The sequence below is a fragment of the Canis lupus genome, chromosome 2 (assembly GCF_048164855.1).
Source record: "Canis lupus baileyi chromosome 2, mCanLup2.hap1, whole genome shotgun sequence".
NCBI lineage: Eukaryota > Metazoa > Chordata > Mammalia > Carnivora > Canidae > Canis > Canis lupus.
The window spans coordinates 26212212-26284300 of record NC_132839.1 but is presented as its reverse complement, the minus strand read 5'-3'; the positions used below and the strand labels follow the sequence as shown (position 1 = coordinate 26284300).

Here is a 72089-nt window from a genome sequence, read left to right as displayed (position 1 = left end):
CCCAGGGTGTGATCCTGGAGACCCAGGATCGAGTCCCACGTCGGGCTCCCTGCGTGGAGCCTGCTTCTCCCTTTGCCTGTGTCTCTGCCCCGCCCCCCCCCCGTCTCTAATGAATAAATAAATAAAATCTTAAAAAAAAAAAAGATTTTTGTTGACATTTGCTTTATAGCCCAGAATATAGTCACATATGGTGAATGTTCCATGTACACTTGAAAAGAAAATATTTTCTGCTGATATTGGGAGGAATGTTTTATAGATCTTAATTAGCCGAAAGTAGTTGATAGTGCAATTCAAGTCTTCTGTGTCCTGTATTCAGGATGACAATAGTGATGAGAGGAGGGAGAGAGGGGTGGGGACCATAGTTGGATGTTGAGTTATGGTTTATTTTAGGTAGTGAGTTTAATTATTATAATATTATAAAAACAAGTAAATAAGGCATAAACCAATGGTCAGAAAGTGTTATGAATGAAGGATTTTGATTACTATAGCTAAGAAGAGGAAAAAAGGGATTTAGTTTTTGTTTTTGGAGCTTTGAATTTTACATTTCCTGATAAAGAATTTATTACTTAATTTGAAGCCCGAAAAGAGAAGGAATTTTCTTTGATCTGGGCCTAAATTTCTTAAAAGGGCCCCTAAACAAGAATTAGGTTTAGGAATTAGAGGAAAAGAAAGAAGGCTGAAGCACAGTAAGTCAGCAGGAAAATAGAGGAAGGTGAAGTTAGAGACTTGGACAGGACTAGCTAAAGTCTAACTTGTAGGCCAGGATAAGGAGTTTGCACTTTATTCTGAATATGATGAGAAGCCGTTGGGGGACTTCAAATAAGAGAATGACAAGATCTGATCTACATTAAAAAAAAATATTTTAAAATTTATTTTAGAGAGAAAGCCCCTGTGTGCAAGCAAGGGAAGAGGCAGACGGAGAGGGAGGGAGAGGAAGAGAAGCAGACTCCCCATTGGGCAGGGAGTCCAATGAGCTCTCACAACCTTGAGATCATGACCTGAGCCAAAATCAAGAGTCACAAGTTTAACCAACTGAGCCATCTAGGCACCCTAATCTGATCTACATTTTAAAATGCTAGGGAAGGGCACTATGAAGGGGCAAGAGAGGACTTGGTTTATCCAAGGAGGGGACTGATGCAATAGCACAGGTCATTGGAGATGAAGAGATGTCATAAAATTCTGAATATAATTTGGACTTAGGGGATGCCTGAGTGGCTCAGTGGTTGAGCATCTACCTTTGGCTCAGGTCTGATCCTGGGGTCCTGGGATCGAGTTACGCATCAGGCGCCTGCTGGGAGCCTCCTTCTCCTTCTGCCTATGTGTCTGCTTCTCTCTGTGTGTTTCTCATGAATAAATAAATAAAATCTTAAAAAAAATAATTTGTACTTAGATCATGATGGGAAGAGCAAAATCATTGACCTCACCAGCACTATCATCTCTAATAGTTTTTTTGAGCTCTATTTAGGTGTCAGAGATAGGACTTCACATGCCTAATTTTTTTTGTTCATCAAAACAACACCTGTGTGGTAGTGCTATTATTAGCCCTGTTTTACAGAGAGGAAATTGAGACTTAAAGAAGTTACTTAACCAGAACATGTTTGTTGGTTTCCAGATTAGTCATAAAAGCAAAATCTTGATTTTTGAGGAATTTAGAAAAAATTGTAATGAATATTAAGTAAATAAGGCACAAAATTGATGAAAAAAATTTTCTAGCCAGCAAAGCATCAGGAAAAGTAAAGGGTACACAGTTCCTAAGATTACAGTATTCTTTCTTATTCTAAGTTGCAACCTGGTATCTGTAGGTGACCAGAGGTATATGAAAACTGATAGAAACTTTGTTATGAAAGAACTGTATTTGGTAGTTCTTGAAATGTTGGGAAAGCAGGGACAAGAAGGAGAACAAGTGTTTCCCTCTTCTGGTGTTTCCTTCTGAATAGAAAGAGTTAAATTAGTTTAACTCCTTCTTTCTCTACCAGTTTACCCATTCTGTGCCCGGTAATGATGACATCTGTGCTAAATCAGGAAAAATAGTCTAGATATGTTCAACTCTTTTTTTCCTTTTAGAGACCCAGACTCCCCATGGAGTATACCTTTCCTGTTTCTTCTGGGGGCAGGCCTCTACTCCCTCTTGAGAGCCCACCGCCCTGGCAGGCAGTCGTGTCCATCTTCTGTGGGGAGGGGTTTGATTACAATCCATTTTGTTCCTGCAGTAGGCTTTGTTGGCCTTCTTGGCCTTCCACAGTAATGAGAGTGGTATTTTGGTCTCCACTTATCTTTCCCCTTGTTTTATTTTTCAGTTGGTTTAGCACTCAGGGCGAGGCAGAAAAGTATGGTTTGACTTACCTCAGAGTCCTCCTATCCCCTAACTAAGAAAAAAGATGGGTTTTCATAAATTACACTGGTTGATGAGATTTAGGTCAAGAATGATGCTGATTTTTTGTACCGTTTGAGAGCGAAGTTAGCTTTTGAGCAAGAGCAGCTAAGGGTTTAAACGATGTTGACAATTTATATTGGAGCATTTAGAGTAGTTAGAAATGACTCCAAATGTTTTAACTATAAAAATTGAGGTATTAGTTGCTATGGAAATGTGACAAGTTGAAATAACAGCTTTAAGTGAGGATGAAGAAGCAGCAAGAATAAGACCGATGATTACGTGCTCCATAAAACTACTAGTGATGAATGTTGAGTGCTTCATTTTACCTGATTAAATTATTAAACACAATTTTTCCCTTATCCAAAATGAATGAGATTTCTTATCCTCCCATCCTAGCTACTCTTAGTGCAGTGAATATTTCTTCTTATATCTATTCCAAGGTGGAACTAAAGAAATATGTTTGTATTACCGTATAAACTTAACAATATTCAGGCCTGGTCTTTAAAATCTTGTTATTATTATTAAACCCCTATGTACGATCTAGGGGGAATTGACAATGCTGTTCTTTGATGCCCTTTGTGAAGTTTCTGGAAAGGAGTTATCATTTTAATGTGCATATTGAAAGTCATTCCCCAGGTATTCTCTAACTTGGCTGAGAACCAAACGAAAGAAAGTAGACTTTTATTTCAGCAGGGACCTTTGAGTGGTGAGAAATGATAAAAGATAATTTTTCTCACTAGGAAAAGAAAGGTAATTTCTTTCACTCAATGGAATATTAAGTTTTAGAATCTCATTTCTTGGAGAGATTTAAAGAATCCAGTGATGGGCCAGGTCTGTTCTCTCTGAGTTCAGTGAGGACCAGCTGATCTTCAGTGATGGGGAGTGGCCAGGGGTCACTCTTTCAGCTTTTGCATTCCACAGTAAAGTGAAATTTCACTAGGACTATTTCTAGATAATTTAAATATAATAATATGAAAGTTATAATATAAATATAAAAACTTATAAAAATAAATGTGCATTTTATATCACTAAAACTTTATTGCTTAAAGGACTTTATGTAAGTAAAATGGGATTTTTTTTCCACTTAGCTCAGCGGTTTGGGGCCTGCTTTCGGCCCTGGGTGTGATCCTGGAGTCAGGATCGAGTCCCACATCAGGTTCCCTGCACGGAGCCTGCTTCTCCCTCTGCCTGTATCTCTGCCTCTCTATCTCTCTCTGTGTGTCTCTCATGAATAAATAAATAAAATCTTTTAATTAAAAAAAAGAACAAGAGAGAAAAATGAGTGAAGAATTAGAAGAAGAGAGGAAGAAAAAAATGAGGGAGTTCTAGGTTTATATAGGTACAAAAAGGACAGGAGTAATTTTTCCACTGATTTAATATTGTTGGTTCTAGAAGTCATTACTGATTATTAAGATAACCCAAATGAATGAATCTGAAACAATTTTATAGATTATAGTCATTTTTCATTTTTAAAAGAATGTTTATTCAATTTATTTAAACTAAAAAAAAAAAAAAAAAAAACAGTTTACCCTTCTTTCCCATTCTCCATTACCCCATGCCCCTGATAACCACCTGTCTGTTCTCTGTATCTATGAGCTTAGTTGTTTTGTTTTGTTTTGCTTTTACATTCTACAGACAAGAGAGATTGTATGGCATTTGTTTTTCTCTAACTTATTTCATGTAGTTTAATGCCATTGAGGTCCATCCCTGTTGCTGCAAATGGAAAGATTTCATTCTTTTTTATGGTTGAATACTATTCCATGTATATAATATTCCATGTAAATATACCATAATTTCTTTATCCATTTATCCATCATAAACACCTTCCAACAACAAATATATAGAAACATACATGGATGTGTGTGTTAAATTAGATGCCTGCTCCTCAGGTCAAGGTTTTAATATAAGGGAGTGAATGAACTTCCTTCACTGTAAGTCTGGATGTGATCAACTGCCTCTGACCTGAGCCCCAGGGTGAGTCTATCTGAGGGAGAGAGCCCTTTACGGATCATTTCTTAGATCACTGCTGTCTTGTGGGTCTTGAACATGAACCCCATCGGTTTTCAAAATTGAATGTTTTGGGATCTCATCTTTCAAGTACATGTCTTAAAAGTTGAGGTGTCCAGTGTGGAGTCTGAACTCGTCACTACTCAGGAAGGAGCTCTGGTTTGAGTTCCTGTGAGGTTGTGGGTTGCCACACCTGGGGTGGGGTTTATGGTGAGATGGTGTCCCAGCCTCTCACACAGTTTGATTTGGTTTTCTTCTTGGTTGCCTGATATGCAGTCATCACTCAGCCAGCCTTTAGGATTTTTTTTAAAAAGGAAATGGTTCCATATGTAGTGGTAGATTCAGCATGTCTGTGGAAGTGAGTTCAAGGTCTTAGAACATAACCATCTTAAACCAGAACCCCACCACGAGTATCATATTTCATAGTATGGAATAATGTGCTCATTTGCCAATGGGTATTTAAAATTTACTTGGATAGGTTAAGTTAAAATTTCCAATGAATATTAAAATTTACTCAGATTTTAAGTTAAAATTTCCAAACTTATGTTAACTATTTAGCAGACAACGTCTTGGATTTGTAGCACATGGTGGTATCCAGTGCTCTCTTTGAAACTAAGTGTGTTGATTAATTTTTGTCCAAAGAATCTATTTTGCATTTACTGTAAATGAAGGCCTGAACAATAGGGCAGCATCAAAAAAGCACATATTCTCAATACGAATTTTATTTTTGTGAATTAGAACTCAGTCTCTGTCGAGGTGGGGACCTGCATGTAGGTCTCTAGTGAGAGTATTTTTGGAAGCATTGGAGGCCTTTCCTTTCTTAGGATCTAGGTCTGTTACGCTCTCCCTAACATTTAAACCTCCCTTCCTAGTCCATGTTTCTAATTATCACACTAAATTTGGTACTTAGAGAACCTTTCCAATGAAATTTCTTTTTGCACTATAGTTAACAGAAACTCATTTCGGGCTGTGTTAAGAATAAAAACCAAGTTTTTGGAAGGACACTTGGGTAAGTCACAGACTTCACTAGCAAGAGATACATACTGACCTCAAGAGAGTAGAATCAAGAATTGGAAAGCTGCTTCAGCTTTTCAAAAGAGTTAGTTATGGCTCATCTCTTGTCCCAATCTATTACATAACTGCCTCCCTCTACCTCTCATCAGCCATTGCTTGGAGTGGAGGTGTGGCCAGGATCAGTGGAGGTCACTGTTTGCTATGTGAAACTGCCCTCAAGTGTTTACTCCAGCAATTATGTGTTCACTTTTCTGCACATCACTGGGCTTGGAGCCTCATTGGGGGTGAGGATTGGGTCTTTTTTGTCTTGTATTCCCAGCATGTAGCATACGGCAATATTTGTCTAATGGACACATTTATGAAACAGCGGGACTCTTGTCTCAATTTAGCTTGAGAATCATGAACATAAACAGATGCCACTAATTTGGTATATTATTTGTGTTCCAAGAAGTCAAAGGGTAATCAAAAGAAAAATTAACATTTAAATAAAAAGCACTTATAATATTTCATTTACTAACCCAATTCTTTTTTTTTTTTAATAACCCAATTCAGATCAACTCAGAAGTTGATTTGATGAAAATTAGTAGAAATCATGGCAGCAATTAGGCTCTGAACTTAATATAAGAGTCTGTATTGGTCTGGATTCTCCAGAGGAAGCCAAATATATATGCATATGAGGAATTAATCCTGTATATGATTTATTGTAGGAATTGGCTCATGCAGTTATTGGAGGCTGAGAAATTCCGATATCTGTTGTCAGCAAGCTAGAGACCCAGGAGAGCCAATAGTAAATATCATTCCAGAACTTGTGAGTCTGAAGGCAGGAAAAGACTGAATTCCCTGCTCCAATATAGGTAGAGAAAGTGAAATCTCCCTTCCACTTTTTTATTCTATTCCGACCTTCAGTGGATTGGATGAAGCCCACTCATATTGGGGAAGGCAATTTGCTTTACTCAGTCTACTGTACAAATATTAATCTCATTTAGAAACACTGTCAGAGACACAGCCAGAATAATATTTAACCAAATACCTGGGTACCTTGTGTCCCAGTAAAGTTGACGTATATTAACTACCGCAGCGTCACATCCCTCTACAAGAAGCAAGAAGTACATACTAATGGACTGATGTAACTTGGGTTTTGAGATCCCTGGGTGGCTCAGTGGTTTAGCATCTGCCTTCTGCCCAGGACATAATCCTGGAGTCCTGGGATCGAGTCCCACATCGGGCTCCCTGCATGGAGTCTGCTTCTTCCTCTGCCTGTGTCTCTGCCTCTCTCTCTCTCTCTCTTTCTCTGTGTGTGTGTGTCTCTCATGAATAAGTAAATAAAATCTTTAACAACAACAAAAATAAAAAACAAGAAAACTTGGGTTTTGTGTATTTGCATTTTCAAGCTGCTGAATTTGATAAAATACCTGAGTTAGTTGTTTTTCTAGTCATGTTCGCCTAAATATTCATGCTCTGAGAGTCACAACCATGTGGCATGAAGTGAGAATTAAATATGTGATATTTTTGTAGGCTTATTCAGTACTCTGCACATTTTATTGATCCTCATCTTAGATCAGTAGTACCTTAGGCTCTAGATGTATCAGTTAGTTAGATGCAGTCCCTGCTGTGTTGGAGCAGGCCTTCTGATGAAGAAACACATTGTAAATAGATAATAAGAAAATAAATGTCTCAGTACAAAGGTGATATGTGTTATGATAAAGGTGAACATAATGCAGGAAGAGTTAGGAGGGTAGGAGGGACCAATATGTACAGTTACTGAGGTGCGAAAAAGTTGGCATGTGGAGGGTGTTGGGAAAAACTGAATCCAAGCCTGTGGTTCAGAGAAGGGTTGGCATAAAATGAAGCAAGAGAGAGAGCAAGGGCTTTGTAGGAGGTGGGTGGATTTGGATTTTGAATCAGTGTGCAAAGACTGTTGTGATTGATTTGAACGTTTGACTACTGTGATTTTTGGTCTGAGAGCATTTGGATAAATAGAGACTGTGGTCTGGCAAATGCTAGATGTTCCTTCCTTCAAGCAAATATTATAATTAAGTTAGAGCCATTCTATATGGTCATATATGATATTGGAAAGATAGATCTGTGATACTCAAATTTTCAGTTAACACTTAGTAATATATAGTAGATCAGAAAATGAAGGAAACACAAAGTATTTTCAGTTGAAAAGAAGGCAGCGTGGATGTACAATTTCTGGTTTTCTCATGAAAAGTGTTGGGATATTTTCCAAGCTCCTCTGCATTTTCTGCGTATCTTGTGAGTGAGTCACTAACTCACAATATCTTGGAATATCTTGAGGATGTATGTATAGTGAATGGCCTTGAAAGGTAGAAATAGTGTCTTCCTCTTACGAAGGGCAGGTTTACTTACAGCCTTGGAAACTCAGAGTCTCTCTCCTGAAATGAAACCCAGTTGTGTACAAGCATCCAGTTGGGGCCAGCTGTGTTGCTCTATGGGCAAGGGAAATGCCCCGGTATACTGATGCTCATGCTGCTCGCTTGGGGTGAGTAATAAAGTTCTTTGTCTCTGACCCTGGAGTCTTGTGTCATCTGCCAGCATCCATGAAACTGGCAGGCTAACTTGTTAGCTTATCAGTTAGATAAAATGTCAGACCCTTCACAATTCCGACAGGGACCCCTCACCATCTCAGGAGGGAGGTGTAATGCCGGGCAGGTGATATCCTACTGCTTTGCAGCCTGCAAGTTATCACATCAACATTTTTGTCACTGCTTTTTCCCTCTAGAGTCACAGGATGAGCTATACTCTGACAATCACATCTTAAGTGTGACTTCTATTTTAAAATACATTTGTGAAACCTACTAGCTACTAATTATTCTACCTTAAATATTCTTAACCAAGTGGAAGAAAATTTCAACAACAGCAAGATTGCTCTGTTGAAATTTTAGGATTATCAAGTCATTAAATATATTAAAATGAAACTTGATTTAAAGCTAAAAATTTTGTGTATATTTGTGTGCCTGAAAATATAAGTGAAGCATATTTCCATGAAGGATTTTTTTTTCCATGAAAGATTGTTACACGATAAGCATTAAGGAGCTAACACTGTGTTTTCTGAGTAGTAACAGAACCTTTATTATCACAGTACAGAATCTTCATGGGTTTGGCTTCTTACCCTCCCCTTACCAGGAATTTGAGGAGCAATGGGTCACCGTGGGAGACTATGGGGTGTTGCCTTGGCAGCTGGAGGAGATGTTCTGTACCTGCAACTGTCCAGGACAATGGCCACTAGCCACAGGTGGTTACTGACCACTTGAAATTTTGATTGGTTCAAATTGAGATGTTCATAAGTTTGAATTATATACCAGATTTCAGACTTAGAGCAGAAAAAAGAAGATAAAATACCTCATTAATAATTCTGTTTGAAATAATATTTAAATATGTTGGGTTAAAGAAAAAAATATTAAGACTAATTTCACCTGTTGATTTATACTTCTTTCAGTGTGGCTATTCGAAAATTTTACATTACATATGTAGCTCTCATTATATTTCTGTTGACCAATGCTATTCTAAATCCTTGCCACTCGCAGGACAGTGGTCAGGCAAGCAGCTGTCAGCATCCTGTGGAAGCTTGTTACAAAGAAACTCTTGCCCCACCCCAGACCTACTGGATCAGAATTTGGATTTTAACACAATCTCACGTGATTTGTTTGGATGGTAAAATTTGAATAGCAGAGAGCTCTAGGACTAGGACTGCCAGATTTAGCAAATAAAAATATGAGATGTCCATTTATATTGAATTTTGGATAAACAGCAAATGGTTTAAGTATGATATGTACAAATATTGCATGGATCATTCTTACTATTAAAATTATTGTTTATTTTACATTCAGATGTTACTGGGTGTCTTTTTTTTTTTTTTTTTTTGGCAAACCTACCCAAGACTAAACTCCTCCCTTTCAGACGTACCTTGCTACCTGAAATTCTGAAATTCCACTGTAATCAGGAAAAAGAAAAGTAAAAGATATGGCAGGGGTAGAAGTTCTGTAAAATGAAAGAACAGGAAGAGAAGGAAATTTGATGCAAAGTAGGAACAAGATGAGCATGGAAAGGCCACAATGATAGCGGTGACTTTTTCTATTTTTTAATATTTCTTAACATCTTTCTTCCTTATTTCTCCATCATCTCCCCTGCCCACCATTATGCTTTGGTCTCCTCTGCTCCTCTTCTGTAGGGCTCTCCAGAGCTATGTTAGAAAATGGTGTGTGTGCAAAATGGATACTAAGGAAGGAGAGTATATCCTTAGGGTCAAGTCCCCAGATTCCTATAATCCATCATCTCTGAAATGTCACTTACAAATAGCCCCTTTCAGCTACCAGTACTTTGCCATTAAAGAGATCAAGGTTCTTAAGCGCCAAAAGTGCTGACCCTTTCATTTTGGAGGATTTTCTTTATTGTGGCATTTTAATTATATTTTTTAAAATGTAAAACAACTCTTAGGAATTGTGTTGTTGGTTTGTGTTTTTGCACACTTTTTAGGTGGCAAAGGAGTGGGAGTGGAGGGCTGGCAAGGAGGGAATAACAATAGATATCCTTTATTTAGCTAGTCATTAAAGTAAGAAAAGGCTTTCATCTATTATTATTCTTTATTTAAAATTTTATTTTATTGTGTTAGGAACATTTAACATGAGATCCACCCTCTTAACAAATGTTTAAGTGTGTAATACCATATTGTTAACTATAGGCACAATCTCATAAGCAGATCTCTAGAATTTATTAATGTTGCTTAACTGAAACTATATGCCCATTGATTGGTAACTTCCTATTTTCTCCTCCCTACCCGCCCCCCCAGCTCCTGGTAATCACATTTCACTCTTGGATTCTATGCTATGCCTCTTCTAGATGCCTCATATAAATGGAATCATGTGGTATTAGTGACTGGCTTATTTATAATTCCTCAAGGTTCATCCATGTTGTCATATTTTGCAGAATGTCATTTATTTATTTGTTTGTTCATTTATTTAAAATATTTTATTTATTTATGAGAGACACAGAGAGAGAGAGAGTCAGAGACATAGGCAGAGGGAGGAGAAGCAAGCTGCATGCAGGGAGCCCGACATGGGACTCGATCCCAGGAAATCTGGGATCAGGCCCTGAGCCAAAGGCAGAAGCTCAATCACTGAACCATCCAGGTGTCCTGGAATGTCCTTTTTTTTTTTTTAAGGCTGCATAATATTCTTTTGTATGTATAAACCACATATTCTTTATCCATTCATCCATCTGCACTTAGGTTGTTTCTACATCTTGGCTACTGTGAATATCAGTGCTGCAGTGAACATGGAAGCATTAATATTTCTTTGAAATCTTGGTTTCAGTTCTTTTGGGTAAATACCCTTAAATGCAATTGCTGGATTATATGGTAGTTCTATTTTTAATATTTTCAGGTATCTCCATATTGTTTTCCACAGCAACTTTACTAGTTTGTATTCCCACCAACAGTGTATAAGGATTCTAATTTCTCCGTATCTTTGTCAACGCTTGTCTGTTCATTTGTCCGTCCTTCCTTCCTTCCTTCCTTCCTTTCCTCCTCCTTCTTCTGCTCCTCTTTCTTCTTGATAATAGCTATCCTGCCAAATGTTAGGTGATACCTCTTTGTGGTTTTGATTTGCATTTTCCTGATGATAAGTGACATTGTGGACCTTTTTATATACATTTTGATCACTTGTCGTCCTTAGAGAAATGTATTTTCAAATCTTTAGCCCATTTTTAACTTGGGTAATTTGTGTTCTTTCTGCTATTGAGTTTTAAGAGTACCTTATATATCTTGGAAATTGATGATTTATCAGATGTATGTTTTACAAATACTTTATTTCATTCTGTGGGTTGCCTTTTACTCTGTTGATTGTTTTCCTTTGCTGTACAGAAGCTTTTTAGTCTGGTGTAGTTCCACTTGTCTAATTTTGCTTTTATTTTCTGTACTTTGGTGTCATATCCATGAAATCATTGCCAAGAACAGTGCAATGAAACTTCTCCCTATCCTTTCTTCTAGGTTTTAAGTCTTTAATCTATACTGAGTTGATTTTTGTGTCTGATGTGAAATAAGGCTCCAATTTCACTTTTTTCTTGTGGATATCCAGTTTTCTCAGCACCATTTGTTGAAGAGACAGTCCTCTTCCCATTGTGTGTTCTTGGCACCCTTACTGAAGGGCAGTTAACTGTGTATGTGTGAATTTATTTCTAGGTGCCTGTATTCTGTTCTGTTGGTCTGCATGTCAGTTTTTAATGTCAATACTGTACTGTTTTAATTACTGTAGCTTTGCAATGTATTTTTGAATCAGGAAGTGTGATACTTCCACCTTTCTTCTTTTTCAAGATAGATTTGGCTGCTTAGGGCCTTGATGTATCTTTTTAAAAATTTTTTAAGATTTTATTTATTTATTCATGAGAGACACAGAGAGAGGAGAGACACAGGCAGAGGGAGAAGCAGGCTCCATGCAGGGAGCCCGACATGGGACTCGATCCCAGGTCTCCAGGATCACGCCCTGGGCTGAAGGCGACGCTAAACCACTGAGCCACCTGGGCTGCCCTTGATACATCTTTACAACAGGTTTTTGAGTTAAGTACTTTGTCCCCCTCTGCAGATGGGGAAACTGGACTTTGGAATGCACTTGAGGGCTGTCTGACTCCAAAGTCAGTGCTCTTTACCATTACATTTCAGATCTCGTAGCACATAGAGTCATGAATTTAATAGGAAACTGTGAACTAGGATGCATATGTAAAATTAGATAAGTTTCAAAGATTTTTCTCCTTTATTTACCTGAAAAATGCATGTAGTAATGCATACTTTGTAGATTTTTGTGGAGAGTTTAATAGCTTCCTGAGAAGTATTATGAGATTCTTATTAAGAGTTAGAGTATGAAAACAATGCCAGTTTCTAAAAAAGAGGTTAATTGAAAATCTGCTCCTTAGTAATAGTCTCTCATGAATAAGGAAACATCCTGAATAGACCCACTGATATCATTCTACCCTCTAAATTAAGCAGCATCAAGCCCCTCCCTCCACCCTCTCCTATGCATAATACATCCTGGAAATGTGATCTTCTCATTGGTTGAATATGTTGTCAGTCACAAGGCATGGAAAGTACTGCCTCTGCTCTGTTTGCATTTATGAATTAACAGATGTGCTTGGTTTGAAGAAACTGATTCATTTCTTGATGGGAAGAAAAATCTTGCTTAGTTTTTCACTTATTTCTTTTTGTATGGGATTTTCACTAACTTTGGACCAGATTCTTGCAAGGAAGAATGTAAGGTGAGTCATTGCACATTTTTTTTAATTTGATGCATCTGTGAACTTCAATGCAAGTGTGAAATTAGATGGTTCTGTAATTTCTTTATATTGTTGCATAGCTATATTTGTTTATAATTCAAGTTGGATTTATTAGATCATTCAGTAGCTTATTAAATCATTGGACTAGAGTTTATAAATATGAGATGAAAACAAAGTCTTTATTATAAGAGGCAAGGATTATTCAAAATGCACAAGAAACATTTGTATTATGTATCAAAGTATGTATCTACGAGAAAATGACTCACAACAGTATTCAGGTTTCTTTTAGACCTACGAGTAAATATTAATTTTATGGTTTTCTCCTTCCATTACTATGAGAGGAGAGAGCAAGGAAAAATATAAAAACTTCAGAAATATATAACCTGTCCTTTGGAGAAAAGGTGATGAATCATTTTAACTGGTAGGAGATGATAATTGTTTGGAGTATATACTATTTAAAACTAACAAGCAAAACTTCTTCTTTCTGTGTCCTTTGTCTTTTTTCTCTTTCCATGTCATATAAGGGAAACTAGAGATTTATCTATCAGGGAGACTATTTGGAATCTGAATATCAATTAACTTATGTCATATCTCCTAATTGCTCATTATGTGCCATCCCAACAAATACATCAGGGAATTTAGTGTGAACACCAAGGATAGCGCCAGGGAGAATGGTCTGCCAAAACTTGTTAAAGAATCTTTAAGTCACCAGCTGATAAAAACTTTACGTGTAGGTATTTTCTCATTGTTTCTAAGTTAATTAGTGCTTTTCTTCAAGTTCATTTTCAAATAATAAGTGACCTATACTCCTTAGGTTGTTAAGGCTTAATAAGGTGTCCTTACTTCATTTATACAGAAATGACTTATTTGTGCATTACACTGGTAAAATGTACACCAAATACTATGAAAATCCCAGTTCTGTTTTTAAAGCAAGGTTAATGGGTTTAAATAATCTTGGCTTCAGAAGGGACCCTAGAAATCACATCAATCACTGATCATTTGAATCTAATAATATAGCATATTAATTTATTATGAAAGAAACAAGAGTTGCTGTTTTGTGAATGTCTTTCAAATCATGGATCTGAGATTTAAAACATCTTTCAGGGACACCTAGGTGGCTCAGTGGTTGAGCTGCTGCCTTCGGCTCAGGGCGTGATCCCGGGTTCCTGGATTGGGGTCAGGGATCAAGTCCCACATATGGCTCCTTGTGGGGTGCCTGCTTCTTCCTTTGCCTATGTTTCTACCTCTCTCTCTGTGTGTGTGGCTTTTGTTTTTTTTTTGTTTTTTTTTATTTTTATTTTATTTATTTATTTATGATAGTCACACAGAGAGAGAGAGAGAGAGAGAGAGAGAGGCAGAGACACAGGCAGAGGGAGGAGCAGGCGCCATGCACCGGGAGCCCGATGTGGGATTCGATCCCGGGTCTCCAGGATCGCGCCCTGGGCCAAAGGCAGGCGCTAAACCGCTGCGCCACCCAGGGATCCCGTCTTTTGTGAATAAATAAATAACATCTTTAAAAAAACCCCCCAAAACCCCTATCTTTCAGTTCTATGGGTCTTTTCAAGGTTATTAAGTCTCTAGGAAGAATGATTGTATTTTAAGCTTAATACTTGTTTCCTAAGCTTAGAAAGAGTAGGGGTCACCACTCTGTCTTTACATATTCCTTCCTCAAATTGTATTTAAAGCATTCCTTAAACAAAAGGAAATGTTTTTCCTTTTCTACCCAGCATCCTGTGTGATCTCCCATTTTCTACTTCCCTTTCAGACTTCATTCATTAATCTGTTAGTTCATTCATGCATGTAGCACATAATGTTTTTAATACTTGGTACTTTTAAGTACTAGGCACTGAGCTAGGTACTGCATCTACAATGATGAGCAAAACAGATATAGTCCCTGCCTTCATGAAGCTTTAAGTCTAGTGGGGGAGGTACGATCATTAATCAAATGTGAATTATGCTGTGAAAGAAAAGTGTGGGAGGCTATGAGCACATATAATAGGCGGATCTGAACTGATCTGAGATGGTAGGAATAGTGTTCTTATGGAAATGACATTTAAGCTGTGATCTCTAGCATAGGGAGGAAGTATCTAGGAGGTAAGGGGAAGGGGAGGCTAGAGAACATTCTAGGTAGAGAGAACAGCAAGTAGTAAGACTCTTATGAGAGAAGAAGGGAACATGAAGCATTCAAGGAGCTGAACTAAGGAATGCTGGTGTAGCTAGAGCAGACAGGAGACTAGGTCAAATGAAGTGAGCACAGGTTTTGTGTGTGTGTGTGTGTGTGTGTGTGTGTGTGTGTGTATTTTTTATTGGAGTTCAATTTGCCAACATATAGCATAACACTCAGTTGAAGTGAGCACAGTTAACAGGTCTTTGAGGGCCTTAGAGGCCATGGTGGGAATGGGCTCTTCATCCTGCATAGAACCATGACAAAGCTGCTTCTCCTTCACCTTCATGAAGGCATGACTTTGCAGATTCATGATGGACTACCTCGTATATAAAAAATGTGGCACCAGCTACTACAAGCTTAGGGCTCTTGATTACGTTTCAAATGCAGAGTTCCCTTCTACTGGACAAGAATCTGAATGTTTTAGAGACAATGTAGGTTTTCTTAAATTTTTTATTAAAAAAATTTTTAACCAGTGTTTCTCATTTTATTCATATACATAATTTTATTTAAAAAAATTTTTTTAAAGATTTTATTTATTTATTTATTTGAGAGAGAGAGAGAGAGAGAGAGTACAAATGGGTGGAAGGCCAGAGGGAAAGGGAGAAGCAGACTCCTCTCTGAGCAGGGCTCCTGACATGGGTGTGGGGCTTGATCGCAGGACCCTGAGATCATGACTTGAGCCAAAGGCAGATACTTAACTGACTGAGCCAGCTAGGCGCCACACACATAGATAACTTTAACCAGTAATTCTTTGCAATTCTTACTTTAGTTCAGAGATTATCTTTGGTTGCAATTGTGGTTTCCCATAAAACCCTGTTAATTCAGTCATATGGGTATGGGAAAGACCTATTTAAATTATAGTTCATTAAAAAAAAAAAGTATGGGAGTGTTACTGTATATTCATGACCATAGATTCATTGAAATGAAAATAAGCCTTTGTTGTCTTCTAAAAGCTTTTCATTTGTGAACACGTGAAAACTTCTAATGAGTAGAGCAAAATCTCAAGCCAAGCATATTATCAGTATGGTAGCTCATCCATCCATCTATCCATCCATCTATTCATCCACTCATTCATATACTTTTTCTCAGGAAACTTTTATTAAACTGTTCTGCTAACTAGCTATGTCCAAATGACTTGATTAATTTACATCTTATTTAGATAAAATATATCTCATAATTTTCTGTTTTTGTTCATTAAGACCTTTTAAAATTGAATACTTAATCATGTATCATGAAATGTGATTTTTGGATAAATGAAGTTTAAAATAAATTTAAAAAGTCTATTTATTTATGATGATATCAGAAAGCTTGAAGCTCTTTAAGAAGTTATTGCCTTGATATTAGTGTTCCTTTCATGTATTTAGTCACTTTGTAACTTGTATAGAGTTTGGAGTTAAGGTAAGATAGAGATCTTTTCTCTAAAGTACATCTCTATTGTAATTACATGATTACTGATTGGAGCCTCACTTTTGCTGCTCAGGAAATTAAATATCTTAGTGCTCCTAGGTGTAATGGGCCTCTGAGGACTGATTTATGCTAATGCTACTCATCAGAGACTTACTATATAAATCAGAATGCTAGTTTATAAATTTCAAAAGGAAGACATCTTTTTTCTTCTTTTTTTTAAAGAGAGAAAGAGAGAGAGTGGTGGGATGGGAAGGGGCAGCAGGAGAGGGAGAGAGAGAGAATGTTAAGCATGCTCTATGCCCAGTGCAGCGTTGGATATGGGGCTCCATCTCATTACCCTAAGATCATGACCTGGGCCTAAATCACAAGTCAGATGCTTAACTAACTGAGCCACCCAGCTGCCCCAGAAGGCATCTTTTTAAAAAGAATAAACTAGAAAAATCCATCAAAGTAATGCATGTACATGGTTTTAAAAAAAATCTGGGGTTACCAAGACATAAATTATAAAAAAAACAACTGTCTCCCATTCAGTCATCTTTTCTCTAGTAACACACAACTTCAGCATTCCAGAATCTTACAATCTCAAACACGTATTTCTCACTCATGTTACAAGTTGATAGCTGCAAGTAGCCTGTTGCAGACCTGTTCCAGCTCTGTTTCCCATGTCTTGTCATTCCAAGACCTAGACTGACAGAGCAGCCCATGTTCGGGCACACCATCGTGGCAGAGGGAAGAGGGCAAGGAGGTGCAGACATGTGCAGCACCTCCAGAAGTTTCTGCAGAACTGCTGTACTGTCACTTCCACTCCTGTTCCCTTGGCTCAACCAAGACACATAGCAGAGACTTATGGAGCCGGAAATACTCTCTACCTGCAGGGAGGTGCTGCAAAGCGTATGGCTAAGGGCAGGGATATATACATTTTGGGTTGTTTCTGAGGAGTTGGGAACAGTCATACAACCCACCAACCTGCCCCTGTAGAAAAATGCAAACTAACCTAAAGTGACAGAAAGCAATTCTTTAGCTTTCCTGTGGCTGAGAGTGGGTAGAAGACTGTTCTACTGCAAAAGTGCATGGGGAAACTTTGGTGGTGTGGAAGTGTTCTGTGTCTTTACTATGGTGGTCTGTTGTGGATATATGCATAGGCCAGAACTCGTCGGATTATACACGCGGAGTGATGTCGTTCATTGTCCTTAAATTATATCTCAGTAGAGTTGATAAAGTGAGAGTAAATTGTATGCATGCATGAATTTATCAGTAGCAATGAATAGACATCATGGTCACCAACTTGTCCTCTCCAGAAATTCTCATTATATAGGGGTGCCTGAATGGCCCAGTCAGTGAAACGTCTGTCTTTGACTCGGATCATGATCTCAGGGTCCTGGGATCAAGCCCCATGTCAGGCTCCCTGCTCAGTGCAAGCCTGTTTCTCCCTCTCCCTCTGCAGCTCCCTCTCCTTGTGCTCTCCCTCTCTGTCAAATAAAGAAATAAAATCTTAAAAGAAAAATTCTCATTAGCTATAGATAGTAGTTGCATTGCCAAGAGAATGGTGCATTCAAGTGTAATTGGTTCCATATAATTCGTTTTAAAGCACATTCTGATACAGATTTAGTAACTCTTTAGCTAAAATTATGTTTTGCATAGGGATCATGATATGTACTATATATATTTCTAATTGTAAATATATTGAGCTTATGTAATAATTATATATAATTGTCTTGAATTGTAGTATCTTAAATACAGTTTGGTCTGCATTCTTACAAACTACAAGGTACAAGTTCTAAACTACCTTGTACTACAAGGTACAAGTTCTGAAAAATTTTAAATAGGCAATAAACTAAAAATTTTTATGACATTTATGATGCAATTAGAGATTTAAGCACTGACATGATATTTAATGTTAGAAGAAATTAATATTTTCTATATGTAATGGGCTATTGTTTTAAAAAGTCCTTATTTTTTAGAAATATATACTTAAATCATATAATTTCTGACATTTCTTTCAAAATAATGCCAGAGAGGGGAAGTGGGTGAGCTCAAAGGTGAGATAAGATTGCTTATAACTTGATAATTACTAAAGCTGTTGGTGGGTACAAGTACATGGGGGTGGGAAGAGAGCTTATGTTTTTCTGTTTATGTTTGGTGTATGTTTACAACATTCTATGATAAAAAGATGTATAGACCTTCTAAGTTAGCAATTTCACTTCTAGGAATTTATCTTAAGGAAAATCTTGGGGATACGAACAAACAATCCACAATAATGTTCAATGTAGTATTGTTTATTAATTGAAAACAACCTAAATATTAATGAGAATTTGGTTGAGTAAACTGATACATTTCTATGATGTAATACCGACAAGAAATTCAAAATTATGTCAGAAAATCATATTGAGTACCAGGTGATGTATAGATGTTTAGAATTGTTAAATCACTATATTGTACATCTGAAACTAATATAACTAATATAACTAATAAGGATTTTATTTATTCATGAGAGACACAGAGAGAAGCAGAGACATAAGCAGAGGGAGAAGCAGATCCCCCATGGGGAGCCCATGTGGGACTTGATCCTGGGATCCCAGGATCATGACCTAGCCAAAGGCAGACACTCAACCACTGAGCCATCCAGACATCCCTGTGATATATTTTTAAGTTGAAAACAATTTTGCAGGCTCCAAAACAGGATGTTTATACATATCTGTTTTTTAATTTTATAAAAAGTAAATTTATGTGATTTATGTGTGTTGTGTGTGTACCTCTGTGTGTTTGTGTGTATGTAGAGTGCAACACTGGAAGGATATATATTATAATTTATATCCCCATAATTTTCAGAAAGAGCTTTTTGGCAATAGAATCTTTTTTTTTTTTTAAAGATTTTATTCAGTCATGAGAGACACAAAGAGGCAGAGAACATAGGCAGAGGGAGAAGTAGGCTCCCTGTGGGGAACCTGATACAGGACTCGATCCCAGGACCCTGGGATCACTACCTGAGCTAAAGGCAGACACTCAACCACTAAGCCACCCAGATACCCCTAGAGTCCTTTTTTAAATAAAAAGGATTGAATATTTTTGTTTTAATATGGTAAAATTACAATGAATATAAAATTTCACTGTAAAAGATTTTATTAGTTGATTATTTGGTTTATTATTTGGTTACTATTTATTTTGGTTAGACCTCTGTAGCACACTATTTTGCACATGGTAGGTCTATAATAATAATATTCAATGGGTAAGAATTTGGGTTGATGTTTACAAATTTGAAAAAAATCCTGACTTTCCTTATTTTCTTTGAAGAACATGTATTACTACTTTTTTAAAATCAGAAATTCACTATGAAAAAGTGGACAGTTTTGACAGGTAAGGTTCTGTCTTTTACTCTTGAGATGTAATAAATTGAAATACCCTCCTTAAAACTTCCTGTGAAATCTGAAATATAGATATTTGTTCAGCATCTTTTTATTTTATTTTCTCTAGTTTCATCTCTCGAACATCTTCAAATAAAGAAGTGATTATAAATGGTAAGATCTGTGTTTGCCCGTAAGATTCCTTGAAGAGTTGAGAAGAATGTCGTCTGTGGTGGGCTTCCCTGAGTATTGGTGATTGAAGCAAGAGTCTCTTACATAAAAATCTCTTAAACTGGTATATTTTAAATAATGATCCAGAAGAGGCTCAAACCTGGTAGATTTTACAGTGCTTTGCATTTTATTATCATTCAGTTACATGAATAAATCTGACATTTAGCCTTTGTACTCATATCATTTGTTTAACAGATCATCAGAGTAATGGAGATGTGAATCCAATCCAGAATTTCACAACAATACCAATCATAAAGGTATGGATATGTTAGGAAACTAGATTGTATCTTTAAAAATATTTTTTAAAACACATTTCAATCAGGTCAGAGCAACTGTGAAAATATAAATAATATGAATATTAATAACTAACATTCTTGCTTAAGCTTTGGGTGGGGAAATATATTATGGTAGTTTTATAGTAAATAGAAAACTAAAGTTTTACTTGCTCTTGTATATTGTTTAACAATAGTTGCTTTTCAGACAGGATCACTATAGTAACACTTTGTCTTTGGTTACTGGTAAGCTTGGATGGCTGCTGCCTCTTTAATTTCTCTTTTTTCTGTACTTACACTAGAGTAATTGGTATGGGATAATTGATCTAGATAAGTGGATCTTCTTTCAGATATAGACCTGTCTTTGTGACTTCTGGAGTCAAGTACTGAAGTGCATTGTCTTGGGCTTCCTAAGTTTTCATAAGATGAAGAATGGTATTAGCATACCCTGCTAGTTTATGTACATTAAATGATCTGGAGCTGCACTGTCCAAGGCAGTGGCCACTAGCCACAGGTGCCTATTTAAATTAAAATTCAAATGAAATAACGTTAAGTAAGATTAAAAATTAATCTCCTCCGTTGGACTAGCCACATTTCCAGTGCCATGATAGCTTTAGAAAGCCAGTGGCTGCTGCACTGAGTAGGACAAATATAGAGCATATCCAATATTGCAGAATGTTCTGTTGGACATTACTGGTCTGGAGAATTGTGCTGATATCTAGAATCCTCTTGTATGTCTTTTTGCTTAACATGCTAATTTCTTTATTTTTAAATCCTGCTTTCTTTGGGTTCCTATTTTCTGAAGAGATTACTGCTATTAGTTTCATGGCATGGTGAATTTTTGTTTTTAATCACTAAATTTTTTTTAATAGTTTTAGGTTTACAGGGAAAACATGAGCAAAATAGGAGGTTCCTTCCTATGTGGTCCCTCAAACCCTGCCCTCCACAGTTTTCCTTTGTTTAACATGTTGTGTTATTGTGGTACATTTATTAAAGTTGATGAACCAATACTGATACATTATTATTAACTAAAGCCCATAGTTTACATTCGGATTCACTCTTTGTGTTGTACATGTTATGGGTTTTGACAAATGTATAATGCTATCTACCTACCATTACAGTATTATACGGAATATTGCTTTTGCGGCCCTAAAAATCTCTGCTCCACCTATTCATCCCCACTCTCTCTCTCCCAGCCTGGTTAACTTTTGAAAGTCTATATTGCTAAAATTATTATTTGCAAAGTTGGCTTTTTTTTTCTTAAACAATTTGGTCCTTTCCAATCTTGGTGCTTTATGGAACTAGGTTCAAGTACTTTTCAGGTATACATATCAGTTTAGTCTTGTTAAATAATTAAGATGAGTCTACCTACCTCCTCTGTTTCACTGTAGTGTGGACTCTGGAGCTAGAGAGATGAGAGTTTCAACAGGTTGTGAATTAGCCCTTTTACTTCCAAGGAGCCTTTTGTGCCATGGAAACAAATCCATCTCTTAAATTTTGTTTATTTGGTTAACCAGGCTTCCAACTACACTCCGAGCAGACAAGGACATTTAGAAAAAGAACCTTGGAATGGATTCAACCATCATAGCCCAGTTAATGTCTCCATGGATGGAATTCCCTGCATTCTTTTCTGGGCCAAAGGAATAACAATAAAATTTAAGAATCAGACCTGGCTGGACCTTACAGATGAAGCTTTTGGCCAGAAGGCAACCGTGGACATTATCAACTCAAACTGCAGTGAAGAAAGTGCCACGTAAGTTGACTGCTTTGCTGGAGGAGGCCCTTCGGGCGATTTTAGTCTGTTAACTGGGAGATCCAGTTTTCTCACATTTCAGAAAATGGAAGTAGGTTCCTTTGTAGTGAATTTGAAGCACATCTCTGATGAACTGTTTAATATCTAAAATGAAAGACCAAGTCAGAAATTAAGTTGAAAAAATAATTTTTCCCAGCAATTTTCTTGTTAAAATACCTTGTCAAATCAGAGTTGTGAAAGTGAGGGTTTTCCAAACTCGTTCTGAAAGATGAACAGGATTCCAGGCTTGGTATCAACTCCAAATGTGAGGTGTCAGACTACTTTAGTCCTAGCAGGGTGGAAATCATGTATCAGTACGCAGAGTCCTATATCTTCTAGTGGGTGAAACAGAGAAGGCGGACTCTAGCCAAGGCGGATGTCTGCTTCTAGGGAGTGCTCTGAAGCTGTGGAATGATGCCAGTTTGCAAATGTGCAAGGGTACCTTTGAGTGGCAAATGTCAGAGGATTCTTTAGGACATTTGTTCAAAATGATTATAATAATTCATTTTGATTCAAGATAAGCAGATGGAACAAATACCCTTTTTGAAGAAGAAATCAATTTCCAGTACCTTTCTCTGCTTTCTTGTCATCCAAGCGAAAATTTTTTGCTTGTATTTGTTTTGGTTGAGGAGGAGTAAGTCTGGCATATCCCGCTTGCTTTCTGTAAATCTCCTTGCTTTCAACATTTGCTGGTTTAATGAAAGCTTTTGGAAGATTGTCTGCATTTGTTTTGGCCTGGTTAAGATGGGCATAATGCTTTGTATACTGTGTATTTTTGTGTGTGTGTATTTATTTTATGTAATTTGATTGGAAACACTTTTTTACTCCTAAGCTTTACTTTTCATTTAAAAATTATTGATGATGGGTAAAAATGGATTATATGAATATTACAAGTTTTAGTAAGTAGCTTGCTATTCAGAATGATGATCTCTTATTAGGGAATTAGGGAATTTTAAGTATAAGCGTCCAGAGTCCTCACAAATTGGTTTATTCTGTTGCAGCACGGACTACCAAAGAGATTCCAGCACTGCTGAGAGCTCAGGACTTTTTTCTTGGACTCTAATTAATTCCCTACAGGGCTCTTTATTTGTGGTCAGTTGCCTGAAGAGAGGCTGATTGCCTGGGGATCTTCTTGCTTGTCTGCGGCTGACTGGCTTGCCTTGATTCCATTTATTCTGACCCCAGGATATTTGTGGGGAAGATCAGAGCACCACAGTTGTGTTTTTTTTGTTTTTTGTTTTTTGTTTTTTTTTTTTTTTTTTGCTGGGCTTTAGAAATCTTAATGATCTCCGGGAACCCAGAGACAGAAAGAATAAAACTTGGCTTCTAGACCCAGTTCTGCTAGTGAACTTTGTGACTTTACAAATAGGAGCCACCATAGCATCATCTATGAATGGAAATGATGCCATCTATTAATTGTAACAGGCCTGGAGCACTTGCCAGGGCCAGGCACAGTGTGAGGACTTCACAGGCACAATATCTGTTATTCCTTACAATGCTATTTGTGAATAAGTCCCTGAGTCACAGACTGTTACCATCCAAAATCAAGGCTTGTAGAGGTTAGGAAATTTGATAAGTCCATGCAGCTTATTTGGTAATAAATCTGGGGCCTAAAATGTCTTTAAAAATGACATTTCACCTCCTCTTTCTTGGCCCTGTTTTATAGAATTGTGAAAATCACATGGGGAAATGTATGCATGAGAACTTCGAGAACTCGTCAAAGGCTACTCAAAGTAGTAGTATTATCTTCCTAGTTAGGGTAAAATAGTGCCTATGCCTAGTTATCTGGTAGAGAGACCCAGAGAAAGTTTGGTTTTTACAACGCACAAAGGAATGGTTGGGTGGGACCTGACTTTTCTTCTTGGTCAACACCTAAGAATTCTAGTAGGATGAGTCCTGAGTGAGCAGCATCCACCTCCTGGTGTCCTGTTCAGTCAAGTGTACAGACATCCTGGACAGCCCACCCACGGGGATGAATGGGAAGCTTCCCAGTACACGAGGCATGCAGGGACCAGCTACTGAGACCATCCCTCATTCCTATGAAATCTTATATTCTCAAGAACCAGAGGCAGAGATGCTGAAAGAATAAACCCCAGTAAAGACATAACCATGTAAGGTCGAAAGCACAGATTAAAAAAAGATGACCTTGTTTTAATGCTTGGAAACAAAATGTTCAGGGAAAGGCAAATTGTTGGCAGACAGATTTGCTACGGAAATCTTTTGAAATAGTGAAAGCCCTACAAATAGAGCATAATCTGAGCATCTGTGCGTATTTTGAATTTAAGCAATTATAGTCTAGGAATTCAGAGTCTGTTTTAAACGTGGGAGGTTAGGGCGCTTGGAAGAGTAAAAGCAGTTCTTTTTTGAGTGACTTACTACATTATATATCTCCTTCGTGTTCCCAGGTTATGGTGCAGTGCCTGGTACTTAGGAGGGTCTCACTGAATCATTGTTGAATTTGCTTTGTTGAAATCAGGCATTTTTTTACTCTGCAGCAGAGCATGTTAACAGCTTTCATCAAAACCAGCGCTGCTAGAGAAAGCTCTTGGAGTGTCAGAAGCTTAGAGGCCATCGAGCTGCTCCCTCAGGAAAAGGGGATAGCAGTTAGATGGGCTCAGTATCGCTTTGCTTTGAGGTTTTAATTCATCAGCTACAGAGTCAGTTTATGGATAACTAAGCTATTCTGATTCCTTGGAAGAAATATAAAAATTTCTGTTAAAGTAAGTGACCAGTCAAGTTTATAAAGAAATAAGTTTTATTTCTTTAAAGTATCTTAAGTTCTTTGTAATAGACTATCAGAGTATTTTTAGAGAAAAGCCCTTTTGGAGACTTGCTTTATTGAGTTAATTTGCTTACAACGTGTTCATAAATGAATGCTTCTCGGGTATCTAAGCTTGCAATATTAGGAAATAAAGATAATTCTCTTAGTAACTTTATTTATCTGATTTATTTTGTAAATACCCCTTCCCCTTTCCCCATAAATAGTATGAGGATAAATTTCAGCTCATTTACTGACATTTCTATTTCTTGATAAGTAAGACCAAATATCACATTTGTGTGATATTTTTTCAAGCTTCTAATTGGATGTTTTATGGCTATCCACTCTTGCTTTTTTGGTTTTATAATGTATATTTAGGTGTTATAACCTCTAGACATTATGTCACATAACTGCATCATCCTTTCTGTATTTAAATTTTTCACATTTTCTCATTTCAGTTATTTAGTTTTTTCTCATTCTTTTTTTTCAACCTCATTGAAATATAAATAAAATACACTAAACTGCACATATTTAAAGTACACAATTTGATCAGTGTTGACATATTTGTACACCCATGCAACCAGTACTACGCTCAAAACAGCAAACATTTTCATCACCTCAAAAGTTTCCTTGTGCCCCTCTATAATCTTTCCCTCCTACTTACTTCCAACCCTCCAGGTAACCACTGATCTATTCTCTATCATTATATGTGATTTTACATTTTCTAGAATTTTATATAAATATGATCATATGGGGCACCTGGGTGGGTCAGTTGGCTAAATGTCTGACTCTGGGTTTCGGCCCAGGTCCTGATCTCACGGTTGTGGGATTGAGCCCTGCCTGTGCTCAGTGTGGAGTCTGCTTCAGATTCTTTCTCCTTCTCCTTGGCCCTCCCTGCTCACACACTCTCTTTCTAAAATGTATGAAAGTTTTTACTAAATAAAAAAAGTTCTATGGTGTGTACTCTTTTTTAGTCCGGCTTCTTTCACTTAGCATGATGATTCTGATATTCTACATTGTCACATGTGTCAAAGTTATGTTTCTTTTTACTGCTGAGTAGTAAGCCCTGCATTATATGGATATACCACAACTTGTTGAGCCACCCACCTCTTGATGGAAATTTGATTTTGCCCAGCCCGTTTTTTGATAGCTTTCCAAGGAAAGTTGCTTTAAACATTCATGTAAAAGTCTTTGTAGGAGTGTATATTTTCATTTTTCTTAAACACCTAGGAGTGGAATGGCTAGAGCATATGGTATATGTATGTTTAGCCTGCTTCTCTCTCTGCCTATGTCTCTGCCTCTCTCTTTGTGTCTCTCATGAATAAATAAACAGAATCTTAGAGAAAAAGAAAAGAAACTGGCAAATTGTTTTTTAAAACAATTGTACCATTTACCTTCCCAGTTGCTTTACATCCTTACTGACACTTGGTATGATCAGTGATTGTAAAAGAAAACAATTTTCTGCGTGGTTAGCAATTTCCAAACAAATTTGACTGGGACTTGGGTTAAAAAATAAGCCTTGGAGTTAGTAAGAGATTTACCTCCTTAGAAGAATGTGTTTACCTGTCAGGAAGTAATGAAACTCAGAACCATGGAATCATTCCAGCTCTTGGAAACCCACAGAGGCTACTTGTCTTCCTCTGAGAGACAGTTATTTACCTTCGTGGGTATTAGACATGCAGCCATTTGTCTCCCTTAGGGTGAGCTATTTGTTCCATCCAAAATCTGATAAAAGTCATTGGCTTACATTGTGAGGTAGGTACCTAGTACTCTTCTCTTTTCATGTGCCAAGGAAAATTTTTGACATTCAGGAAGCAAATATTTCTCTCCCTCTTTCAAGGGGTCAAGGGGGACCACTGTCTCTCTCTTACATAAACTCCCAGATTCAAAACGTTGGTGTCCCTCTCCTGTTTTACCAATCCCAGTATGTACAGGATGGTATCTGGCTCTCATCAGTTGCCCAGGCAGAAGAGTTAGGTTAAAAGGGGAACAAATGTGGTTATTGCTGTAAATTGGTAATATTCTGTGTGACATTCAGGAAATTCTCATGTTAGGTTTCAGAAAAATGTGAATAAATATGGATATTAAGAGCTTAAGGTAGATTTTTGTTTGTTTTTTAGAGCAGAGATGCAGGGAGGGTCAGAGGGAGTAGAGGGAGAGGGAGAGAATCGCACACAGGCTCCATTCCCTTTGCTGAGCCTCACTTGGGGCTTGATCTCAGGACCCTGAGACCACTACCTGAGAGGAAACCAAGAGTCGGATGTTCAACTAACTCAGCCGCCCAGGTACCCCAAGAGTAGGCTCTTAAAGTTTTAATTATTTCAATTACCATGCAATGATGCTTCTATCTTTTTTGTTTGTTTGTTTTGTGATGCTTCTATCTTATTGTAGTTTTATTTTATATTTTACTGATAACTAATGATGCTGAGCATCTTTTCATGTACATATTACTTCCATGTATATCTTCCTTTGTGAAGTGCCTATCTTTTTACCATTTTTAAAAAAAGATTTTATTTATTTATTCATGAGAGACGCAGATGCCCTGCCTGATGTGGGACTCCATCCTGGACCCCAGGATCATGCCCTGAGCCGAAAGCAGACACTTAGCCACTGAGCCACCCAGGCATCCCTCTTTTTACCATTTTTAAGTTAAATTGTCTTATTGAATTGTTGGTATTATTTATTATATTCTGGATACTAGTTCTTTGTGTATTGTGAATATTTTCTCTTGTTTTGTAGCTTGCCTTTTTTACGTTCTTAACACTGTCCTTTGAAGAGTAAAGATTTTGAATTTAATAAAGTCCAATATGTGGATTTTTCTTATGTCCTTTGAAGAGTAAAGATTTTGAATTTAATAAAGTCCAATATGTGGATTTTTCTTAATAGTTTATACTTCTATATTTTTTCAAGAAGCCATTGGCTAGTCCAAGATTATAAAATTGCTATCTGTTTATTCAATACATTTTTATTTTCAGCTGTTCCATTTTGAGCTAATTTTTTAGAGTAGCATGACATAAAGGTTATTTCTATTTTGATAGACTGTGTTTTTTGTTTTCTTAGTTTGTCTCTGAAGTTTGGTGATGCTGAAATTCCCAAAGGTCTTGATATAAGGTAGGTATGGATACTACTTTGGAATGTCATAGATTCAGCACTTCACATTGGCTCCATGTAACTTATTCATTTAACATGTAGTATCAAGGACCTGCATATGCCAAGCACTGTGACACAATAAATGCCACACATAGCTAGCTATACAAAGTTAGTGATATTATAGTGGAATCATATAGTAATGCTTTCTTTAGTTTCTATGAAAGCATCTATATAGATTTTTCCTTCTTTAGTTAGGGCTTAGAAATCACATGAGCCTGAAAATGTGATCTTCTTTAATAGATAGTGCCTTACATTGAATTATATTTATCATTTAATAATACCAAAAAAGTCTTTGTTAGTTGATGTCTCAGCAGACAACACAGGCCTACATTTCACTGAGTTTATGTGTGGAAGAATGCATCTGCCAACAGTAATTTATTTAAGGAGTTAGGAATTGCTCCAGGAGTGGGGGACAATTTGAAGGCATTACATTTTTTTTCTTATAAAAATAAAATTTCTCTGTTCCTATAGGACCAACCTCTTAGTGGAGATAAACAGCTGTGTCTTTAACATTACTTGAACAAACCATCAGGATGTGCTAGCGCAGTCTTGCTTGCCTAAGCTGTGTTCTGTGGAACACTTCTGCTATGTAAAAATATTTATAAGATTCCCCAGGAAAGGAGTTCTGTGGTCAAATGTGTTTGAGAAAGACTGTACACCATGTCCTCCCTTTGGAGATTCACAGCATAAATTTGTGTATTCAAGTTATTGTGAAGACATGCTCTTAAGGAAGATTGCTGCACTTGGTGACTTTGATTAACCTCTCATTTCCTATGTTTACTTTGGAAAGCTCTTTCCTCAGAATATTTGCCTACATATCATGAAGCACTAGTGTTTCACTGGTCGTAATGTAGAAAATACATGTCATCACCTTTCAGAGAAACTTTATAAGGAAAATAGAATCCCACAAGGTGAGCAAACATATATACAAACACAAATATACATATCTGTTTGATATAGGAATGAGGAATAGTTTTTTATTCAAATAGTGCTTTTATCCCCTGAAAGGAAAATAGCTATATATATATATATTTTTTCTAATGATAAAGGTATGCGGCCAACACTGTCAGTACCTCATCTATATCACTTGAATGTTTCTATTTCAGAGCACTATAGTCCATTGCTCAACTTTGAACTGTCAGCCTTTCTTTACCTACAAGTTTTCTTTAGCCAAAGGGATCCACTGCCTCCAGCAGTTCTCAACTGATGATGGGAAGAAGTGTATAAATACCCCAGCTCCCTCACCCTCAGGTCAGATAACAGGCATGTAAACTACCCTGGCTCCCAGGGTACCCTGTGAGTGTTAAATCCCACTTGCCCACAGTGGAAACTTGCTTAATAATGTGTCCTTTTTAGATGTCTTCCATCCTTCTGTCATTTCTCTTTTCTCCATTTGACATATTTTGAATTCTCAAATACATTTGGGACTATCTTCGCAAATACTTCTTCTATTCACATTGTTGTCTCAGGGTCTGCTTCTTTAGGAGCCCAATACATGACCAGAAAACAGAAAAATCAAAAAATATTTATATATAAAAAGAACATGAGAATCACTCATAATTTAACCACTATTTGTAACCATTAACATTTTAATCTCTGTCCTTCTAGAATTTTTTTTTACACAGTCACACATTTGTTTTTAAATGAAAAAATGATCATGACATATTATAACTTTTTATTGCTGAGTAATATTCCATTCTAAAATGGGTAAGAGTAAGGGCTCTGGTCTCAAATTGGATTTGGAGCCCAGCTTTAATACTTAATCTCTGAATAAACTTGCACATGTTATTTTTTAACCCCTCTGTATCTTGAATCCTCACCTGTGAAATGAGGATAATATTATCTATCTCAAGTTAGGGTAAAATACACATTAAAAACATAGAAGGAAGTTTGATACAGCAAATGCTTTCATTATTATTTTTGACCATTGTTTATTTAGTAAATTCTATATTATTATCCATTCCTTTTTTTTCAACTTTTTTGAAATAATAAAATCAAACTTTGATTTTAAAAAAAAATAAAATGAGCTTTTTGTGTTTTTTTTTTTTTTTTGAAGGAATTTGTACTGTTCACATTTGGGGGTCTGCTCTGACATTTGTTTTCATTAGTACCTATTAGGAGATTCTGGTTCAGAACTAGAAGTAAACTCTCTCTCTGAGTCAGTTCTACTGTTTGACAAGAGAGGGTGCAATTGCACTGTTCATAGATGATTTCCTGTGTCAGCAAACATCAAAGGATTTTAAGAATAATACTGTTTGTAATTATTTTCAGATTCACCCTTACCAATTACAACAAGTTGTACCTCCAGAGCTGGTTTAGTCTGCATCGAGTCGAGATTATTGTCAATAATTCAATCCAAGCAACTTATAACGCAACTGGTGTATATGCTCCATCAAGTTATTCCTACCACTGCCAGCATGTCAGCAGCCTGCAGCGATATGATGCCCTCTTGTTGCCCAGCGACACAGATGATATGTCAAGCCTGTGGGAGGTCACTTTTGTTGATTTCCAGGTAACAAACTGAAACATATGCTCAGTGCACCTGTATATTTGGTGCCAAAGAAACTCAGTGTTTGAAAAAACCTGAAATACAGACATTTAGAGAAAGGAGAGGAATGGACATCTTTAAAATGATATTGGTATTTTTTCTTTATCTTCCAAGTTATGAAACGGAATAGGATAGAACAGTATCCACACCCTATGTTCCCCCTACTTGCTTTTACATTCACATTTATGCAGTCACTAATAATTATCAATGAGGAATGCCAGCAATCCAAGCTGGAGGGAAGCTGTGGCGCGAAGCCCAGTGACTGACACTTCCTGGAGTGAGAGGCCCTTCTGGGGAGAGGAACTGTTGGATAATTATTTTATTTCCTTCAGGGAGTGGAGCAGTGATCCTATCAGGACAGATAAGAAGTACATCTGTGGCATGAGTGACAGCTTTGGCAGTTAGCACAGGACTGGAACTGTCAGCCAGGGAGTCAAAAATATCCCAGGATCCTCTTGAAAGTATTTGGGGAAAGGCATGGGGGCATTAGACATTTCTTTTCACCACCAGAATGTCAGGCAGAGAGACATCTGTCAACTTCCTCTGTCCTGTTTACCTATGAAAAAAAGCTTCACTTGTTCTTCCAACACACTGAAATGGGCGGGATTTTGCATGTCCCATTTATGGGCACTTTCCAATCTCTTGCGAATGTAAATGGTTTTACTTCCAACATCCCCCCCGCCCCGCCCCTGCAGCAGCTTGAAGAGGTGTGGTGTTGAGAGGCAGTGTGGGATAGGGAAGGAGCTTGCATTTTGGAGACTGAAAGAAAGACTTGGTTTCAAATTGCTTGTCAGCTCCCTGGATAAGCTAGTTCACCCTCTTAATATCTGGTCTTTGTTTTATGGACGTAAAGAAGTCATGGCCTAACATATGTGGCAGTACCCAGGACTGTGTCAAGCATGGATAACAGTAACTACTACTTCTGAGTCCTCTCTGTGTGTCAGCTCCATTGTGGTTGTTTTACATACTTTGTCTTCAAGATGTCATAATGTTGCAAGATTGCTCTTGTTATCCTTGTTTTAAAAATGGGATGACTGAAACGCTGATGATTATATATTTTTTTCAAAGTGATATGACTGGTAAATGGTAGAAGCAGAATTCGAATTCTGGGCTGTCTGACTTCAAAGGCACTTTAATATATATATAATATATGTATTTATTAATATTTATAAAGTATGTATTATATATATTTCTCTTACACCTTAAAAAAGAGAAGCAGGCACAAAGAGCAAGAAGTAAGTAATAATGGAGACAAAGAATAATTCACACATAATCTTGCCTGATTAGAACAGAGGAATTGATCAATTTATACCTCTACCTTATTTCAGGAATGATTTAAGGTGACTTAGAGAAACACTGGAAGAAAACTGATTTTGAAAAATTCGCAAACCCCTTCATAGTTTTTAGGATGGTTATGATAAGAAAACAAACAGGCAAACCCAAAACAGAAAATAACAATTGTTGGCAAGGATGTGGAGAAATTAGAGCCCTTATATATTGCTGGTGGGAATGTAAAGTGATATAGCCTCTGTGGAAAATGGTTTGGTAGGGTCCTCAAAAAATTAAGCGAAGAATTACCATGTGATTCATCAATTCCACTTCTGAGTATATATCAAAAGGAATTGGAAGCAGGGACTTGAACAGATATTTGTATACTCACGTTCATAGCAGCATTATTGGCAATAACCAAACGTTCATCGATGGATGAATGAAAAACAAAGGCTAGTGTATACATGCAATGGAATATTACTCAGCCATAAAAGGGAGGAAATGCAGAAGCAGACAGCAGCATGAATGACCTTTGATACCACGCTAAGTGAAATAAAGCGGACACAAAAAGACAAATATTTACATGATTTCACTTATATGAAGTATCTACATTAGTCACATAGAATAGTGTTCTCAGGGGGCTGGGAGAAAAGGGGAAGGAGGAATCAGTGTTTAATAGTTACAGTTTTGCAAGATGAAGAGTTCTAGAGATGGATGATGGTGATGGTTGCACAATAATGTGAAAGGACTTAATGCCACTGAACTGTACACCTAAAAATCATTAAGTTGGCAAATTTTATGTTACATATATTTTACAATAAAAAATGTAAAACAAAAAAAAAGGGCAAAGATATGGGACTTAAGAAAAAGGAAGAAAGGATCAAGTAGAGCCACCGATGAGGTTGGTCCATAAAACCACATGACCATCTATCTGATCTGGGTGGAAACAGCACAGTGATTTGGCTCTGAAGATTTGGAGCATCCAGTATAAGAAAGAATTGCTCAATTACATGTTTTTGGGGCTCATAAGATTACTAGAAATGTGCTTGCGAGCAGCACATTTTATGGCTGGTATGGTGCAGCCTATGCCAGTATCTTCAATAGCAACCTTATAGTGAACACAGCAGGGGATGCCAGAGGTGGGCCTTGTTAAAACACATTTAATATAAGAAGATGCCAAAATGCAAGCTCAGTCTAGGCAAGAGGTGGTAGCGCTAGTGATTAAGGTATACGTACAGGAGGCTGCATTCCACGTTGGTGACTGCCCATCTGACTTATTCTAAGAATAAAGTATAGAGTGATGCCACGTGCATGGCAAACAGATGCCTTTGGTGGGCCATTTGGGGACTGGTAAAGTGTAGGCTGCATCACAAGGAGTATATTTATTCAACTCCAGTTAAGTCTTGCTTCTTAGGAATGCAGGCTCAGGGTTGCTGGATCTTTGACTTTTCAATAGAAGCTAGAAGTCTGGATTTTAAAGGGAAATCTCAGGATGTTCAGAACTCTGGGCCTAACAAAAGTAACCTGTGGGCTAGATATAGCATGTTTGCAACCAGTAGTCTAGAAAAATGGATGGAAACATACCCTTCAGGCATTCTCCACAGATACCATCTTAAGGATTAAACCGTCTCAACCGTCTTAAGGATTAAAGTAGAGTCAATGTGAGGACATTTTCTTTGACTGGAGTTGCAGCATCAAATGAGGCCATCTTTTGTCATTTTGTCAAGAGCTTGATTTTTCAGGCACTAGTCTGAAGAGAAGACCACTTTGCCTCTCTGGAGAGGGGTGGGCCAAGGATCCCAGAAGTCAGGCCAGGAATCTCCTTTAAGAGCTGTTTTGGATTCAGTCTAGTGTATGGACAAGGCCTCTCAAGTCTATGGCTACAGTCATTTTAGCATGAAAAAAAAAATGGGAAAGCACCCACTGAAGTCATAAAAATGAGTTCCCAAAGCACCCATGGATAATTTGGTTTTCTGATGTACCCCTTTGAAACCAACTGGGTGACTGAGTTGCTATTGTATAGGACTTTATTCTAAAAGCCAGCTAAATGTGGGAGCTGCCTTCCACAACTGATTGGTCTTAATAGAGTAGTCACCCTGTAGCCCAGTTTCTTTCATTGTGACTGTATTTAGATACAGAGCCAGTTGTCTGTTTGAACCTCTACTAGTTCTAAGTACTTGAGCTGCTTCATTTGCACATGTGAGAAAGCTCTTCTTTCCATCCTCTGGGCAGGGTGCAAACAGGGACTGGTATACAGCTCTTCCAAAAACAGTACCAAGTCTGTATGGTACAATTGATAAAGAGTGGGGGGTAATGTCCGGAGGAAGAAGATACAGAACATACCAGGGCTTGTAGAGTTGTAAACCGAGAAGTGACTCTGAGGCCAAACTGCCTGGGTTTGAATTATAACTTCACTGCACTTAAATAAATGATCAAATCACATAACATAAAATAAATTTAAGAAAATAAATTCACTGCACCTACTGCTGTGTGACTCTGGGCAAGTTACTTATCTTTTCTGCGCCTCAATTTCCTCACCCATAAAATAGTAACTTATTCATAGGCTCTTGTGATTTTTAAATGAATTAAAGCAGCATCTAGTACATAAAAAAAGTTCCGTGTTGGCCTTTATTATCTGTATTTTGCCTCATTGGGGATCATGCTATCCTCTCCTATGAGACTCTTCCTGCCTACTTCCTTTCAATAGAATCAAAGGCAGCGGAAGTGAGATTTAATTATTCTTTGTGAAATTTACCCTAACATTTATAAAATTTTGAGTGCACTTTGGATTTTAGAGACATCACAAAGTTACTTTTTAGATGGGCTAGAATATTTCTAAGGATCAGATTAAAAGAGGTTTTATTTCAGAGCCTTGAACTTCATGAGCCTTTTAATATGATAACCATGCATCTCAGAGTATCTGGGTCAGGCTTGATTTAAAATTGCGTCACCATCCCCATAAGCACATTCACGTTTGTTAGATCGTGTGCTCAAATTACTCAGTAAGTATGGCCCCCATGTCTTAAATTTGGTTAATTAGGAGTCCAGAATCCTCAGCCCAGCTGAGAGGTAGATCTTAGGAGAGAAAGAATATGTCACTTCAGCTCTTTGTCCTGACAGATCCAAGGCTTTACCATCAAGGGGAGGCAGTTTGGCAAGGCCCGAGACTGTGCCTCCTCCTTCTCACCAGCCATTCTGATCGGCCTGGCCATGTCCCTGATCCTGCTGCTGGTGTTGGCCTACGCACTACACATGCTCATCTACCTGCGGTATCTGGAGCGGCACTATGGTTTCATCACCTCTCCGGCCCACTTCCCCCAGTTGAAAGCTCGAGATGCAGCAGAAGAAAAGGAGCTGCTGAGGAGCCAGGGAGTCGAGTGCTATGAACTGAGAAGCCAACAGATCTGCAAAATTTATGTGTAATAGCACAGGCCCCTCTTCCTCACAAAGTCCACAATGGGTTCTGAAAGGAGTTATTTCTGTTCTGTCCTCTTTGGCTTGTGATATAAAGTTTTCACCTCATGGCTTGATTTTTTTAAAAAAAGGAAATACGTGCGAAAAATACATTTTGGAGCATCCACTGGCCTATTTAGATAGACTTGAGGTAATGAAAAAGTTGTCCCAGGAACCCCACAGAGATAAATATGATTGTTGCCCCAAAACGACTTTGAAAGCAAAGGGATATTTCAAGTTAGAAAGACAGAAAAAAACAATGATGTCATTTAGAGAGGGGAAAACATTTGGTCTTTCTTGTTCGTGTCAGTTCCGATGTGATAATATAGAATAATAAATCCAACTTTGGAAGTTCAGAACTTAAAGTATTTTGAAACACTTTGCATTTTTAGAAATTATATCCTGATTTTGTCTTAAAAATTAATCTTAATCTTTCCCAGAGCTGTTTTGGGAAGACCATTGTCAATATGGTAGGACACTTTATTCAAGGGCTTTCTAGTCATTTACTTTGCTGTTCAGAGGCAGCCCAGTTCAATTTGTAAAAGATGGGTAACAGTCTTGCAGTTTCTTACCTTTTCCATCTGGTTGTGGTGCCAAGGCTTGTCTCATCTGTCTGATGTAGACATCCATTAACTCTCCTCGGTACCACTTGAAATAAGCAACTGAGCTAACAACAGTGTGCTTGCTATGCAAACACAGCTTCAAAGCAAATCTCTTAAACCCGCTGGCAATGAGAGGGTGTCCCTTAAGCTCTCCTTTAATAGATATTTTGCAGCCATCACCATTCTTCTTACATATGGATTTCTCCATTGTCTTTGCCAGTTCTTGACAGATACTGAAGATTGGCTTCCCCTGAATTTTCACCAAAGATTCTCCAACATCTCTTGCGTGTTACAGAGATCTTTTTTTTTTTTTTTTAGATTTTATTTATTTATTCATGAGAGACACAAAGAGAGAGAGAGAGAGGCAGAGACATAGGTAGAAGGAGAAGCAGGCTCCAAGCAGGGAACCCAATACAGGACTTGATCCCATGACCCCAGGATCACACTCTGAGCCAAAGGCAGACGCTCAACCACTGAGCCACCCAGGCGTCCCTGTTACAGAGATCCATGTATAAAAGGTATATTGTATTTCCCTAACTAGGGTTCTACACATGACCTGTACAGAACTTGGAAAGCAGATGGGAACAATGTGGGGTAGAGGGTCATGCACAGAAAAATTGAATCTTTTGGGCAGCTGTGATTGATGAGTTTACAGTCTGGTACCATCTTTGATGCCAAGCGTGAATGGCAATGTTTGGGGTTTCTGATAAAACAGTCTTATGTTGGACATTTCTCTTGGCTGTGAGTATAGGTTTGGTTCCAGCCCTCTCAGAATTCTGTAAGCTCTTCATACTCTGTAGTGAATTTTTGTTGTTGTTGTTTTAATACCTGGAATAGATTCTGTAGTTTGTATCTAAGAATCTTGATTCTTATACTAAAGACAGTTATAGGGAACAAACCTTGAAGAACATAGGAACCTAGGATTGATTTTTTGGCCCTATCGAGCAAACCAGGGAGGACTCGTAGCATTAGAGAGTGGGAAACAGCTCATGTCATTCCATAATGAAATTTTCATTGTGGTTATTTTGAATGTCCACTGGTGGTATAAATGGTTGGTGTGGTAGGCTATAGAACTTGAAGGGTAAACGTAACTTATGGTCCAACTGGGGCACTTTTGAAAGTGAAAGTCATTAACAATTCCAGGATAACAGACATAAGCAGAACGGTGCCAGACAGACTGGGAAAGTCACCCTAGATATGGTAAGACCCTACAGGTATGGTCATCACTCTATAGGGTGATATCCTGTAGGGTAAGCTGGCTCTTTCTAACTGTGCTAGAGGGCTTACAGAAAGAAAATAATAGCTTGAGATTTAAAATTCACAGCTTTAGGGCAGCCCGGGTGGCTCAGCGGTTTGGTGCTGCCTTCAGCCCAGGGCCTGATCCTGGAGACCCAGGATCGAGTCCCACGTCAAGCTCCCTGTGTGGAGCCTGCTTCTCCCTCTGCCTGGGTCTCTGCCTCTCTCTCTCTCTGTGTCTCTCAAGAATAAATAAATAAAATCTTAAAAAAAACTAAAATAAAATTCACAGCTATAGATGTGGTAAAAGAAAAATCCAGGGAGTTTCTATGACTGATCTATAAGGATCTTATAAAGGGGTTGACATAGTTGGAAATCACACACACAGGTTTGATCTTGCAAATTGGTAAAAGGCATTGTAGGTAGAATTCACAGACCTGCCAGATCTCTTTAAAATTTTTATTTATTTATTTATTTGAGAGAGAGTGAGAGAGCGCATGTGCAAACAGAGGGAGAAGAAGACTCTCTGTTGAGCAGAAAGCCCGACATGGGACTCAATCCCAGGACCCTGAAATCATGACCTGAGCCTAAGGCAGATACTTAACCTACTGAGCTATCCAGGCACCCCATCGGATCTTAATGAATATGAGAACCCTGATTACAAAATAGAAGACATTTGAAAAATAGTAACTTTGGAGATAATTTAGACAACTTTAAGGATATTGAACCCGTAAACTCCACTGGTTTTCTTGCTAGCAGAAGCAATCCTGTGAGATGAAGCTGTTCTGACCTCACCAAAGATAGTTACCTTGCTAGGGGGTGCCGATTTTCCTCAATGTCTTTAGACAATTGGAATCACACTCTAGCATATCCCAGGGAACCAATTGCAAAGTCAAATATAGGGGAATAAAAATTTCAAGGTTTTACTAATTTATGCAACAAAAGACTTGGAGGAATATATGGAGGAATGAACTCTGGAGGTGCTAGCTCAGAGAGGGAAGTGCATAATTTTAGATTGAATTGAATTTTTTTAATAGGTCCTCTTACCAGATTTTGGGTTAAATATTCTGGTTTGAGCAGCTGGGAATATTTCTAACCGTTTACTTGGTTGATTAAAATATGACCTCTACAGTGACATGCACTAAATGAAATAGACCAGAAACTCGTTGGCATAATATAGAGGAAGAAAATGAATTTAATAAATTAGAGAATTGGAATATAGGAATGGTTTTATCATGCATGTCCTGTTCTCCATCCCCAAAACTATTTTCTTCTGTGAAGGCCCAGAGGACACTTATAGCACTGAGCTGAAAAATACATTGGGAACACAGGATCAGGATTTTTGAGAGGTGCTTTAGAGGCTGTCTGTAGACTATGGATGAAGGCAGGAGTATCTTTGATTCCTTAGTCTCAGTTGGAATGCCGGGATCCTGGAGTGGCAGAGGTCAGATAGCAGCATAGCAATGTTAAGGGGCTGTCAGGCAGGAGTGTTAATCAGATTAGATGATGTTTGTTAATGGTAAAGTGACCGATGACAGAGGTAGTGGGCTAGTCCACTAAAGAACTCATTCATCTGAATAATCATAATCTTAGTAAGATCTAGTCCTCATATAAAAAGACCTTATTTGACATATCATGGTGGATTTCCAGAGCTGAGTCTACTGATAACTCAGTAAGAGAGCTCTTGACTGAAATGGAGACTTTTCATTTTTCCTGAAAAAGGATCTTTGCTCTTCGTATTTAATGTTGAATATTATGAATGATATTATGTTTGTCCATTAGGTATCTTTTTTTAAGATTATTTATTTATTTATTTATTCATGAGAGGCAGAGAGAGAGAGAGAGAGAGAGAGAGAGAGGCAGAGACACAGGCAGAGGGAGAAGCAGGCTCCGTGCAGGGAGCCCAATGTGGGACTCCATCCTGGGACTCTGGGATCATGCCCTGAGCTGAAGGCAGATGCTAAGCCACTGAGCCACCCAGGGATCCCCCGGTATCTTTCATTTTGTATCACTTCTAGTATGTTCTGATCTTGAGGTAAGGAACTTAGGTTATTCCCATGGATACCTTTATTATTAACCCAACAGTATGTAATTGTTAGTGCTTCAGGAGCATAGCCTAAGAGATGTCTGTCTTCCTGGGAGGTCTGGAACAGTATGTCAATGAAAGTAATGTTTGATATGAGTAGGAGTTGACTGGGCAGGTGATATGGAAAAGGACAGATATGGCAAAAGGAAACACATACACGAAGACTCGACTATCATGTGTGGAGAACTATGAATACATATCTGTGGGAAGGCACATATAATGTATTTAAAGTAGTGAAAGAGATTAACCTGGAAATGAGGAGAGGGAACAGGTCATTTTGTTCCTCAACTAAAGACTTAGAATCTTGACTGGAGGTAATGGAGAGGTTCCTCCATTGGAGGAATCTCCAATGGAGATTTTGGAGGGTTATAAGCAATGAGATTTTTAACATGGCAGGTAAGCCTGAGTAGAATAGGGACAGATACTCCATTAAGGAGATTATTGGAATAGTTCAGATGAAAAATAATAGGACTAAACCTAGACGGTGGGGTGAGAGGAAAGAGCAAGAAGAGGTATTTAGGAGGTTGGTTCATTAAGTTTTGGGAACCAAATGGCGAATCACAAATGTCTGTTAGGTATCTTATTTGGGGTTCTGGGTGGAGAACGATACCAATTTCTGTAATCAGAGAGAAATAAGAGAGGGTAGGAATTTGATATGGGAGATGCCTTTAGGCAGGTCCTATAATAGAGGTCCAAGTAGACAGTTTGGCTTATGAATCTGGGGCAGAATAAAGAGATCTGGCCTAGAAATTTGGAACTCAAGCAGAGCCTGTCCGTGTCCTACCCATATTTCTTTGCGTCTTACTGCATCCTGACCCATCTCTTCGTTGCCAGTTACTGCCCCCTAAGTCGACTGTCCTTGTGCTCATGGCAAGCTGGAAGTGCTAAAGATTTAATGTCTCCTGGGAGTTAACCCTCATGCAGCAACTCTCAGGAGTTGTGGATAAATACCCCAGCTCATCTGTCCCTTGAGTAGAACATTTCTAGAGTGTGTCTTACACCATTTCCTAGAGCTCCCCAGCAGGACTTAACTCTTTTGCCCATTGTGGTACTTTGCTTGATAATGTTCACTTTATTAACTCCCTTGTCTTTCTTGTCTTCCTTGCTTCCCTAATGATGTTTCCTAATGATGTTGGCATTACCTCCAAAATAAACTACTTCTGTTTAAATCCTTGTCTCAGGATCTGCTTCTCAGGAAATCCAAACTAAGATAAGCAGTAATGGGCATAGAGGAAAAGTTGACTGGTTGACTACATTTGGAAAACAGCTTATTTTTACAGGTTTTACAAAAACATACAATTATTAGAACATGATGCCTGAAACCTTTCCAGGGTCCTGGACAAGAAGCTCTATAAATGAATGTGTATGTGTGTGTGTGTGTGTGTGTGTGTGTCTGTGTGTGTGTGTTTTCATGAGAAAACATGAGATTTGAGATTTCATGAGATTTGACCTTTTATACCATACTTAACACTGGTTAAATAGCCTTGGTGAGCTGGTTGTCTTCATCTTTGATGCTAAAATTTGAAGTTTAGCGTAGCTGGCAATTGGAAAGAGAAAATTGATGTGAGGCAGTGGAGAGCAAGGGCAAGATAGAATTCATGAAGAAGAGCTGGGACTGTAAGAATGAACTAGAACCTGTGTCAGTTTTCACTGTCTCCAACATTGATAAAGTAGTACCCTTTGTTTAAAATGGCACAGGGCCGAATGAATGGCCCAAGGATTGAAGATGTTCAAGAAAGATCCAGGAGAAGGTGGAGAGCCTGCCAGCCTGGTTGCTGCCCTCTGCCAACAAAGGGAGCCAGCAGATAATTGACAATTTGCTTGAGCTACAAATGGACCTTGATCCCACCATTTGAAGGTTAGAAACAATATGGCTCCTGCTTCACTTCTACCTTCTAAATCTCATTCAAATAGTTCTAATATGGCTTACCTTAACCAGAAACATTTCTGTAGGGAAATTATTTCTGGGAAACATAGTTCAGCTTAGCTGTATTTTCCTTCCAGGCAAAATGAACAGTCAGGTACCATGCTTAAAGTCCTGTCCACAGGAGGATTTCCCTTTACCTCTGTCCATCAAGGCCAACTTGGCATAGGGCTATAGTGTTCCAAGTGCCCACTTATAGGATGTGCCTGCATTTATTAAGCAGAACCGTCTGCAAACTAAGCCTGAGTTTTTTTCTTCCTTAAGAGCTGCTCACAAAGGACTGCCCATTAGGCCATAGGTATGGGTTGAGAGAGTGAAGGCGGTTAGTAGGAGTGGGAGACATGGGCGTCTAGGCTACTTCCTCATGCAACTGACTTGTGCCTCCAAGACTGCTTGAGCCTACTTTCTGATCCTGGAATGCTGATACTGTGCATGCCTAATTTTGTGGGCTTGGTGAGTCAGACAGTATCGACTTCATGGTGGGCGCCTTAGGTCACATGGTAACTTGGTGGCCCATGGTCAGACATTCTGTTTCTACTAAGTTCAAGTAGAAAGTCAAAAAGCCAAAAGCTATTTCTGAAAAGGATAATAGTTATCTTCATAGGATGGCATGGCTCTGTTGTGACTCGCTAATAGTGCCCTGCCACAGGCTCCATTCAACATCCCTATCCACCACTGACACTTTAAGCTCTTTATGCATGACCTCACAAGATTGCAGCTTTTGCTCCTTGTTACTGTTAATTTTATTTAGTTCTAGGGGAAGGATATATAATCACTAAACTCTCGGTGTATGAATGTTTGCTATGGACCCTGTGGTAAGAATAGTGCTTCCCATCCAGGGTCGTCCAAATCCTAACTCCTACACCTGTGAATAGGTCAGCTTTCATGGCATAAGGGGCTTTGCAGATATGATTAAGTTAAGTGCTTTGAGATGGGGAGATTATCCTGTTTTATCCAGGTGGACTCAATGTAAAGATGAAAGTTCTTTTACTTTTTAAAAAGATTTATTTATTTGAGAGGGAGAGCAAGCAAGGGGAGGGGAAGATGGTGAGGGAGAAGGAGAGAAGCAGATTCTGTGCAGAGCCCTATGTGGGCTCATGGGCTCAATCCCATGATCCTGAGGTCATAACTTGAGCTGTAATCGAATGGTTAATGGACTGTGCCACCCAGGGGTCCCCATAAAAATTCTTTTAAGAGAAAAAGGGAGTCAGTACAGAGAGAGGAGGAGATGGATGTGACAACAGAGGTAGAGGTTGGAGTGATACAAGGAAGCAACCTGGAACTAAGAATGTAGGTGGCCTCTAGTAGTTGGAAATGCAAGGAAACAAATTCTGTCCTGTGCCTCCAAAAGAAATGCAACCCTCCTGAAACCTTGATTTTCAGACTGCTGACCTTCAGAACTATAAGATACAAATCTACATTGTTCAAAGCCACCAAGTTTGTGGCAGTATGTCCCAGTGACAACAGGAAAGTCTGATGTGAAACTGGACCCAAGAGGGAATGAAGTGTCTGAGCAGAGTCCTCTCCCTCTCTGTGCATTGCTCCTCCCCTCCCCAGTATCCATCATTCTCCACAAGACTGGCTCCAGGCCAACTTACAAAGGATGCAGGGTGGGTCATCATTGCAAGACTTATTTTTTTCCCTTCTTCTGTGCCCTGTGTCCTTAAGTAAACTGCTGGCTACTAGAGTTCCCTACTGAGTGGCCTGTTGGTCACATCATTTTTTTCAGCAAGCCTCCTTTTTATTTTTAATTCCTTTTTTTTGCTTAGGATTTGAACTCTAGTGGGAAAATGATAAGTTGTTGATGAAGCAGTGACTTATATTTTCAAATATATTTGAAACACATATTTTCATATGTGTTTTTCACAGACTGTCTTAGCCACATAAAGAATTACTTTAGGGTAGCCCAGGTGGCTCAGTGGTTTAGTGCTGCCTTCAGCCCAGGGTCTGATCCTGGAGACCTGAGGTCGAGTCTCACGTTGGGCTCCCTACATGGATCCTGCTTCTCTCTCTGCCTCTCTCTCTGTCTCTGTGTCTCTCATTAATAAATAAACAAAATATTAAAAAAATAAGAATTACTTTATTGGTAGAGATTTCAGTATTGTGGCAGGCTAATCCTAGAAATTTTGGAACCTCTCAAACTGCATTAGGTAAATGCCAGTCTGTGTGCAGGGCATTTTCTGACTCCTTATTGTTTATCCCCGATGTCCATCAATGAATGTCTACTGTTGTTGGGTCCAGCAAATCATAAAATCTTCAAAGGTTTCTGTTGTTTAAGTACAAACTTGTATTAGGGCTATGATTTAGAATCCACCACCCAGTGAAATAACTAAGTTCTCTTGCCTAGTTTGTTTGAAGTTCTGTAGATGTGAGAGTGACACATTTTCTGCTGCTCCATCCTCTGTATCACTCAAAATAGTGTTGCTGGTCTCTTCGGGACTGGATGGCCTAGGTAAGTTTGTGTTAGTGGCTCTATAAGGACTGTGAGTCCATGCAGGAATGGGCAAGATGTACTTCCATCTTTCTAGCCAAGGGATTCTAATTGAAATAGGACACACAAAAAAAGATACTTTTCTTTGTACTTTTCTTTTTTTTACCCCAGTTTTATTGAGATATAATGACACATAACATTTCATGAGTTTAAAGTATACAGTGTGTTGCTTTAATACTCTCTCATACTGCAAAATGATTACCACCATAGTATTAGCTGACACCTCCATCACGTCACGTAATTACTTTTTTTTTTTTTTTTTTTTTGTGGCAAGGACAAATAAAATGCAATCACTCAGGAACTTTTAAGCATACAATACAGTATTATTAGCTTTAATAAAATACATACATTAGATCCTCAGATCTTAGTTATCTCACAACTAGAAGTTTATAGTTAAAGAGATACTTTTAAATTGCTATGTGCAAAATGTACCATCTCATACCCTGACAGTGTTGACAGTGCTGTTCTTTGGATAAAGTCTTCTCTTCGACTATTAAAATAAACTGTGTCTGTTTTCCGAGCTTCTAGCCTCCAGTCTTGCAACCTTCCCATCTCTCTATCTCTATCCCTTGTGATAGCCCTTCACTTAAAAAGTGGAATGAATATACATCCCCATTTGAATCTGGCCTGGCCTGCGGATTTGCCTTGACCAACAGAAGAAAGCAGCAGAAGGCGATGGAGGGCCGATTCTGAGCCTAAGCATCCACTTGTTCTTCTGGAATCCTCTTTAGCTGCCAAGTAAACAGTTATGGGGCAGAGCCTACTAGAGGATGAGAGACCACCTGGAAAAGAGTCAAGCCATCTGAGCTGAGGCCATGCTAGACTAGCAAGCCTCCAGCTGACCCAGCAGCTGACCGTAGATGTCTAAGTGAGCCCAGCTGAGACCTGAAGCACTGCCAAACCGGTCAGTTTAATTGCCCACCTGCAGAGTTTTGAACTAACAAAATTATTGTTTCAGTCACTTTGTCTTGGAGTGGTTTGTTATGCAGCCAAAGCTTACTTATTTGTCATCAAGGTCGGAAGCATTTTGAAGTTAGGAGTTATATCCATGTCTGAATTATCATACTTAGCACATAAAAGGAGAGAAAAAGCAGAAGATGAAGCATATATGGAAGAGAAGAGATATGAAAGAAGGAATATATAATCAGGCTGCTATTACTCTCAGCCCATTCTGGTTGTAATCCAGTTTCTTCTCCCACTAAATAGATCACTTCTAATTCAGCAGGAATCTTTTGTTTTCAAGACTCAGAAACTCCCCATACTGGCTTAAGTAAAAGAAATTAGTCTTCGGGCCATCTCATGGATTCCCAAGAGTTCTCTATCTCAAGACCTAGCTAGGTCTTCTTGAGTGACTAAACCTGGAACTGACCATATAATGTGAAACCACGGGAACTACTTTCTCTGCTTTGTTGTCTTTCCGTCTCTTTTTCTTTGGTATAAGATCTCAGATCACTTCTGCCTAATTGCTTCACTTTTTCTCTTCTCAGTTCTCTGCTTGCCCATAGCTTTGGTGTGCCTATTCCAAAATAGCAGCCTCAGCTTTAAGTCTTCATGACCTTCTAGCTCGCTTTCCATAAACTCAAATTTCCAGTCAGAGAGAATCCAGTTGATATGCTTGAGTGGTAATTGGTAGGGCCAATAAAAATACCCTTTTGTTGACATTGGGCAGGCATCTTTTGCAAGAAACAGAGGATTTTATTGCCCTTCTTAATGTCTACTGTTGGCAGAAGTCACCATCCTGAATTTCTGGAACTCCTTCTAGACAAGTCACCAATAAATTTTTACCTCTGTCTTTCAGTAGAGGATCGCCTTCTGCATCCTTCCATCGAGGAACGTGAATGAGAATGATCAGCAGTTTCCTTTCCTGATCAGGTTGGGGCAGGAATTAGAAGACCTTTCTTAGCCCAGTGCCCTGCCTCATATGTGTTTATAGTACTCTTGGTATCCCAAGATTTAGCAGTTCCAGCCTCTCCTTCATATAAAGCTGCTTCCAATGCTATAATGTTCTATTCAGCATCTGGGTCTGTCCTTTTTTTTTTTTTTTCTTTTAATTCTGTTTTTGTTTTGTTTTGTAACAAAGTCTGAAAGGCTGCTGGTTGAGACATTCTCTAGTGGCAGTTTATAGTTACATGGATTTTGTGGACTCAAAATTAAAAAAAAAATCTGGGTATTGACATATGGTTCCCAGGTCTGTATTTTGCCACATAAAGTCATTACAAGCTCCCATATTCAATTCAATCATCATCATTTAATGTTGTATTGAAATCTAGGAAATTGCCATTTTTGTAGGTCAAAAATAGCTAAATATTGGCAATTTCCTGTGGTTCAGTATGGTATATTAAAGCATATTTTAACTTGAGAACTATAGAAAGGATATAATCTTGCAGTGCATTTATTTATGAAGAATGTGCTACACTTTCCTTAATTTTCTTGTTTCATGATGGACCATGAAAACTTCATCATGGTGTGGCACTAGTTTTTGATGTGTGTTTTTAAATCTTAATCTTAATTTAATTTCTATTTTTTAGTATCCAGATTTTATTTAAATTCCGGTTAGTTAATATTTATGTGTCATTTCTTTTCTTTTTTTAAACACAGGTCTAGTGAAACATGTCTGTGTGATCCTCCTAGGATCACTTTCATTTCTTAGAATGCTTTTTTCCTAGCCTCTGAGGTAGGGTTGTGGCCTTCCCTTGGTCCAAAGTCATGCTCAAAGAGCAGTCATGTTCTCTTAGGTGGTTGTCGGGTAGATTCTTTGTTGCACCAACCTTGGGAAGCTGGGAGACATGTTTGCAGCATCCAGCTCATTGCCACACTCCCCCTCATATGGTACCTGGTCACATTTACAAAAGGAGCTTCAGTAACCTTCCATGCCTTCTCAGTGAAATATGCAAACTGAGTTTTCTATCAACCATGAGTTAAAGATTCTTCCCTTTAGACTGTGTTTTTTTACACAACTTTTCTATCATCTCAGACAACTCCCTCATCACCCTCTACTTCCTACCCAAGGGATCTTCGTCTCTCTTATAAGCAAGATCCAGACAGATTGTATAACAAACTGGCTTTAGCTATTAAAAACATCTTTTTGGCTCTTGGCACAACAAGCAAAACCACTCCTGATGAAAAGAAAGTCTCTCTCTCCCATATGGTTCTCTAAAGAAGTACAATTTTCTGAATTTACTGTACATGTGAAAACAATAAACAATTTGCATTTCTTTCTTTTTCTAGTAATTCAAACTCTAACCTGAGGGTTTTTAAAGAATAGATTTAGTAATTTCTACATTGCACCATTTTCTGAAATATTATTGATTCTCAGTGAAGTAACTAAGCCTTAGCCAAATGTTTCAGTTTATCTTTCTTTCTTTCTTTCTTTTTTTTTTTTTTTTGTGAATCTGCAAATGCGTCAGAAAAACGTTTACTGTAATGTTAGAATGTGCATGTGTTGGCATTAAAAGTGTGGTTTTGTCCCTACGGGGAATCAAATAGAAGCAAAATTACAGTTAATTCCTGGTATCTGTGGTAATGGAGAACAGACTGAGTTTGTACCAAATAATATTTGAGAAATTTATTTTAGAAATTAAGTTGAACCTTGTTCTTCACTAAACCTGCCAGAGATTCACAAGTAGTCAAGTTGTGCTGCTCTCTCCTGCTGGCTCAGCCAGTCTGGGGGAGAGAAATGGCCAGCAGGGAAGAAGGGTAGAATCAAAAGACTTATTCACAAATCTCATGGTCATTAGATTTTCTCAACATGTTGACTGCAGCTCGTTTGTGGGAAAAGGAAACCACTCTGTAGTAAAAAAAGATGACAGTCTTTCTACTCCTCTGGTAAGGCGTCTTGTCTTTCCTTATGATTTTTTTTTCTTTCCTTATGATTTAAGAGATGATCGTCCACCAAAATTCATGTTACCTCCTTTCCAAATTCAGTTAATAACTGAAAAAAGAAGTAGACAGATTTCCGAGAGTTCTCAAGTCTCTTTAAAGCTATTCTCTTGGGGCACCTGGATGGTTCAGTCGGTTGAGTCTGCCTTCGGCTCAGGTCATGATCCTGTGGTCCTGGGATGGAGACCCGCATCAGACTCCTGGCTCAGCAGGGAGTCTGATCTCCCTCTCCCCCTTTCCCAGCTCATACTTTCTCTCTTTCTCTCAAATAAATAAATAAATAAAATCTTAAAAGTGAAATAAAGCTTTCCTCTCAAAAATGGAAGATTTGAAATGCCACCACAGAACCATCTACTTCTAGCAAGTAGCCTGCAAGAGAGAGGATTTATTTCATCTGGTTGAGTCTCTGACCCTTTGGGAGAGGAGATGATATACATGTTCTCTTTGACCTCTCGGCTTGCACAAGGGTTTTCAATAGACCAGAATGGTAGGGCTTCACTTATTCTGGATCAGTAATATTTCCTGAATGCAAAGAGCTCACATGCTTGCAGAGAGAAGAGTGCATTGCACTCGCTCGTGGTGTCCAGATGTGACGCTCCAAGGATGTAAGCCATTAATTTGTTCTGGAACTATTGCTGTTATCTGTTGAGGAAGATTTAGAAAATGACTTACAGTTTTAAAAAATCATGGAGAATTTTGCAACTCTCTGCCCCTCATAGCAGCAATCTTGACATAGCTGCAAATGCTTTGGAGATATGTGATTATGAAATATTTTGTGATTATGGTAGGGATACGAGAAACTTTAATTAACTACATTAGGGAAACTCGAAATACAAAATGAAATGATGGTTTTGAATGAGGCTGGATATCATAATTAGTCCCAGATGGTTCCTTTGTAGTCAGGAGAGTTCTCTCAAACTGCTACATTTCTTTGTTTGAATGTCAAAAGTGAAACTGAATTAGTCTTCTGCATTGTGTTCTCATACTCATAGCTTGTTTGGGACCTTACAGGGTAGGCCTTGTGAGACAGCCATTGAGACAAAAAGATTGTGTCCTCCATGACATGCTCTTTACCAAGCAGCAGATGGTCTTACATCCAAACTCTACAACCTCAGAACTAAAGGTTTCTCTTTCCTTCCAGTTCTCTGTATTAGCTTTCAGTAAAGGAAAACATTTTCTCTTTCTATGGTTCATCTACTCAGTGTCCATTGCCCTGGAGGAACAGGCCTCAGAGGTCTCAAGGTGTCATCCCCATTTGCTGTGTGAAACCAGACTCATCAGAAAAATAAGGAGCTATGATTCCCATGAAGAATATCGGGTAGATCAAGGGAGAGGTGTCTATAAGCTAATTCTGTTTGCCAAGGAAAACCAGCGAAAATCAAACTGAAGGAAACATGCAGCTGATTGCCAGAGAGGGCGTTGTCTTTAGTCCTTTCCAAGAGACATCAGTTGTTTCTTGCTATCTCTAATAGAAAACTTGTCAGAATAAATAAACTTGTTTCCAGTTCTGTCCTACTAACAAGTTTTGCCAATTAAATTATTTAATTGGTTGCAGTCATCAGTAAGGAAAATATAGACACACCCAGTCTTTTCCTATAAATGATTCCCCCAAATCTCCATTTATTTGTTTTTGGGATCCAAGTTTCCTATTAAAAATTTTCAGAATATTTCCCTTTTAAGTAGATGGATTAACACACACAATCTGTTTCTTCCTTAGTCAAAGAAAACTACGTTAATGATTCACTGCTTTTCTGTCAGCTAGTACTTGATTCAGAGCAGTATGAAACAGGCCTTACCTCCACGATGTTGGTGGTGGATGACTTAAAAAAATTTTTTTTAATTAAAAATTTTTTATTTAAATTCAGTTAATTAACATGTAATGTATTATTGGTTTCAAAGGTAGAGGTCAGTGATTTACCAATCTTATGTAATACCCAGTGCTCATTATATCATGTGCCCTCCTAATGTCCATGACTCAGTTACCCCATCCTCCTACTCCCCTCCCCTCCAGCAACTCTCAGTTTTTTCCCTATGATTAAGTGTCTCTTATGGTTTGTCTCCCTCTCTGATTTTATCTTGTTTTATTTTTTCCTCTCTTCCCCTATGTTCCTCTGTTTTGTTCCTTAAATTCCACATATGAGTGAGATCATATAATTGTCTTTGTCTGACTGAATTATTTCACTTAGCATAATATCCTCTGGTTCCATCCACATCATTGCAAATGGCAAGATTTCATTTTTTGATGGCTGAGTAGTATTCCATTGTATATATCTATATCTATATCTATATCGCACATCTTTATCCATTCATCTGTCATTGGACATCTGGGCTCTTTCCATAATTTGGCTATTGTGGACATTGCTGCTATAAACATTGGGGTGCAGGTGCCCCTTTGGATCATTACATTTGTATCTTTGGGGTAAATACTCGGTAGTGCCAATGCTGGGTCATAGGGTAGCTCTATTTTCAACTTTTTGAGGAACCTCCATACTGTTTTCCAGAGTGGCTGCACCAGCTTGCATTCCCACCAACAGTGTAAGAGGATTCCACTTTCTCCACATCCTTACAAACATCTGTCACTTCTTGACTTGTTAATTTTAGACATTCTGATTGGTGTGAGGTAGTATCTCATTGTAGTTTTGATTTGTATTTTCCTGATGCCTACTGATGTGGAGCATTTTTTCATGTGTCTGTTGGCCATTTGTAGGTCTTCTTTGGAGAAATGTCTGTTCATGTCTTCTGATAATTTCTTGATTGGATTATTTGTACTTTGGGTGTTGAGTTTGAGAAGTTCTTTATAGGCTTTGGATACTAGTCATATATCTGAAATGTCATTTGCAAATAGTGAGAACTCAGAAATGGACCCTCAACTCTGTGGTCAACTAATCAACAAAGCAGGAAAAAATATCCAATGGAAAAAAGACAGTCTCTTCAACACGTGGCGTTGGGAAAATTGGACAACCACATGCATAAGAGTGAAACTGGACCATTTCCTTACACCATACACAAAAATAGTCTCAAAATGGGTGAAAATCCTAAATGTGAGACAGGAATCCATCAAAATCCTAGAGGAGAACACAGACAGCAACCTTTGTGACCTCAGCCACAGCAACCTCGTACTAGACACATCTCCAAAGGCAAGGGAAACAAAGACAAAAATGAACTATTGGGACTTCATCAAGATAAAAAGCTTTTGCACATCAAAGGAAACAGTCAATAAAACCAAAAATGACAGAATGGGAGAAGATATTTGCAAATGACATATCAGATAAAGGGTAGTAGACTTCTTAAAGTCCACATGAGAGTTAACAAAGAATAGAGGAGGCATTTTTCATCTAGTTAGATTCATTTGTATTTAGAGTCAAGGAAATGATATTTATTAGGTAACATTTGGGTTAATAAACAGTGCTACTTCCTTCCTCTCTCTAGATCAACATATTCATTAATTGTGGTTTTTAAATTTTTAATCAGTAATATAATACAACCTATTTTGCAATAAGTGCAATGCATAGAAGCCTAATGAATCACACTAAAACTAAGGTTTCCCATGGACTAAAGGTTACTCACTACATGTAACTACCAGTTTTTTAGGAGAAAACTGGGGTTATGTCCCAGAGCATGTGAAACAAAACCAGTCCTTAGTTTTGTATGGGCTATTTAGTAGACTAAGAAAAATATAGTTCCTCTTTTGAAATATCTGGATAATTGCTGAAATTCTTCACTTTTCTCTTGAGTGGATACAGAACCCAAACCTGCAATTTTAAAATAGATAGATCTGTTTCACTTGCTGATATAAAAAACACATTATTTCTGTTTTTAATCTCCCCATAATTTGTATTTTTCCCATAGGACATCTTGCTTTTATAGCTAATTTAAAACAAATTATCCATATTGAACAACTAGCAAAATTTTCATCAGCAAACATTGATCAGCCAGCAAAATTGTCATCAGCTTGGCATTCTCTCATTAGTGTCAAGATGATCCTGAATGCAATCAGGGTTATCAAATATTTGAGTAGGAAAATAGCATCTAAATTATAGTGCATATCTTAAATTATAGTACATATTTTATTAATATTCATATATTTTATTAACATATCACACATATTTTTTGATTTCAGGCTCTGTGCTTATCAGCTCACATAGATTTGCATGGCCCTATTATTATATTTAATAATTTGTTGTTGGAGCTGATTTTTCAATGGTAGCATTTTTTTTTGAGCTTAGAAGCACTAAAAGATTGGAATTAGAAGTGTGGAAAACTGGGCAAGTCATTCAAATTAGTTTTATATTATTTAAGATTGCAAATGCTATAAGACAGAAGGCAAATGTGAAATGTCTGTTATTAATGCTATACAGCATTTTTCTCCTTAAAAGAGATATTTGGAATAAGTGATCTGTCATTTGTTAATTCATTCATTTACTCACTCATTCGCTCACTTATTCAACAAATAGATATTAAGCACTTATTATGTGCCACACTCTGGTAGATGCTGAGACACACTGATGAGAAAATTTAGATACAGGCCTTGTAGAAAGTCTGGTGGAATAATAAGTAACATTTATTGGACATCTAATCTCCAGTGACCTTGAGAATTTTGACAATTGATGAATCTGACAACTATTTAGTTATAAAATAGAATCTGTAATCCTGACAGAAGTCAAGGTGATGGAAGTCTTCCTATTTCTATTTCTCACCCACACTCTTGCACCTGGAGAGCCGAAGGCTGGGAAAGGGAACATGGCAAAAATGTTAGTGGAAGAGTACGTAACTGCCCCTGGTAGGAATGGGTTTATTTTTGTTGAAGGGTAAGGGTGGCTATATGTGTGCGAGACATACTGTGTAGGTAATGGTTATGTTCAGATTAAGGAAATGCAAAGCTCAAATCTCCTCATTTTTCAGTGACTGAAGGAAAGTCAGCACCAGCTTAGGAAATATGAACCCCAGAAAAACACTTCTGAGGTCTTTGTTTTGAGGTCTTGCATTTCTTCCCTTGCCTAAAAAATGTGTTTCCTCTGAGATCTCTTTATTGTATGGAATGAGGAGTAAAACAGATTCCTTGAGGCCAATGAAATAAAGGAAGTCCGTTTTCTGAAGGGAATTCATGTGGTAACCCCTCTCTCATCTCTGGAATTTCCTGGGCTTGCCACTAAAGGAGTGGATAGTAATCTTGCACATAGTTGTGTTGCTAAGTGAGCAACTCATTTGGATATGCTGAGTACATTTTTGGTATAGTAGAGTTGTTAGAGGACTAAAGAGAATAACAGATTATTTGAGTAGATTTTAGTGCAGCATTCTTTTTAGGGTTTGATGAGCTATTACCTATGAGGTGAGCTACGGATGTGTTAAGCTGTATGTTTTCTGATCCATGAATGAAACAGACCATGAGAATTGAGAGCTGAGACTATATAGATGTCCACTCCACTGTGGGGAGATGTTTCAGGCATTAAAGAAGTTGTGAGGTGCAGGCTTATTGAACATCTTAGAATATTTTGGTGAAAGATGTCAATAACACATAACTGACACTGGGTGAAGAGGTATATTAGGAGTCAGTGAGCACAGGGAGACAGCAAAGTCTGAAGCTTGGGAGATAATTTTTGGAAAATGTAGTTCACTTGAGGAAGATTGAAGGCAGAACGACATGATGAGCTGGACACAAAGCTGGTGCTCATGTGGACACTGATGAATGGCAAACTATGTGTACTGGGAAAATGACTCTTTTTTAATCAAAAAATTAAAATTTAAAACATTTTTAAAAAGATTTATTTATTTTAGAGAGAGGGTGAGTGCACTTTTGAGTGGGGGGGGGAGGACAGAAGCTGAGGAAGAGGGAGAGAAGTAGACTCCCTGATGAGCTCAATCGCAGGACCCTGAGATCAGGACCTAAGCTGAAATCAAGAGTCAATGTTTAACCAACTGAGCCACCCAGATGCCCCAGAAAATCAGTCTTAACCTGAACCTTGATTCCCAAGAAGAGCAGATGAACAGAGAGAAGTTCCAGAAAAGAGCAATTCAAATGAAGAAAATAAGAAATGTAAAAAAAAAAAAAAGAAAAAAAAAAGAAAATAAGAAATGTTTCAAAGAAACAAGTAAGTAGAATTTAATATGAAAATAGGAACATAAAAAAAAAAAGAAAATAGGAACATAAGGAACTCAATATATTATAGTATATCAATATGCTATATATAATGTCTTATATAATCTGTATATGTATAATTTTTTCCAGGAGGAAAAGGGTACTCTAAATAAGGTAAGTATGCTGAGAGGGAGAAAGAGTAATAACATTTAAGACTCAGAGTAAAGTCCCTTCTAGAAGGGGACTATTTTAGTTCATATAGTAGGTAACATTGTCATGGATCAAGGAATCCAGCATGTGGTCCCACATATAGAGCTTTCCCCATACCCATTTCAGGATCAGCAGCTCCCTGACCCCTCAGTGTGACTCCTTCATATGGGGGTATGCCAAGAACTTGTCTTCTGACCACTTCATCCTCTCCTATCTGAGAGCATGAAGGACCGCGTCAAGGACCACCACTGACGATGTGCTGCTACACAGATTCTGAGATGAATGTGATGCAGGATGGAGGCCACCAGGTGACATGCAGGATTCATAATGAGCATCTGCAAGAGTAAAGAAACGTTAGTGGCTTCTTTACAAATTGGTTTGACTGCATGTTCACATACAACTTAGATAGTGAACAATAACATTCTTAAAGTTTTCACTTCATTTTGAATAACCTGACAGATATTCAATAAATATTTGAAATGAGTCTGTTATAAAGTAGCATTTATTACATGTCTGGGATGTTCCCAGAACTGTGATAGAACTGTAAGGCATTTTTTATAAAAAGCTCCAAGGAGTTTATAATTTTGTTGACTTGTTTAAAAATGGATGTACTAAATTCTTAAATTTTTTATTTAACAGACATTTATATAGAGAATTCTGTGTGCCAGGGATTTTTCTAAGTGCTTTATAGATGTTAACTCCTAGATTCATCTAGATTAAATGACCTAGTGATTGGAAGTGCATTTATGAAGGACTTTTATAGATAAGCCTTCTTGAACAGAGGGAATACAAAAGGTTGGATATGTACTGTGAACATATGAAAGCCTAGAAAGGGACTGTGTGGTACTATTTTTCATGTTGAGAGCCCATTCTATGTAAATTTGTCAAGTAAGCAAATTTGCCTACATGTTACTCTGCCTTTAGATATCAACTGAGCCCTAAATTTGTTTTTTTTTTGTTTTGTTTTGTTTTTGTTTGTTTGTTTGTTTTTGTTTTTTGTTTTGCTTCCTATAGTTTCTCATTCTGGTTTCCTGGTTGAGTTTATCTACCTGTGATTTCTGAAACCTTGGGGTAGGCCGTGCACTGATGCCAGGAATTATGGTAAACTGTTCATAGGCATACCTGAAATGAGTTTTGAGAAGGTGTCCAATGACTCTCCTTGCATCTAAAGCTTTTGTCTTTTATAAATGGAAGATATGAATTTAACAAATTACCATGTTGGTTAGGGTAACGCTGACTAGAAGTATCCATCACCTTTTTTAAAAAATTTTATTTATTTATTTATTTATTCATGAGAGACACACAGAGAGAGGCAGAGACACAGGCAGAGGGAGAAGCAGGCTCCATGCAGGGAGCCCGATATGGGACTCAATCCCAGGACCCCAGGATCACACCCTGAGCCAAAGGGAGACTCTCAACTGCTGAGCCACCCAGGCTGCCCACCCTTCACCTTTCATGAGAAAACTCAGAACCATTGGTAAATTATGTTGAGGAGTTGGATTGCAGGAATTTCTGTTTACCCACAAGATGGCTTAAAATATTCTCACTGAAGTTACAATCCCCATGCTCCGTTCCTTACCAGAACAGACATTCCTCTAGTGGAGGCGCCAACCTGATCCCATCCAAATTCAGTGTCATTCCTAGAATAGCTAACAACCACTGCCAAATATTTCCCAAGTAAGCCCAGCTAAGAATAGTGTCTTACTTCTAGAGCTCTGACATGAAGAACTCAACACCCTGTTGGAGTCAGATAAGCTGAACTTTTTTTTTTTTTTTTTTTTTTTTGAGAGCTTTGTACAAGTGAGACTGAGGAGGTTGAAGTCGGAGAAAGATTCAGGTTGACTGGGAGTAAGACTGTGTATCATTTTTTTCCTTTAAATATTTTATTTATTTATTTGGGAGACAGAGAGAAAGAGAGAGATAGTGAGAGAGAGCATGAGTAGGGGGAAGAGGGAGAAGCAGGCTCCCCACTGAGCAGGGAGCCCCACATGGGTCTTGATCCCAAGACCTGGGATCATGACCTGGGCCAAAGGCAGACGCATAACCTACTGGGCCACCCGGGTGCCCCGACGCTGTATCACTTGTGACATGGCATTGAGTGACGCTGTATGAGACCAGAAGTGCCTGTGGGCATGCCTAAATGATGAATCGACCACTTGTCAGTGCCTTGGGCACCAAAGAGGCTTTCATTAATTCTGTCCAAAAATCAAATAAAAATTTCACTTTTACTATCTTGTGGTTCTTAAACAGTTGATACTCTATGATACCTCCCCTACTCATTCTGCTACAATTTGCTGAAAAGTAAAATCTCCATCTTGCTTTCTTTAAGCTAGAAAAACTTAAGAGATTCGATTTATAAGGGCTTATTATTAGACTCCAAATTTACTATCACCTTGCAACTGATATGATCCTGGATCCTCCCAAGGACTTTGAAAGAGCAAGAATTATCATCCCATTTTTATTAATGAGAAATAGAGGTACCTACTCATGGTTCAGATTTAGCAAATAGCAGATTTTGAACTAGACCTCAGGCCTTTGGACTTCCTTATGTGATATTCTCATTACTTAATCCAGTTTTTGCCCACATCTTTAAGTGTCCAAGGGCTAGTCCCCACCTCCTCTTGCATACGTCTCTGCTTTAGTTTGGCAAGGGAAAAAGGCTTTGGGGTTAGGGATGGGTCTCTAACCACGGCACAATGTTTGAGGCAAATGGTCTTATTTTTCCCAGTACCAAAAAGGATCATTTCTATATATTTCTTATATGATTCTCTGCAACCCACGAGAGTATCACAGTATTTTTTGGTCTGAAGTACAAACTATTGTTTCAGCATGGCTGCATTTGTTTAACATAGATGGTTTGTGTTTAGACTGCCTTGTGCTTTCTTCTCTGGCCTAAATTATTCCTTCCAAGTTGGGATATTTTTTCTTCTTTGGCATCCATTAAAAATCATCAGCAACATGGCCACTCTCCAGAAACACTTCTGTAATGCCAACCACAGGACTCCACGTCTAAAAATACGAATTGAAAATGAGATTTAAGTTAATGCCCAGAAAGAAACCTTTCCATGTGTCTTTACTAAAATTTGGTAAAATGTGTCTAGGGAAAAGTGTGAAATAAATGAAACTTTTATTACTACTTTCTACAAAAACTTTGGCTGAGTAATTAGTGAGAGCTCGTCCTTTTCAACCTTTTTCCTATTAGCCACTTTTCATCTTTTGACTTCAGGTTATGTAAGTTCAGAAGAGATTCTCATTCTGTCCAGAGCCCACAGCTGAGCAGTCTTAACTGGGAAGAAGCAGGGCTCCTCAGTGATGATTCCCAAGCTCTTGAAGTTTATATTTTCATTTGGCCATCATTTCTGCTTCCTTTATGGAACTGATTAAATGCGCCAAATGATGAAACACGAAATAAAATAGTTTGGGAATAGTGTGGGCAGTTCAAAATTTCTTTGACATTTAGTGGGGAAACTGTAAAATTTTTAAAAATATCAAAATTAATTATCTGGGATTTCCTCACCCTTTCTTCCATCTAAAACTCCCTTCCAGTTCATTCCATAAGAATGATTATATCCTATAATAAACCATTCTTAGTTGCCTTTTATGTCTTTACTCAGCTTTCCCCTACATTTTTCATCTTCGGTTTTTCAAGTACACAGTCTAATGATAAAGCCCTATAGACCCAGTCCAATCATTTATAATTCCTCAAATGCTCCAAATCTAGCATATTACTCCTCTTCCTTCCCTCCCCTCTTTCTTCCCTCCCTCCCTCCCTCCTTCCTTCTCTCCCATCCTTTTTGCGCACAAACTAGCATAGAGATTCTTAGGGCAGGCTGTTAGGAATTAGTTATAATTACCTTTCCTAGAAGATGTAAAAATAAAAGGCTGAATCCAAAGGTGAGACAATAAACTCATTTAATATGTAATGATTGCTGGCTTTTTCCCCTTATTGTATTTTCTTATTTTCACAGCTTTTATGTGTGGTTGGAAAAATGTTATGGACTTTAATTCTGGAGAACAATGAGACAGTTCCACAGCTGTTCTCTCTTCTCAATAGTCTGTACTCATGGCACCACATTTCCCACACTTACTCTGATTTAGATTTAGATTAATGGATTTAATCAGTCAGCCAGGTTTGAAATGTGTCAGCCTTATTGCTACTTTCGAAAGAAAACTTGGTTTTCTTTCTTCTAAAATTGACTATCTTTATCTACTGTGGATTATTGTGGATTTATACAAACCTAAAAATTAATTATTTTTTCCCAGAATACTTTTTTTTTTCTCTCTTGGTGTTTTGGACTCGGATACTTCTGGCAGACTTTTGTGCGCACAAGTGATGATGTCACAGAGTTATAGATTTTAAACTTCTGTGGCAGCCCTTTGGCTGTATCTGTATTTTTTCAATAAGGCAGTCTTAGCTTTTGTCCCAGGCTGAACCTAGACTGATCAGTTTTCAAAATGTTGAGTTTTCCCTTGCCAGGGAGACCAAGCTACGACCCACTGAACCAAAAGGAAGATTCACAAGTCTATGGCTTATTGCCCATAGTTCTTGGGGGATTTTTTGTGTGGGTTTCTTTTTTTTTTTTTTCTTTCTTTTTTTGTCTCTTTTCTTTTCTTTCCTTTCCTTTCCTTCATGTTCATTTCATGTTTTGCCCTAGTAGATTCCTACTGTTCTTTCAACTTTATTCAGGTATGATTGACAAATTAAAAGTATATGTTTAAAGTACATGTTAGTTATATATATATATATATATATATATATATATATATATATATATATATAATGATTACCACAAATGTGTGTGCAGTGAGAATACTTAAGATCTATTCTCTTAGCAAATTTCAAGTATACAATACATTACCATTAACAGTAGTCATCATGCTGTACATTAGGTCTCCATACTTATTCATCTTATAACTAAACCTTTGTACCCTTTGACTAACATCTCCCCATTTCTCCACCCTTCAGTCTGTGATAACAACAATTATCTCTGCTTCTGTTAAAAGTTCTATTCAACTTTTTTAGATTCCACTTATAAGTGGTACCAGGCAGTGTTGGTCTTTCTCTATCTGGCTTATTTCATTAGCATAATGTCCTCCAGTTCATTCATGTTGTTGCATCTCTTTCTTTTTTTAAGTTTGAATAATATTTAATTTTGTATGTGTGTATGTATGTATGTGTGTGTGTGTATTACATTTTCTTTATTCATTCATCTGTTGACAGACACTTAAGTTGTTTCCATATCTTGTTGATTACAAATAATTCCCATGTTATGGGATTGCAGATATCTTTTTGACATAGTGATTTTATTTCCTTTGGATATGTATCCAGAAGTGGAATTGCTGGATTCTATTGTAGTTCTATTTTTAATTTTTTGAGGAACTTTGGTACTGTTTTCCATTAAGGCTATACCAGTGTACATTCCCATCAATAGTGTAAAAAGGGTTCTCTTTTCCCCACATCTTTACCAAAACTTTTTATAGCTTGACTTTTTGATAATAATCATCCGAAGAAGTAGAAATTATATTTCATTATGGTTTTGATTTGCATTTCCTTGATGATTAGTGATGTTGAGCACCTTATCATATACCATTTGTATGTCTTCTTCTTCTTCTTCTTTTTTTTTTTTTTTTGTATGTCTTCTTTGGAAAGATATCTATTTAGGTTTTTTGCCCTGCTTTTAATCTGGTTATTTGTTGTTATTTTTTGATTGTTTGTCTTAGCTGATGAATTGTATGAGTTCTTTATATATTTTGGATACTAACTTCTTATCAAATATATGGTTTGCAAATATTTTCTTCCATTGCATAGGTTATCTTTTCATATTATTGATTGTTTCATTTGTTGTGCAGAAGCTTTTTAGTTTGATGTAATTCCATTTGTTTATTTTTGCTTTTGTTGCTTTTGCTTTTCACCTCAAATCCAAAAAAATCATCACCAAGACTTATGTCGAACAGCTTTTTCCCTGTGCTTTTTTTCTATGAGTTTTATGGTTTGAGGTATTATGTTTAAATTTTTAAGCTTTTTTTTTTTTTTTACATTTTAAAAATTTAAATTCAATTTGTCAACATATAACACGCAGTGCTCATCTCATCAAGTGCCCTCCTCTGTCACCCAGTTACCGTATCCCTCACTCACCTCCCCTTCCACAGCCCTTTGTTTCCCAGAGTTAGGAGTCTCTCATGGTTTGTCTCGCTCTCTGATATTTCCCACTCGGTTCTCCTCCTTTCCCTTATAATCCCTTTCACCATTTCTTATATTTCCTGTATGAGTGAAACCATATGATGATTGTCCTTCTTCACTTGACTTACTTCACTCAGCATAATACCCTACAGTTCCATTCACATGGAAGCAAATGGTGGATATTCATCTTTTCTTATGGCTGAATACTGTGGTTAGGCACTCGCAGGGAGCTTGACTCCAGAGCTGGAAATCTGGCCGCTGCCATTTTTTTCTCTTTTCTTAAGCCATTTTTAAAATTGTAATTCCATTGTAATTAATATAGTGTTATATTTGTTTCAAGTGTACAATGTAGTGGTTCAACAATTCCATATATTACTCAGTGCTCTTTAAGATAAGTGTAATTGTAATCTCCTTTACCTGTTTCCCCCATCCCCGCTTCCACCTCTCCTCTGGCAACCATCAGTTCTCTATAGTTAAGAATCTGGGTTTTTGGCTTATCTCTTTTTTTTCCTTTGTTCGGTTGTTTTGTTTCTTAAATTCCATATATGAGTGAAATCGTATGACATTTGTCTTTCTCTGACTGGTTTATTTTGCTTAGCATTGTACTCTCTGGATCCACCCACATGGCAAATGGCAAGATTTCATTCTTTTTTTTATGATTGAATAATGTTTCATTATATATATATCTTATATATATATGTATCTCCCACATCTTCTTTATCTATTTATTTATCAATGGACTTAGTTGTTTCTGTAATTTAGCTATTGTACATAATGCTACAATAAACATAGGGGTAAATATATCCTTTCCAATTCGTGTTTTTGTATTCTTTGGGCAAATATCCAGTAGTGTGATTACTGGATTATAGGGTAGTTCTATTTTTTAATTTTTTGGATAACGTCCATATTGTCTTTCATAGTGGCTGCACCAGTTTGTATTCCTACAATGCACAAGAGGGTTCCTATTTCTCCATATGCTTATCAATACTTGTTTCTTGTGTTTTTGATTTTAGCAATTCCAATAGGCATGAGAGGATATCTCACTGTGGTTTTGATTTGTATTTCCCTGATAATGAGTGATGTTAAGCATTTTTTCATGTGTCTGTTGGCCATCTGGATGTCTTCTTTGGAGAAATGTCTGTTCCTGTCTTCTGCCCATTTTTTAATTGGATTGTTTGTTTCTTTAGCCTTGAGTTGTATCAGTTTTTTATATATTGTGGGTACTAATCCTTTATTGGATATGTCACTTTCAAATACCTTCTCCCATTCAGTAGGTTATCTCTTAGTTTTGTTGTTGTTTCCCTTGTGTGCAGAAGCCTTTTATTTTGATGTAGTACCAGTTGTTTATTTTTGCTTTTGTTTACCTTTCTTCAGGAGACATATCTAGAAAAATGGCTTATGTCAGAGAAATTAATGCCTGTGCTCTCTTCTAGGATTTTTATGGTTTCAGGTCTCATATTTGTCTTTAATCCATTTTGAGTTTATTTTTGTGTATGGTGTAAGGAAGTGATCCAGTTTCTCTCTCTCTCTCTTTTTTTTTTTTTTTTGTATGTAGCTGTCCAGTTCTCCCAATACCATTTGTTGAAGAGACAGTCTTTTTCCCATTGCATATTCTTGTCACCTTTGTTGAAGATTAATTGACCGTGTAGTTGTGGGTTTATTTCTGGGCTTTCTATTCTTTTCTGTTGATCTATGTGTCTGTTTTTATGTCAGTATCACACTGTTTTGATTACTACAGCTCTGTAATGTAACTTGAAGTCTGGAATTGTGATACTTCCAGACTTCAAATTACATGACATTTTTTTTTCTTTCTTTTTCATATTGCTTTGGCTATTAGGGGTGTTTTGTGGATCATTCCATACAAAATGTAGAATTGTTTGTTCTAGTTCTGTGAAAAATGCTGTTGTTATTTTGATAGGGATTGTATTGAGTGTTTACATTGCTTTGGGTGGTATAGACGTTTTAACAATATTTGTTCCTCTAATCCATGAGCATGGAATGTTTTTCCATTTCTTTGTGACATTTTCAATTTCCTTCATCAGTGTTTTATAGTTTTTAGAGTACAGGTCTTTCACTTCTTTGGTTAAGTTTATTCCTAGACATTTTATTTTATTTTTTGGTGCAATTGTAAATGGGATTGTTTTCTTAATTTCTCTTTCTGTTACTTCATTATTAGTGTATAGAAATGTAACAGATTTCTGAACATTGATTTTGTATCCTGCTGCCTTACTGAATTTATCAGTTCTAGTAGTTTCTTGGTGAAATCTTTGGGACTTTCTATATATAGTATTTAGTTTTAGGTCTTATGTTTGAATTTCTAATCCATTTGAGTTGGTTTTTGTGTATTCATGTATGGAGAAAGATAAGGCTCCAGTTTCACTTTTTTCCATATATATCCATTTTCCCCACTATTATTTATTGGGTGAAAGCCTGAGATGCATCCACCTGTGGGCAGCACATGTCCTTTGGGATGGCACACAGTTGGGCCTCACAGACGATCTATCACATAGTTTGCACTCATTTGATGAACTGAACATGTGGCTTGTCAGAAACATTTTTCTTCAGTGTTTTAGCATGTGCCTTGTAAGGGAAATTTAATCCAGATGTGTTGAAGATTCATTTACACTTAAATCATTAAAGCATTGTTCTGAGGTTTTGATGCCTAACAAGTCTTTTGACTTTTTCCAAGCCATCCAAAATGCCTTGCCAAAGGCAAATCTAATGCCCAGCACCAGAAAATCTAAGTTTTCTCCTTGAGTCTAAAATCCTTGCTTATATCTCAGGTAAAAGTTTGTTTGTTTTTTTTTAAGCAGTCAAAATCTACCTGCTTCTGTTTCTAAGTGTCTCAGCAGAGTGGAGCTCTGGAAGGCTAAAATATGATTTGGCATGATTTACACATCTGGCCCCAATCTGGGCCTGTTTTCTAACTTGGCAGGAGGTACAGGATGTATTTTACTTTCATCTACCTCTGCTTCATTGGAGACGTTGTGTGATGCAAACCCCAGACGATTCTGAGTTCATGTGGTCAATGAAAATGGAAAGGAAGGAGCCTCTCTTCACTGCAAGGATTTGGGGTAAACATATCAAAGAGCATGAATGCACAGAGAAGTATTATGTTTCTATTGTTTCTAAGACAAGAGCCAAGCTGCCATGGATGAATCTGTGTTTTACCAATAGACTTACATCCCTCACCTGGCTAATAACTTCAGTTACCTCACTTACGTAACTGTGTTAGGCCTGGTTCTAAGGTAGTGTGGTGATGCCAGGAAGGCTTCTACCAGAAGGAATCTCTTTTAGTATCTTTCCCCTTCTTGTTCCCTTTTGGCATTTAGCTTTAACTCTTTCCTTGTGCTCAGAAATTCCCCCAAGTCCTTCTGGGCATCTAGGAAAACATGAGCTGAATCAAGTCCTATGAAGTTCCTACTGAGAACATACCACTTCCCCAGGACAGGTGACAACTTGAGGCAGGGATTTTGTTTCTTATTTCTGTATCCCTGGTGTTTAATAAAATACTTGCGGATACAGTTGGTGCTTAAGTCATGTTTGCTAAATAGATTTAGTATCTTTGTACGTGAGATAGTCACGCTAAATTCAAAAGGCTGAATTCCTCATCATGAAATTTCAGTTGATGACCTAATCTCAAAAAACATCTTGCCTTTCTATATTTTGTATAGTGGTTTCATCCGTTTGAACCTCAATCCACAGCAGGAAATAAACCAACTAATGGCAGCCCATGGGGCTTTGTTTTTGAATGGAAGTCTTTCCACTAGATAAGTCACATTTCCAGTATAGGAAATGTAGGAAATGTCCAGCATTTGGGACAGAATGAGGCTGAGGCTTCTTTGCAGATTTGCTTGCTCTCATGTTGAGGCAGGGTGCGGGACCACGTATTACCTATGAGATTCTAGTCTTTTATCTGTGGGTTGAAGTTCTCACCTCTGTAATGAGAGGTTTAGATTAGTTCAGTTGTTCTATCTATACTGTTCATTTTGTATGTCACTTTTTGTGAAGATAGACTTCAGAAATTATTTAGTTTCAGGTTATTTGGGACAGGGACACAGTCAGTCTTTTCTGGCTATGCCTATTGGTCTCTCTACTATAGTTTTTTTTTTTAAGATTTTATTTTTTATTCATGAGAGACACACACACAGAAAGAGAGAGAGAGAGAGGGAGAGAGAGAGAGAGAGAGAGAGAGAGATAGGCAGAAGGAGAAGCAGGCATCCAAGGGGAGCTTGATGGGGGACTCGAGCCTGATCCCAGGACCCTGGGATTACAACCTGTGCCAAAGGCAGACACTCAACCACTGAACCACCCAGGTGCCCCTCTACTATAGTTTTGAAAACTCCTGTAAGCCAATTTAGCCAATGACAATATCAGTTTATCTTGGTGATTAAGGGTTGCTTCCAACAGTTAAAAAGACGTGGGAATTGGGTAGCTCCCTTCCTCACCCTAGTTACTGAGAGTTGGGAATAGTGAAAGCAAGCCTTAAACCTAATTCTACTATAATCTAACATTTATTAGCCAGCAGTCATGTAATTGGCTTGATGAGTTCTTTGTCCCTCTAGGCACTGAGGCTGAACCAACTTTGCATAAATATTCACTTCAAGGCAGCTAAAACAGTATTCTTGAAAGGGGGGATGGCGCATCTGGATGGCTCAGTGGTTGAGCATGTGTCTTTGGCTCAGGTCGTGATCATGATAGGGGTCCTGGGATCAAGTCCCACTTCGGGCTCCCTGCAGGGAGCCTGTTTCTGTCTCTGCCTGTGTCTCTGCCTCTCTCTCTGTGTCTTTCACGAATAAATAAAATCTTAAAAAGGGGGGGGGGGACCTTCTAGTGTGAATAGGCAAAAAAAAGTCCTTCATCAAGTGATGCAAGACTGGACCAGACCTAGGGTCTCACATTGAAGGGGAACATGACAAATTTTTATATTTTGTTCATGCAAAGGTTAAGGTGCCTGCATACAATTTCCATCTGACCACTATCTAGAACACCTGTTATATCACCAATGAAAATATTATCTGACATGTTTACATGAATTCTATCTTTTAGTACGGATTTGGAAAGCCATATTGAAAGCTGCTTGCAGTAGGCTTCTCAGAGAATGTCTGATAAGGGTCTTTTAAATGCTAACTAATCACCTCCTGAGGCCTTCAGGTTAGTTGAGTTTCACAGACAAATATATTACCGTTTGTGTGCAAGTATTTAGGAATAAGTTAGATAAGATAGCACTAGCCTTGAGAACTGATCGTTTTTATGATCCTATCCATAAAAATGTGATTAGCCGCCTTCTATGTGTATGTAAAAGTCTAAAATGTCAAACTGAAACAATTTTGAACCCAGGTTAGTTGCATGGTTCTTTAACTTAACATCCAACAATATATAAGATGATCTCAGGCATCTGCTATTTTTAATGTGTTTATTTTAAATGAAAAATGGAAATAATGCTTTTAAAAATGAAATTATTTATGTAATCAGCTTATTATTCACGACATAGTTAACAGATATTTTTAAAGTTTTAAAATGAAATATTTTTGAATAAGTTATTTTGATAGTTTCAAAAATTATATAACATGATATCTTTGTGAAATCATGTGTTTGTATAAGGAAATGGGTTTTAGTCACAGCAGGGAAATTTCATCTAACTCATTAAGCATGACTCTTACATTTGTTGAATATGGTAATTGTATTCTCCTAGTAGAAGATTCTTTTATTCTGTCATTATATATTGTCATTTTTAAAATATTTTATTTATTTATTCATGAGAGACACAGAGAGAGAGAGAGAGGCAGAGACACAGGCAGAGGGAGAAGCAGGTACATGCAGGGAGCCCAACATGGGACTCGATCCCGGGTCTCCAGAATCACGCCCTGGGCCAAAGGCAGGCACTAAACCGCTGAGCCACCCAGGGATCCCTATATTGTCATTTTTAGATGCAAAACTAATTTCTGTCATATCGTGCCAAAAAATTTTCCAAGCAATCACATTATTATTATTATACATAATACATAGTACATTATTATTTGTACTCTGAGCATTTTTTTTCTATTATAAAATGATCTCCCCTTTATCAGCCATGCATAAATATGGACTTCAAAGGAAATAGATGTATACATGTGATGGTTAAATGTGGAGGGAGGATGACTTGCCTCATTCATCTGTATTTCCCCCCCGAGTGTCTACTCTATGCCAGGTTCTATGCCGAGCATGGGATTGGGTGTGTGAATGTAGCAATAAGCTGACAGATGTGTCTGTAGCCTCCTGGGGCTACAGCCAAGTACCAAAGGAGAGATGTGCACTGGTTTAATGGGCCAGATGACAACTTTTGTGTCTTCCCACTCTGAGTTCCACTGTGAGGTCAGAGGTTGTTTTGCTAATTTTGTTTTCAGTGAGTGGGGAGGGGGAGGTAAAATATGACAGCAACTAATTCTGTGTGTTAAATACTGTATACACATAATCATATACTCAAAGACAGAGTGAAACGATCTTCCATGTGCCAGGCATATATGGAAGTCTCCCCAGGGGATCACACACACACACTCTCAAGGCTTAAAATGTTACCCATATGCTGATGATGCCAAAGTATAAATCTATAGTTCTGATTTTTCAGACTTGTGCATACATATGCCTTCTGGGCCCTCCACACAGACTTGGTCAAGAACCTCAAATTCAAAGTGAACCAAGGTGCTGCCCATCTAGACCTGTGTGCCTCAATAAATAGTAGACCCAGTGCTGAGGTAGAAACCAGGGAGCCATTCTAGACTTTTCCTACTCTTTCAGATCCATGTCCAATCCAGTATTAAATCCTACTGATTCTAGTTCTTAAATGCTTGTGATCATTATCTCCTCTTCATCCCTATGATTTCTGTTTTAGTGCAGTGCCCTCATTGCAGGCCACCTTAAGAATCAGAAGAACCACCTATTTGATCTGCTTCCTCCATTTATCTTCTTCAAAGTCAAACTCCACACAGCCCGTAGCATGATTTATTAAAAACACAAATCTAACCAGGCTACTTCTTTGTTGATGTCTCTTCAATGACTCTACCTCAATTATGGCAGCAGTGTTTATACTATGGGTGGGAACCCATCAGTGGGTTATGAAATCAGGTTAGTCACTTGTGATCAGATCAAAACTTTTTGTAAAACTTTTGTTGGAAATGTGTGTGTATGTGTGTGTGTGTGTGTGTGTGTGTGTGGTGTGTGCATATGTCTATTATTGGGTGATTCTGAAAAAAAACATTTCATTTTTCTTTTTTTTTTCAAGATTTATTTATTTATTCATTCAGAGAGAGAGGCAGAGACACAGGCAGAGGGAGAAGCAGGCTCCTTGCAGGGAGCCCGATGCAGGACTCGATTCCAGGACCCTGGGATCAGGACCTGAGCCACAGGCAGCTGCTCAACCACTGAGCCACCCAGGTGTCTCCTCATTTTTCTTTTTAACTGGGAATCATGATTTAACAAAAATGAAAGCTATAGATCTAAAGAACATCTCAAAATTTGCTACAGAAATAAACTTAAGGATTGAAGAGGATAAATACAATCCCCAAGGAACATAGGGATATCCTCTTTATAAGTAAAAAAAGAAAAAAATCCAAATTGTCTTTACAATTTACTCATCAAATTTTATATTCTTCTTACAAACACATCTATATTTGTTTTATCATAAATGCAATGCTTTAAATTATTTACATGTGTTTCTTTATCCTGAGGCTTTGCCTATCACCTGAGATCCTCATTCCTGGTCTCAGAAGACAGACCGAATGTTAATGGTCAAGCTGCTCATCATGGGCTACGCTATCTTTTGATGATCTACCCCCTCTCTGGGGATTCCTTTGCTTGGAGTTTGGGTTCCAGAAATACCCAACTGCCTTTGTGTCTCCCTGCCCTTCCCCTTCCATGACTATGACTTCATGCCTTGCCCTTCCTCCAGCTTCTGTTTCAAATATCCTCTCTCTTGTCCTTCTCCAGGACTATTCCCCTTCTTATGCTAGAGCTCAGCTTAGGAGTTATTCCCCGTGAGAAGCCACCCTGACCCACATTACCTGCTGACGTGGCCAGGCAGCTGCAGGTGCAACAATAGAATACAATCATGTTTAAAAGTATAGATCCCGGGGCGCCTGGGTGGCTCAGTCGGTTGAGCATCTGCCTTCTGCTCAGGTCATGATCTCTGGGCTCTTGGGGTCACGTCTGGCTCCCTGCTCAGTGAGGAGCCTTTTTCTCCCTCTTCCTGTGTCCCTCCTCCCTGCTTGTGCACAATCTCTCTCTCTCTCTCAAATAAATAAATAAAATATTAAAAAAAATTATAGATCCTGGTGACTCTGTCATCAGCCTGGCACAATGGAACATTTATTTCCTATTGTGTTATTGAAGCAGAATGCTACCTTGGAATATTAATTTGTGTTTTGCTTGTTGCATGTTCCCATTTCCCCTTTTAAGCAGTTGGCTGACAGGCACTTTGGAGTCATTACCTCCATGAGGAAAGTAGAAACTGTGTAGAGTGAAATCTGCCTACCTTTTGTCAAGTAATCACATAAAGTGTACTGGATGGAGAGAGAGCAGCAGGATTGTGGGGGCACCTTTGTGGACAAGCAGAAAGGGAAAAGGGAGACTCCCAAAAGGGGAGATGAGAGAGGCTGGTAAATATGGCAAGCCCTTGTCCAGCAGGAAGACCACAGGGGTGTCTGCATGGGGCATTGATCATATGGTCTCCAACCTTGGCAAAGGCTCCTGATCCCCAAGAGGGGCAAGGAGTTAGCAGAGCTTCTGGCCCAGAGGGAATTACATGGGCTGAGACTTCAGGCACTTCAGGAGAAACCAGAGCATCAGAGCAGGCAGGTGCCAACTGGAGAAGGCTTCCTGGTGTCCTAGCACTATGGAGGCTCAGGCCTGAGAGGTAGGGAGTCCAACAGTGACTGTGACATTTAGAGGGGGCTTGAGTTGTGCTTTTTTTTTTTTTTTTTTAAAGATTTTATTTATTTATTCATGAGAGACTCAGAGAGAGGCAGAGACACAGGCAGAGGGAGAAGCAGGCTCCCTGCAGGGAGCCTGATGTGGGACCCGATCCCGGAACTCCAGGATCACGCTCCGGGCCAAAGGCAGACACCAAACTGCTGAGCCACCCAGGCACCCCAAATTGTGCTTAAATTGATTTAAAGAAAATGGGAGAAGTGTCCCCTCTTACCTAGCATTGTAGGCTGTTTCATGTCCATCATATTATCTTTTTTTTGGCTTTATATTTGATATTTTGTTCATATCCCATGAAGAGCTGACATTTGTATAAGTTAATGCCTTATGTACATTGGCTCATTGCAATCTCATAGTGGTTCTTATAAGGTTGACCTGCATTGCCATCTTTATTTTACAAATGAGAAAACGGCAACATAACAAACCCTGTCCTAAGTTCTGGCTAGAGTGCTGGAATCTGGATTTAAACCCAAACCAACTAGACTCACCCCTACACCACCCTGCCCCATCTGTGCCAGGTTTCTGGTGGATGCCATCCCTTTGAGAATCATACCTTATGCTCCTGTCTTCTTCACAGTGCTTAACTCAGTGAGGGACATTGGAGATGATCAACAAATAAGAGTTGGCATCCTAGGCACTTACCTTGTGGAAGGAGCCCAGCTCCCCAGTTTTGGCCCCCATCTGACATTGTTTGGTAAAGAGAAGAATGGTTCAAGATGAACTCTTCTCCATTTCAAGCCTCCCACTCTCCTGCCGTTTCTACTGCCTGCCCAGCCATGGAGAGAACAATAGCTGGGTTGTCCACAAACTGGCTGTGTGTCCTTTCCATGGTTCTGGTCTTTGAGGTTCTGTGAGAGGGTGCCCAATGAAGAGTTGAGGGCATTCCAAAACTGAATCCCACCATTACTCTTCTTTCCCTGACAAACTCCAGCATTCCTCCCAGGAGTGTCCCTAGTGCTTGGGGACAGGAACCCAGGAGATCCTCAGATGAATTGCAAGGATGTTTGGGGCTATGGTGGTTAAAGAAGGAATCCTTGAGAAAGTTTTCCTTGTGATCAGTGAAAAGGCATTTAGAAGTATCTTCTAGTGCAGAGAGCTAAGGCCCCCACAGAGAGCCAGATTCTCTCTCAAACTCACACTCTTATTTCCTGGAGAAGAGGATGCATTCAGCTTTTGTGACATGATTTGAAACCATCGAAATTGAGTGTGCCATCAGGACAGGAGTGCTCTATGCAGGGGCTGTCTGCACAGCAAGAGCGACAGTGTGAACCCTCACAGCACGCCACATCAGGGCCTAGTCAGGGGTGACAGAGGGGGTGATTCATGTCCATCTGGGGCCACTACATTTGGTGAACTCCGGGAGGAAGATGTGTGACTGAGGGCCTCTGTAGCTCAGGGGCTGGAGGATGAAATACGAATGACTTCTGTTGCCTTGCCTTGTTCTTGCCTAAGCCCAAGAAGTGCGTTGAGCTGAAGCCTGGGGAGACAGTCAAGCAAGCTGTTTCTGGAAGGTCCCCATAGGACTGTGGGACTTCTTCTGCTAACTATTGTCAGGCTCACCCCAACCTGTTCAGTCTCAGGAGTGTTAGACCTTCTTTCAAAGTCAGAGCAACTCATCGAACACAAATGACCACAGGTTGAATCGGCCTCTCCCTGAGGATTCAACCTTGGTTGTTTGGGATATAGAACTGGGTGGTTTCTGAAAAGTGTTCATGCAGCTGCAGCTAATGCCGAGGGATCTATCACAGCTGTATGCTGAATTTTTTATTCTGCAGCTTGTGTGCTGGCCGTACTCTCAAGCAAGCGAATGAGTATTATTAATAATAGGTTGTGTTTCTCTAAGGATTGCTGGAGAGAGCTAGTCATGAGCTAGTCTTCTGGCCTTTGTTATAAGTTTCATATTTGTTCGGTTGTACAAATTGACCCCCTCCCCAAAACTAGTAAGAGGGCCCAAGAGAGTCTTTATTTCTTCATGGTAACACCACATTTTAAACTTGAGAATAGAGTTGCAGGGTCCTCATTCACATAGCCTCACTCTGTCTTTGGAAGCCAGCCTTCAGGTAACTTCCTGATGCCCAGGTGGCCCCTAGCAGGAGGATCCCAGGTTTGGTGTTGGGTACATTGGTTATCCCGCTACCTCCCACCTGGATGGACACAGGCTGACAGACCCTTCCTCGGCTTGATGCTGGGAAAGCCCTTGGGACCTGTGGATGGAGTGATGGGAGAGACGCACATTTACCTCTGCCCTCTTCCCCAGCACCAGAGCCTATTGTGGCTGCTGCAGAGTATGTGTTTCTGCAGATGTATCTTTGGCTCTCAAGAGGCATAGCGTTGGCTAGTCCAGTGCCGGGGGCTGCCAACAGGGGTGTCATGTGTTCTGTGTGTTTTCTGTATATGTGATTTTAATGTTCCCAGCTGGAGTTTTCTTGCTCATTGCAACAAGGCCTCTCTTCTGTATATGTTCAGCTTTTTTTTCTGTCAATGAAGTAGGGAGTTGGTTATAAGGGGACTGAATAAGGAAAGAGCAGATGCTCTGTCACTTTCTTCCCCCCACAACCAACATGCCTTCTGCTCTGCTTTTCCTGGCAGGACTTAGGTCTACTCTCAGGAGTCCAAGTCTGGGAACTGGCTGGCCATGTCCTGGATCTGTTTTGGAGCTCAGCCCTGGACCACGTGGGGAGAGCATCCTCCACAGGAGTATTGTGGTCTCCCATTGAGGGCAGAGTTGGGGATGGACTGTCTGAAGGGAAGAGGATGCCTTCACCAAAAATGGTTTTGAACCCTTCGCCCTTCATGACATCTGGGGCTGCACTCCTAAATGATGCAATGAAAGAATGATAGGGGCAAAAGGAGAAATATATATGCTTGATTCTTCTGTAGTTGTCTCTTTCATTCCTCCAACTATGTGCATGAGATGAGAGGTGGAGCTGAGTGTCTGGCTCTCATTACACATCACACCTCTTCTACCCTCCTTTGCCCTGTGTACATAGCTACTTTGCAATCATGTCCTGGGCCACACTTGAAATCTCAGAGTTTCATGAATTTTAACCATCAGTCTATGCCCTACTTTGGATATAATCTTCTTACCTAGGTTGATACTAGTTTCTCATTTATAGATATTTCTTCTTATGCACAAACCTAGCTAATTATTTTCTCTTAACTTTTGGCTTAAGGGACATCTGTAGGTACGAGCTTTTGTCAGAGATGATCTCTCTAGGCCTAAGTCTAAACCATTGACTCTCAGAGAATGAGGGCTGGTTCTTGAATTTCGGACACTTCAGCATCTGCTAGGGGAGAGTAGGAGAATGGACAGAGTGAACATCAAAGCTCTGTATTGAACACCATGGTAGGCAGACTTGCCGAGGCCTGGAAATGA

General features: G+C 38.4%; 1 protein-coding gene across 1 annotated transcript; it reads left to right on the top strand.

The window, feature by feature from the left end:
* Positions 1-12374: 12374 nt before the first annotated feature.
* On the top strand, positions 12375-40160 carry LOC140614181 (V-type proton ATPase subunit S1-like protein). The gene is made up of 7 exons (XM_072793169.1): positions 12375-12661; positions 19725-19768; positions 20021-20082; positions 21615-21850; positions 27708-27758; positions 30069-30309; positions 34735-40160. Exons 1-7 carry the CDS (start codon positions 12468-12470, stop codon positions 35035-35037), a joined length of 1131 nt encoding a protein of 376 aa, XP_072649270.1. The 5' UTR covers positions 12375-12467; the 3' UTR covers positions 35038-40160.
* Positions 40161-72089: the final 31929 nt, after the last annotated feature.

What these genes read in the sequence shown, in the direction of transcription:
- LOC140614181 (XM_072793169.1), top strand. Translation starts at nt 12,468, where the DNA reads ATGTTGTCAGTCACAAGGCATGGAAAGTACTGCCTCTGCTCTGTTTGC. An exon ending in CCCAAAGGTCTTGATATAAG is followed by an intron (nt 27,759 to 30,068) that starts GTAGGTATGGAT and finishes AATTATTTTCAG; the next exon opens with ATTCACCCTTACCAATTACA. An exon ending in TCACTTTTGTTGATTTCCAG is followed by an intron (nt 30,310 to 34,734) that starts GTAACAAACTGA and finishes TTGTCCTGACAG; the next exon opens with ATCCAAGGCTTTACCATCAA.